We start from the raw sequence: 72089 nt of genomic DNA, 5'->3' as shown, positions 1-72089 counted from the left end.
TGTGTGTCTTTGAATAGTTGAGTATATATAAGGGGTGAAGCAGTCAGCAGGGTAATGGCTCTGCTTTCGTGCGTGATCTATTACGCCCGTACTTGCTGTTTCTGTGCGTGTGTGAGGACTGTATGTGGGGTTTGTTCTTTGCAAACTTGTTGCCCGCAAGAATATCCCTAGGATGCTGCTAACATCGCAAGCTATCCTTCCTATTCGTAGGGCGTACGCAAGCACCCTAACACTGTTCCGAAGACGTACACCAATGTTGTTTTGGTGTTAAACCAACACACGTAGTGTGTTACATCAATAGCCTAAGGGTGTTATATATTTAGTGTGCAAATCCGAAAATCAACGCAGTGCCTTTCCAAACAGCCTTACGACTGACCCCGGGAATTAACAGGAGGGGTGTCATGAAGAGGTGCGTTGATTGGTTTGTTTCGTTATATTTGGCTTTTCGTTGAACCCTAATACGAATCCCCAAACCCCTGGTGCGCCGTACAATCAACGTGTAGAGTGCAAAGCCCTATCGAAAAATCTAATTGGTATGAGAAATATCTGTGTCCAATAAACACATATGAATGATACAAGATATGTATGAACCATATGAGAATAGTACAGTATAAAAACCAGGGATGGGCAGTGTTTCAAATACAAGTATTTGAAATACGTATTTCAAATTCTTTGTGTATTTTGCATTTGTATTTAATTACAAATTGGGTAATGTATTTGACGTCTGTATTTAAATACTAAAACGTGGGTATTTCAAATACAATTGTAATTAAATACAATTTTGTGGGCGAAAATACATCCCTCAAATTTATTGTCACTGTCCAGAGCAGGAAGAAAACTACGTTCTGCGCCGAATGCAGTGTCTCTCAATCAAGCACAAGCGTTTAGTGACTTTGTGATTACGGTGCTAGTCCAGGGCAAGAATAGTGACGAAATCGACGTTCACAGGCAGACTGGCTAAATAAGTGCCTGTGACAACTTCTGATGCTTTCCAGCCTGATTTCCATCCATATTTTTGGATGGAAACCTCAAAAGTTGACCAATTAACTTCGGTACATCAAGTCGCCTCGCCCTGTGTTCCACTATCTGCTACCACCCCCCTCCTAAAGCAGGCAAGTTCCCGATTCGGAAAGCTGTTGAAGAGCTGCGGCGGGGGCAACTCAAATTGCTCGAATCAGACAAGACCGGTGTTTTCGTGGTCATGAATCAAAGAACCTATGAAGAGAAGGTCACGAATGCACTGGAAAAGAACTTTGATCAACTAAAGAAGAGGCCATCAGGATCTCTGCGCGCAGAGGCAAAAAGACTGTGCACTTTGATGAATCTGCCCGCTCTCAAGAAAACACTCGGTTCACCTGCAAAACAGTATTTTTCCGTATTTTTCACAGCCAAGACGCATAAGGAAGGCGTGCCACTCAGAAGCATCGTATCTGAAAGAGGTTGCTGGCAAAAACCCTTGGCGTTATTTCTACAAAAACATCTCTCCACGGTGACGCTCCTCCTGCGCTTTAGAATTTCAAACTCCACAGATCTTATCTCGCACCTTACTTCCCTACACTCCACCACCCAGCCACTCTCCATGTTTTCTTTAGACATAGAAGAGCTTTACTACAGCGTAGACACCCGGATTCTCTTGAATTCCGTGTCTGGATCCATGAACATGGTCTCTGTATGTTTCAAAATACCTCAGGGATCACAGTTAAGGATTTCACAGATCTCCTTGCCTTATACCTTCAGCCAACTCTCGTTGAATACAACGGCAACATATTAAGACAAAAGAAGGGTGTTTGTATAGGCTCCTGCCTAGCCCCAATACTCAGTCAAGTCTTTCTCATGTACGTAGACCGATCAATTAAGTCCCGACTGGATGTTTTCGCCCCCGAATGCCGAGTGTTTCGATACGTAGATGACTATCTTGTTATTCATCCGACCTCCATCTCCTCACGGGCCATTTGTGAAGCGTTCGATTCCTGCTCGTCGGGTCTTAGGTTTACAAGTGATGAACCAACAGAAGACGGACTCCAGTATCTGGATTTAAGGCTTCATCTTCATCCACAAGGCATATGCTGGAGTTTCCAGCAACGTTAAAAAAAAAATGAAAGCCGTTTACAATTCCCTGTAACGCCGGTTAGAGCGCAGCTCTTGAGGAGGAAGATGGATGCGTACTGAAGGATAGGTGACTTCTTGAGGTCACGTGACCAGGGGGTCACGTGACCTGAAGGGGTCACAGGACCTTAGGGGGGTCACGTGACCTCAAGGGGGTCACGTGACTTCATTGGGTCACGTGACCTCGGGGGTCACGTGACCTGAAGGGGTCACGCGACCTAGGGGGGTCCCGTGACCTCGGGGGGGTCACGTGACCTCGCGGTTAGGCCGACGGCGACGGCGACGCCGACGCCGACGGCGACGCCGCTCAAGCCGGAAACGGGCCCCTAAGAGCTGCGCTCTAAAAACCGGTCCTCCCTTTCTGCAGAAACCACTCTAAATTGGTAAAGCGTGGAATTATTGGAACCCTGTTTGCCTCTTCTTGTTCAAAATCCTGTCCCCATCTCTCATCAACAAGCGTCCAACGTCAGCATGACCGGCTTCTCCGAGCCGGGTATCCGGCAGACCTCCTCCGCACTACCATTCAGCATCTTATTACAGGGCCCAACCGCCGATCATCTAACAACAATGGACGCAGCCACACAAACCCGGCTTGTATTCCATATGTGCATAATACTTCCCACCGCCTGAAGAGTCTCGCTGCCCGCTTCGACACGAAGGTAGTATTCACATGTCGGATGAAGCTAAAAAACAAATGTGCCAAAGGGTAAATAAAGAAAGTCGTCCACCAGAATGCACCATCAAACACGTCAACAAATACGTCAAATGCCAAGAGAGGCCAATTTATTCTATTCCGCTCAGTTGTGGCCGTCAATACATTGGCCAGGCGGGACGATGCCTGAACGTTCGCCTTAGAGAACACTTTCTCGAAACCAACAAGGCGTCATCCGACTCCTACCATCCGATTGTTGTCCACGCCCGCACCTGCCAAGATTGCTCTTCTTGCTATGCAAACACTACTGAGCTAGGCTCACACAAAGACAAGTATGGGCGAGAGATCATCGAAGCCTTTAAGATCAAAACTGCCACAGACAATGTTTCCGAGCCCTCACTGTTGTTATCGACAGCAGAGATGGATTTCCTACCGCCGGAATTGTCATAGAAAAGATCTCCCGTTTTTTCTTCTTCCTTTTCAGGAAGTTAAAATTCCGCCATCTTTAACTTTTTCTTTATCGTTTTCTAGTACCTTCTAGTATTTTCGTCTTCACTTAATTTTCTCCGTATCCAAGGTGGTTCATCATAGTGTAATGGGCATCATTTATATGTAGTTGCTCGTTTAAAGAACTGTGTGTGTCTGTCCCTCGTGTACTTTCTGTGTTTTTATTTTTTCAGTGTTAACTGTACTCTATCCAAGGCGTTCTGCTATGCGTACATATAACAAGCTTGAGAGAAGTTTCTTATAAGTTTATTATATGATTCTTATATGCTCTTATATATCTTAGACATTTCTTGCATAGTTTTTATATGGTTCTTATATGTTCTTATATATCATATACAGTTCTTGCATAGCTGTTATATGGTGGTTATATGTTCTTATATCTCTTGTATGATTCATATGTATATTGGACACAAGATATTTGTTATAAAAATAGCTTTTTCTCTAGGGAAAATATTTTTCAATCCTTGAAAAATACTCTTTACGCATCTGCTGGTAACAAAAAGGAGTGGGCAGGTCAGAGGTCTCTGGGGCACAAGGAAGCGTGGTCGCCGCAGCATAAAGCACACGTCTTTTGTTTGACATTGTGAACATCACGCGACTAGTCTCAACCTGTCACGTGACAGGTCGTGCTTTCTTAGCTCATCGTACGCTTGTGACGCGCAACGGTCACAAGGTTGGTGCCACTAGGGCTCACACTTGGATACGTATCCAATAGGACCGAGCGACAGCGGATCCTCGTCGCCGCCGCTTGTCTCGTCGTTCGGAAAATCACTTGTATCCTGTTTACACTTTAGGGTAGACGAACTTCCCGTCAGTTGAGCAGCGGTATAAAAAAATGAAGCTGCTTCTTTTTTTTCTTTTTAATCTGTAATTTTTTCGCGTCGAAAAAACGGTGCCGTTAGGCAGCAACATGTTACATGACGTACGATGTAGTTACCTCTAGGCGGCGTGTTCCAGGGAACTCTTGGCTCATTGCAGCTGTTTGAAACGATGTCATTGCCGTACTGTACGCAGAACCCTGCCTCGTGCCTCTAGAAAACAACATGAAGAGTGAGCTTCAGCGGAAACTCTTTATTTTGTCTAAAGCGTCACACAGCTACTTCGATAACATCAAATAAAAGGTTGAAGAATGTTTGTCAAAAGACACGTGGTGCTAGTCTTATATGTTGCTGCGTTTCGCGGTGTTTTGAGAATGCGAATACTCAAAATGAGCTCGCTGACCGATCAGCGGCGTGACGGTGAACTCATATCTGTATTTCTCTTGAAACAGTGTTCTTTTTTTTACAGGAGAGCTGTTAAGGGCTAGTTTCCCCAGGGTCGTTTCCACCCCCCCCCCCCCCCCCCCCCAAAAGAAATGTCGACACAAAACTCTGGACAGCTAGCGCCTTCTATCAGCAACGGCAGCAACCAGACAATCGGCTTGCCGGCCTCGCTTATAGATGGCGAACACCTTTCCAGCCTTTCCACTCTGGTTTTCACCAGAGTGGAGTGGCTGAATTTCTGTAAGCGTCGTCCTAGATGTCGTCCTCGAGGTCGTCCTAGAAGTCTTCCTTGAGGCCGTCCTAGACGTTGTCTTCGAAATCGTCCTAGGCATCCTCCTTGAGGTGTCTAGATGACGTCCCTGAGGTCGTCCTCTAGGCGTCGTCCTCGAGGTCGTCTTAGAAGTCGTACTTGAGGTCGTCTGACCATAGTACAGCTTCGCTGGTCTTCGTACTTCACCACAGTGGAAAGGCTGGAAGTGTTTTTTCTAATCGGAGCTATCCTGTGCTGCGACGCGTCGTAGCCTACTTGCTTGAAAAATGAATACATTATCATAGAATGTAATTTTATTGCGCGCACTTCTCTGTATACTTTAACTCACGGCTTTGACGCCTCGTCGCAGCGGTGGCGCTGCTGTCGGTACGGCTCATGCACAGACACTTCACTACACGCAAATCAGATTTCGGCGCAAGCGCAGTGCCCACAGCTGCTGTGGGAAAACGCGGGCGTGTTCGTGCTTAAAAAACCCTACGAAGTTTTTTTTTTATTATTATTATTATTATATCATTTAGTCCACACTAAAAAAAAAGATTTTTTTAGTTCTGGAGTTAAGTTGGTGGCCATTGCGGACGCTGGAATATGAAAGCGGAACATTTTAATTAGCTAGGTGATTAAGTACACTATTTTATTGTACTCTTTCGAGTTCTTTGTTTTGGGAAACCCTTATATTATGATAATTAAATTAGGGTGGCGATGCGCTCTAGTTGGTTCATGCTTAGAAGATTCGACAGCGCACAAGAAACGCAGACGATGTAGAAGGCGTACACGGGACAAGCGCTTACTCTCATCTGAAGTTTTTATTAAAAAGAATCACCGAAGAAAACAACAGCATTCCACACCATCATGGCCAATTCACCACGTGTCCAGATAACATATCTCTTTGATATGTAGAAGCACCGACGTTTAGCCTTCACAGTGCTCAGTACCTTCTTTTTGATCATGTAGGCCATTAACAATTCCCTGGTCATCTGATCTCCCCGTTAGCGTACTTGGTCTCTGCGGTCGACAGCTGGGATCATTTGCCGCTCCTTTGTGCATACTGTGGATGCCAGCCAGACTTCCAGCACGTCATAATTTCTGGAAGAAGGGAGAACAAATGAATAGGGAAATTTTAGAGGCCTACGCGATCAAAAAAGAAGGCACTGGGCAATGTGTAAACCAAACACTGGTCTTTCAACATAGCAAAAAAGATCTGTTATCTCGACACGTGCTGAATTGGTCATGATGGTGTGGAATGCTGTTGTTTTCTTCGATGATTCCTTTTAATAAAAACTTCAGTTGAGAGTAAGCGCTTGTCCCGTGTACACCTTCTACTTCGTGTTCGCTTCTTGTGCGCTGTGTGTAATCTTCTAATAACAAATAAATACTTTAAATAATGTGTACGAGTGCTGGCCACCTTGTCAATATCCGAAGTTCGTGACTGTTGTGACGAACTCCCTCGTAGAGTGGAAGTTCATTGAGTAAAACGCGCCCCGGTGGGGAGGCTTGCGGGAACGAGTGATCCGAACGACGAATGACGCATTGAAAGGAGCAATTTGTGGCAGCAGCCTGCCGTTCGAGGCACTCTCAACCCTGCTGCGTGAACTTCAAGCCATACGCCGAGAAAACTGACGGAAAGGAGGAGACAAGAGCGCACGAGGACGTCAGATTGCAGAGCTCTGGTCGGAATGACTACGCTTAGGACTAGGTAAGATTAGGTCACCACTGCGCTCGACGAGCGCGTTAGAACGCGAAACGCCGGTGTCAGTCTTTCGGCTTTCGCCTTCGAACGCGTTCGACGAGTGCAGTGGAGACAAGCTTCGGGTCTACCCTCTAATCGTTCCAACCAGAGCTCGGCACTCTGACGTCACACCGCTGCGGTGGCGCTGCTGTCGGCGCATGGGCAGACGCTCCACATCACGCGAATTCGGTTCCTGCCATAGGAGGTGCCCTCCGACCATAGCAACAAGAGGGTAGTCATGCACTTTAATCCTGGCCGTGTAACGGGAGCCCACCTCCCGTTACAGTGCTGAGGGTGCAGCTGTAAACCGCCCTTTGGTGACGCTACAATTAGAGGAAGAGACAAAGATACAACGACGAAAGAAGTACTCAACACGTTTGACATTGTCACTCCGGGAGACTAGTGTGCGAGAGAAGCGTCAATAGCACTTTGGAAAACAATAAAATCGAATTTTTGCTTGCGAAAGTCAGAGGTGGCCACGTGGTGATGTGGCGGCTATGCGGGTGATAGGGCGAGGGGTTTGACTCGTGTGCGACTGAGGGTGCATGTTTGGTTTCTTCTTTTCATTTTCGTGCTTCCTGTTGCAAGTAATAAAAACTTCAGCTGCGAGTCTGCGTTCGTTTTGTTTGCGTATTTCTTCTGTTCCGTCAGTAGTTTCGGGCCTTTTTTTTACATTATTATTAACGTATACCAAATAGCCCTACTCAGCCACGTCACTTCAGTTGCTTTATAGACCGTTTTTGTATTACGGTTGCCACCTTAAAATATGACGTAAAGGGTTGAGCGACGGCAACTAAAGTAAATACCTAGTTTGATCATAACTGCCTTAAAAGATATAGCCAAGAAAGAGGTAGAACTACTGGCAAGAACCCCTTGAATTCTATAGATGTTTTCTGTTTCCTCTCGTTCTCAATCACGTGGTTCCATATCTCGTATACGGGACGAAAAAGCAATAAAACATTTCAACGTGGAATAGGCGAGAAAATAGAGGTGAGCCGAAACAGCAATGTGTGACATTCACGCATTTCTCGTAAACACCTTCCAGCGTCGTGGAGAAATCAAAACGATGTTTTACCGCATACCAGAAGTGACGACATTCAAGGTGGCTGCGCCCTTGTGGAAAAGGTGCTTACTTTGTTTAGCTTAAGTCCAGGCGCAGCCGACGCTACGAGCTAATGGGACCAACCAAACAGTGCCAAAAGCGCAAGTCTCTGTACCTAATGTTTGTTTATGATTGGTTCAGAGATGATAGAACACGTTCAGAAACAAAACGACTACCATGATGGTGCCCTTTTCACGCTGTCTGGTTGGTCTCATGTGCTCTATAGCGTCCGCGGTGTCTGGACTTAAAGGGGTAGGGAAACGAAATTCCAGAGCTCATTTTCTAGCTTGAATGTATTGTATGTTCCACCCTAACCTCAAAAACACCAGTCTTCCGCTGAAAGGCACAAGAAAGCTTATTTTAAAGCTATATAAACGATCTTGCAATGTGCACCTGGTGGATGCATGCGGAGCCTATATTTGGGAGGTAGTCTAGAAACGTTGTGGAATCTGCTACGTAATCGTGACGCAGCAGATTCTTTCGGAGCAGCGCCGCTCTTTGGCATTTCAACCTTTTCCCTCTTAGCTTTCCTCCTCAACTCACAAGTCGCGCATTGTACCAAACGGTCCAAGAAGACTGAAAGGAAGGACTCCCCTCTTTCTCAGACCCTCGTTTGTGCAACCGGAAACAGCCACTCTCCCCCTAGAAGATTAGCCCGTCGCTCAAACCTCGAGCAAAATTGCTTTCCCCACCTCGTTCAGCCCTAAGCTGACAGTGTTGTGGAAGCTACGTGCTCCTCGGGCCAGCCACACGCTCGTCACCGCACGGGCACTTCGAACGGCTCGGTTGTAACGCGCTGACGCTATTGACACCACCACAACGCTGACAACGCCACCAAGGACAAAGCTCATAACCGTACCTGCCTTGCTACTCCACGAAGGCGGGAAATCTTTTCCTTCTGTTTTTGTTTGCGCCGGACATCCCCATGACGCATCGCGCTCTCCGTTCGCTTCGAGTGCTTGCTCGAGCGCACCGTTTGGACCGACAAATATAGCCAGTCGTTCAAAATACAAACGTGCGATTATCAGTTACGGTTATTATCCGTCACGCTTTACTTATTTCCGAACGAAATCTGAATATTTCAATTTTTGTTTCCGTACCCTTTTAAGGTGAAACGAAGTATAGCATCTTCCAGTCGACGAATAAAGTGATGTGTGGTTCCTTCCCAACTCAGCTACATCAGAATTCAACATGGCAGCCACCACGAGAAACAAACGGTCTCTACCCAACGATTCGTTTACAATCCGCTCAATCAGGCCGGATGCCTATTGTCAACAGACAGCCGTTCACTCTCGTCTCCAGCCACGTACTCCACACATCCCGTATAGACCGTTTCTGGGTGACGGTTGCCATGCTGAAATAAAACGTGGTCGAATTGGCCTACAAAAACTACACTAAGCAGTTTCAGCGTAACTAGAATAAGAAAGTATCGCCATGAGAAAAGTAGAACTATTGGCACGAACCCCTTGATTGGTATAAGGTTTAAAAACGCAAAGAGACAGGGACAATAGGAAATAACACAAACGACAGGGACGAGGCGCGACTCTCAACTGATTTTATTGCAAGACCGTTCATCGCTTTTATAGACAACTCATCCACCGTTTACATTTCAAACAACGCCAACAGCCAATAAAACACCTTACAAACACCCATCGAGATAGGTCACTTCTTTATCTAGTAGGATAACAGATGGCGCACTGATGCACTTGTCATTCTTAGCAGTGAGAGAGTGCAGGCGAGCTGGTAATCAATCGTCATCTTGTAAACCCTGAGATGGGGAACGATAAAAAAACGAAAACTTCTTTTTAATAAAAAAAGCCTCTATAGTCTCCCGCTCTGTTTTTTCTTTCGCTTTTTTCAAGAACGTTGTTGACTCCACAATCGGCTCGCAACCACAACGCTTGCCATGCTCCGACAGATGACCCCCCGATTTGTTGCGTACAGATAGTTTGTGCTCTCTTGCCCTGTCATTGAAACAGCGTTCTGTTTGACCTATATAAACTTTCCCGAAACTAAGCGGTATTTCATAGATGACGTTAGTGACACAGTCAGTATATTGGCTTGCATGCTTCTTGGAGCACAAAACTTTCTTTTTTCTAGTCATCATCGGACAAATCTTAGCCAGTTTGCAGGACGCAGAAAAAACAATGTTAACATTGTATCTGCTGGCAATCTTTTTTATGTTGTGTGAAACTTTGTGCATGTGTGGAATGACATGCACTCTTTTTTGTCTTTTTTGGTGATACTTCCATTCTTTTGGTTCTTTTGTTTGATTTTTTGAAGCAGGCTTTCACAGACACTAGCAATCAGCCATGAAGGGAACCCTGCATTCCGTAACCGTTTAATCTGTATATCAAAGCTAGTCGACTTTTGGTGATTACAACTTTTTGAAAAAGCTGCCTGGAGGCAGGTTATAGCGAATTCCTTCTTAATAATCTTAGACTGAGCACTGTCAAATGACACTAGGCTTTTCTTTGACCGCGGTTTATACATCCAACAAAAATGGTCTCCAGAAAAATTTATCGTAAGATCTAAGAATTGGATGCGCTTGTCATCTGGCATCTCCCAAGTGAACTTCAGACCTCCTGATGCCTCTGTGAAGGCTCTGACAACTTTCACAACTTCATCCAAATTAGTAGCAGTATTTAAAATTACAAGGAAATTGTCAACATACGTAAACGCCTTTACTATATCTAATTGCGCGAGACCTTCAAAGATCCGTTTGTCCAACGATGCTAAAAAAATGTCACATAAAACAGGGGCAACGGACGAACCAATACAAACACCAGATTTTTGTATAAAAAACTGCCCACTGACGTTAACAGAAGTAGAACCCAGATAAAATTCTAAAAGCTCTAAAAAATGCTCACTACTGATACCTGCAGAATTCTGAAACACTACCGCCCCCGATTCAGTGATCCTGTTCCTCACAGCGCCCTTCACGGTTGGCCGAATGCTGACTATCACGTCAACAAAGGATTTCTCATCGACGCAAACAAGAGGAATGTTAGAACTTTAGTTTCGGCGGTGTTGGCAGTGTTGCTTTGAGGACGCAATGATTTCAAGCTTCCACCATGCTAATTACAAGCACCATCGAACTTGTTGCTCGGAGGGTAATGACGTCGCGAGAGGGAAACAGGAGGGCGCCACCAAAACATCTCTCCGCCAATTGAGCAAAATTTCACGCATTAACTTTTAAGTAGTGAAAATAAACACATTGTTCCAATTCGAAAATTTCCGAGAATTATAGAAAACCACTAAATCAACTAATTTTTAGAAATATGTAAGACAAATACAGCATTTTACGGCGATAAGAAAAATCTCTAAATTTGGAATTGTTTGTTGGTTTTGATTTCCTGTCAGATTGCGATTAATGTGCAGCATGTGAGCGAGTGTTGTGGTTTGGTACATTACCGAGCCTACCTCGTGTATAGACCAACCCTATTTTGTGACGTCACGCCATTATGGTGGCGCTGCTGTCGGCACTGAGCATGCGCACACGCCTCATTCAAAAATGTAATTTAATTTCACATTCGTATATTATTTATTTTTGTTCTTGAACAATATTCTCTACGTTCGTGTGGGTTCTAGGGCAGGCTAATGTAGTTATGTTTTAATTATTTTATTGGATAAATAAAGAGTAATTATTGCCAGGTGCTTACACTTTTTTATCGGATGTTTGCGTAACTGGCTGATAATGTTACACCACTCGCTAAGTGTTATAATACAAGTGGACAAGGATTTTTTTTATATTTTTGTTTTACGTTTTTCATAATTTTTACAAATTTCCTATTTGTTAATACAGAGTAAAATGAAAATTAATGAAAGTTCTGGTCGAAATTTTATTTTAATATTATACTACCAGTGCAAAATTTTCACGTTAATATAGGAAGGAAAAATAAGATACACGTGACAATATTTACTCGGTCATTAAATAATTAAGCCATGATTATATTAGCTTGTATTCGAGTATGTAGTTTTAGATTTCTTCGTGTGAATTAAAAACAATTTGTACCAATTCATGATGGTCGCCATAAGACCGGAGTCTTTTTTCCCCCGAGAACCGTAAACCATAGAGTTATTACAATAAACGCTAGAGGCTCAGCTGGCGCTAGTGTCTACGGGACTTCCAGTTGCGAATTGAAGGAAACAGCAAACAGTCTACGTTTCCAGTCTTCTGCGTATTCCTATGAGAAAACGTACGGAATATTTTTCTCTTCGCCAGGGAATATTAGAATTCAGCGTAGTTTCTTTACTCGTTACGGGTACTATGTAGCTTCCTTCACATTATAGAAGTGTAATTTATTTAATTAATTGGTTTTTCTATTATTACTGTGCGATATTTAAGTCAGCAAAAATTTAGACTCAGGTCTACGTTGTACAGCATGATATGTCAAGCCAAACTATCAACTGAAGAAAAAAGAACAAATAAAAAGTGCATAGGGTTGATTCAAGCTGTAATCGCATTCAGATAACGGACACGCAGCATGTTACTTATGCACAGTTTGTTACTAATCCAGTACGTGTTCTCCGTCCCATAAATCCATGCTTTGTTCTTGTTGTGTGTTTAGATTGTTTGATTTTGCCTATATTAGCATCCTTCTGGCATTTCATCAAGCTGATTCACTTTATGGGCTTCATAACATTGATTTTATGCGTAAATACGTGCCCTATAGTAGCAGTCTGGAACGTAAACGCGTATTATACATGTTGGGGTATTTTAGCGCAGTGTTCACCATTATGAATTCTAAAGGAAAACGCTCTAACAGGCACATATTTTTGTACGTCCGATTGTAAAACGTTCCAATCTTTTTATTCTGTCACAGCACTAAGCAGACTCTGCTCTTATAATCGATCGCCAAGAAAAAACGCATCAGCGTTTTCCATGGGAATGCATTACCGGAAGGTAAGCTTAGACTGGTTGCTGTCTGCTTTAATATGCAATAGCACACTAGCGATACCTGAACCTATAGTGATCATTGTAATATCTCCATGTTGTAAACGAACGAAATAGCATACCAGATAAAATTGTCTCCTCGGCTGCAGCTTCCTCATTTTTTTTTTCGGTTCTGCAGAACTTTTCTTTTTTTCGCTTACTGTCTATTTGTGGATTTGTTTGGTTGTGTGCTTGCCAATTTGTTGTTTTGTCGCAAATTTTATATTATGTCATTATTTTTATACCTGATGTCATTTGAACTGTTTTCGAATCGTACGCATATTTTCGATGTGTGTTTTATATTTTATTCGCCTTTTGGTATTGTCTTCGCCCTACAATAATGCCCGGGTAAGGGCGATGTAGATAACAGAATAAATCAATCAATCGCCGATCTTTGCAACCAATTAACCTAATTTAAGCAACGTCATGTTACGTCGGGAGGAAACGTTTCTGATTTCATGGAACAACTCGCAGCAGAAACGGACTCGCTGGAAAATATTATCACATGTGAGGAGGCGGACATTTTATAGTACGACGTGAAACAAAGCTACAATCGATGCTGTAAAAAAGTCCCGCATCGCCGACAATTAAAATGGCCAGACAAGGAACTGTGAACGAGACAAAAGAGGAAAAGGGCGGCGCTGCTGAAGGGCTGTGCCGGAGCTGCAGCATTGTTTCTAACGAGAAAACATTTTATGTATCATGCGCAACACCCTTCCTCCCACACACACACAGATTTCTGATTTTTGTAACCCTGAAAACAAATTATGAGCAGAAATGAGCTGTTCTACGCCCAGATGTAGCGCCAGGGGTATGAACTGGTTCGAGCGAGATGCCAGCGTTTCAGAACAAAAGTTACGTTGCTAACAAAACCCAGCGCAAAAAAAAAAAAAAAAAGCGACGAAGGACAGGTAAAATGAGGGGACGCCTGTCGTGTCCATCTGTTGGTTCGGACCGCTAGGGTTACATGCGAGCGGAGAATGAGTGTTCAGCCACGTGTTGTTTAACAACCACTCCTCGTAAGTGGTGCAGCGAGGACCAAGTTGTTCCTTTACAGCGCAGACACATACGGCTCTGGAAACCGCTTCCTAAATACAACGTTATTTGTGCAATTTGGAACTATGCTCGTTCGGTTTCGACTAAAGCGCAGACCGCATGGCGCGTTTTTGCTCGCGACCAACGAGGTAGAGGGGCTTAGAGTGATAAACCGGAAGTTCGGAAGTGGCACCCCCCCCTCGGTTGCCGCCATATTTTACGCAAATGTGACCACTCGTCACGTGACCTCCCAAGAGCCGTGACGTCACAGGTAAGATGGCAGCGCCCAGAGCTGGCGGATGCGAGTTTGTTCGGTGCGCGGTAGCCGTGATGTGCAGCTGCTTTCCGACGACTTCGGGCTTCTTCGTGCTCGCTGACGCAGGTATAATGTGAAAATATGAAGGAATGAGACTTTATACCGTTTTTGCGCAAGATCGCTCTGGATCATATCGATATTAACGCCTGTGAGACAGCATCAGCTCTGCATCGCCGTACCGGTGCTCGGATTCCGGGATGTGTCCGAGGATCGATAGAACTTTGAGTGCTTTTAACATAAAATTTTCGCATTCTCTTAGCTTTGTTTGAACGTTGAAATATCTGAGAATCTACGCGAAATGTATACGTCGCGTTAGGGCCTAAGGGAAGTTGTTTCAGCCCTCCGTCACCGAACAACCATAGCAACTTTTAGCGAGGAAGCTCCTGCGATTTTAACCTTTTGTGCTAATCCACGATTCTACATTCGATCGCTTTTCTTCCTTTTTTCTTTTGTGTGTGAGTGCGACGTGCACCCTTATTTTCAGCTACGAGGTTGGCGTTTTATTGAGTATGGGGAAGAATAAATCGTTGCAGGCACCTGCTTCAAAGCAATTCGACTTGCTATAAGAACAACTGTTTTGGTGCATGCATAGATTAACTGCGCATTTTTTTCTGTTTTGTAGGATTTATTGCAGCTATACCCTTTTCCATCAAGAGTGCATTGTATTAGTCGGTCAATTATTTAATTGTTCTAATTTCCTGGATAAGATGATTCATATTTGTGTTCATCCCTTGCCTGGAGAGCAGTCTTGTTGAAAAATGTTGACTACCATTCCTTTCGGTCTCTTCAATACACTCTTTTTAAAAGTGTGGGCTGTCTATACTTCGCATCACCGTAACTTGGAAAAGGCCAACCGCCACAGTCCCCTCGAGCCAATCAGAGAGACGGAGCGAAGGTGTGTGACAAATCTGTGCAGACGAGCACTCTGGTGATATGCTGTCATGTGCCTCTCTCCAATGTGTGTATTGACTCACCGAGACTGTAGCCTTTGCCGTCTGCCAAATTCTGATGAAACAAATTACAGCAGCTACTACTGTAATTACCCCAGGCTTTCAGAGTTTGGGCATTGGTTCGACAAGAATGTTATGTCCGCCATTCCTGTGAATTCGGCTCAGCACCTATTGGACTCGAATGCTGCATTAGCGTTCGACGTGAACTGGGGCCCATTCGTGTGCTTTACGCCGAAAAACATGGTGACGGTTGTGTTGCTTGATAAGGTTCTGCAAAGGGTCTAGTGTGTCATACATATAGGAAGTGTCATGCTATATAACAATGCATCAACACATACTATTAAACTATATGCTCAGAGGTGTGTTTGTTTTTCCAATTAACAAGTTACAGCAGTGTGCTTTAATGCTATTATCATGTGTGTAGTTTTAAGTATCCCCTCTGGAATGCCTACGAAGGCCCCTGGAAGGAATAAATTAATAAATAACATTTTCACATCACTGGAGTTGGTTTTCGGATGCACCACATGTTCAGGAAAGGTTGAACGAGTGCAGCCCCTTGCTAGAAGTCTGCGAGTCTGGTATGACCCCTTAATTAATATTGAAGGGTCAGAGAAGCGAGTGTCCTCGTAAGGTCCAGAGCGTGCAGTGGACACAATTCTCGGTGTGTAGACTCTCAAGGCATGAAGGCAAGCGGAAATATGTTTATCGGGTTAGTGTATCAAATATGTTTATTTCCACTTGATTACATAATTATTGATTCTTAGTAAATGGTTCCATAACGAGTTCTTTCTGCGACAGTCTCGTGTCAGGCGTTCAGTCGTAGTACCTGTGGACCTTGTTGTCGGATAACGCTCCTGGCACGTCGGTGTTCAGTTTGGTCGAGTGGCAACTTTGACCGACTGATGCTGTCTTGTAATCATACGTCATGTGCGGCCACTGACGTCTGATGCACTAAAGCTGCAGGGCTGGCTTCTAATCCGAAAATTTTCCTGGTAGTTTTCGGCATCAATGTAGCAAGCTCGGGCATGTATTGCTTACGTGGCTGTGCCTTTTGCTGTACCGTTGACTTGAAAGCTGGCAACAATTTTTGTTTGCTATCCAAGTCTGGTGATGCTTGCAGTTCACTTTTGAGAGCAACCAACCATTCTATTCCTTCAAGTCACTCAGGGGCATTCTCCCTCAAAGTTGGAAATTGTGTACTCCGTGGAGTGGACACAGAAAATTGGTGTCAGCAAATTTTTAGGTATTGTCCTTGGACGACAACCGACACCAAATCCACTGTCACTGCATCGCCGTTCACCTGCTTTGTCGTGCTTACCTCTTGTTGAGGTGATGGACATGAGGAGCTTTGGGGTAATCAGGGATTCAGAATCTTCGTTTCAGCACCTTCGGCATCAGGGACAAAAGGTCGCCGAAGGTAATCCTTAATCTCCCGTGGTCGCTCCTCGAGACGTAATCGAGGGTCGTTTGGCACGAACCCTCGCCGACCAATTCATTGGTACGGGCTACTTTGGTAGACATGGTCGGCTTCACGCAGTGGTAGCAAAGTGGTTTTCGGTCGCACATTCGCATCACCTACGTTTTCCTCGGTGTACTTTGTTGAGCACAGACCTACACACGATGCCGGGAATGCTTCGGCGTTAGAGTGTCTCATTGAATTGGCATTGAATACAAAGGGGCAGCCGGTGGCGGTCGTCGTGCCATTGTGGCGTAAGTTGCCCTTGGTTTGTCAAGTGCCGCTTCGCTCGCAGAAGTCTCGGTTGAAATACCTGTCAAACTTGTTCCGAAACAATCTCGGCAATCAAAATAAAAGCCGAGCAACTGATGGCAGGAAGTAGCTTCCTGATCTCCTCCCAGACAACGTCGTGGATGCCTGGGAGGCTGGCGTCGAAGTAGTAGCTGGACAACTCGAGTGTCGAGACGCCGGGAAGTTGTTCATAGTGGCAGGCTCGGGCATGCAGTGCACATTCCATGTTGGAAGCCTCAGTGATATGAACACTTCGACTGTTGTTGGGGGGTTGCGGACAAGGCTGCCAAAGGTGTTGTCCCTCACGTGAGGGGCATGGGATTCTTAGGTTCTTGTCTTCTGCAGCATCAAGGTCGGCGTGGGCGTGGGCGTGGGCGCTCGATCAAGCGCAAAACATCCTCCACGAGTGCGGTGGCGCTCTCATTGGGGCAGTGCCCTGGACAGAATCAAGAATGCGGCTCTCTCTCGTTGATGTTGGCTGACGAATGCGCGCTTCAGCTCGATCTTGCAAACTTCCCATGACGTTAAGGAGGATCCATGGTTCTCAGACCAGCGCCGGCAGTTTCCTCCACGAGAAGTATAGGTTCTGCAGGAGCTGGTTGTCTGTCCACCCAATGTGGCGGGCGACACTGTCATATTGTTCAATCCAGTCCTTGACGTCTTCATACAGCTTGCGTGAAAAAGCGTCGGAGTGGGATTTGCGACGGGCATGCAAACAATGGTGGGAGGGGACACGGTTTGCTGCTACAGGCTTGTCATTGTTGGCTTAGTCAGCTTCGGATTTTCTGACAGGAGACCGAATTCCGGTGGTTTTTCCTGGTAGCAGCAACTGGCTCGGATTTCAGGTGCTTCGTGGTGTATTTCCGAGGTTACTCCTTGTGGTACTCGGTCGTCTTGCGGTTGTTCTGCCAGGCTCGGGTCAGGACTTTGCTTATGGCTCGACAGGGGCATAAGACGCAGGATAGTCCGCCAGCCGTGTCCCATTATCGGGTAACTCGGCTGAACAGCCGCCGGGTTCACACAGAGTGAAGGGCTATGGGTAAAGTGCCCAGCACCTCCACCTGAACATACGATTAGAGCTGAGCATGACCTGCAGTGTCCCAAAATAGTGAATATTGATAGAAGAGAGTACTGGAACAAGGATCCGTGACAGTATAACAAAACTCGCAGAAGAGAATCTATCCTGAACACTGAAGAAGCTGCATTGCTTTAGTGGCATTTTGTCCGAATAAATCCTCTCCTTCGGGGTTTGGCGACTGCCGTGGACGTACTGAACTGAAATGGATGTGGGACCACTTTTCTGGCAATGAGCCATTGCAGACTGTTGCCACAAAGCGGCGTGAGCTGGGTACGTAACACGCTCGATGAAATGTCCGGACAGCTTGTAATTCGCGTAACGAGTGTGGATAAACGTTTGTGTTGACGAAACGTGCGACAGACCAGCGGGATCAATACCAACTGCAACACCTGTGCTCTGTGAAAGTGCACGTCTACGCCGGAACAATTTCGGAAGCAGCACAGCATCACCTAAAGCATGGCACAGGAACTACCAGCTTGAAGGCAGCTCTTCGGTGCGCCGCACACCTGTGCTCCGTGAAAGTGCACTTCTACGCCGGAACAATTTGTAAGCAGCACAGCATCATTCAGCACGGCACGGGAACTACCAGCTTCAAGGCAGCCTTCCGGTGCGCCGCACAACCGAAGTGAGCCCTCGGTCATTTGACCGAAGCTGCACCGCGATTGCACACCGCCAAGCACGACTCATGCAATTTCCGTCGTTAAACTGTGTATCCAAATATATTGCCCACGCTTCACTGCAAACCTCGAAGATTGCGATGGTCAATGAGAGCACAGAAACGTCGCCTTAAATTTTATCCTAGCGGTATCCGAATCAATCCGAGGTCCGAGCAACGTAGGTCAGATTGTCTCTTCCGTGGCAATATCCCGGTCGGTCACCAGCGAAATGCAGACGGTCACCAGCGAAATGCACACCGTTTCTCCGTATTTTCACGTTATACCTACGTCAAACACCACGCTGAACTCTGAACTCGCTTTCGACTGGCCTCATATGACGGCTTCCGCGTCTGAAATCAACTCGCCGAGACGAACGACAACCAAAAAAGCATCCGACAAGCTCCGGCCCAGCTGGGGCCAGCCGCTGCAAGGGCGCTGCCATCTTTCCTGTGACGTCACGTATTTGGTTTGGTCATGTGACGTGTGGTCCAATTTGCGTACAATGGCAGCCGCCTTATGGGGGTCACTTTCGAGTGCAGACCGGAACCCCGGTTTATCGCTCTAAGCCCCTCTACCTCGTTGCTCGCGACTCAGGCGCGTCAGTGTAAAACTGACGTCATTTCCTGCGCGCGGGCGCGCGTTTTCGCGGGAGCGTTGGTTTCCAGCCGACCCAGAACAAGACGCGCGTGCCGAGGCGTCGAAGCGGGTCTCGCCCAATGAGGGTCGGTCGAACTATCACGTGATCCTGCACAGTACGCTCTTTCGTATTCAGCCCATTTCGAAGTGTTCAAAAGCATTTTTATTTCCCATATAAAATTAAAAGGTGTGTCTTTTGACACACAAACCAGTTTTATTTACTTATTTGTTCCTTTAGTTCTCATTTTTAATATTTGCGTCAAGATTTACATCGCGTGTTGAGAATTCTGTTATCTGGCAACGCTGATAACGCGCGGCCGGCGGTGCTTGGTGCCGCGCCAGCTTCCGCGCGAGCGTTCATAGCGCGTCGCGTTTTCGCGTGCAGAAAAACGCGCCATGTGGTCCGCGCTTTAGTCGGCGCTAATGGTGCGCAGTTGGTGAATTTAAGCCGCTCACACACTGCTCGTACGTCATAGAAACGACACGGGCTGCAGTCATGATTTCACTACTTTCACGCCTCAATCAGGTTTCAAGCGTGTGTGCTTCGTGCATATGTATGCTTTTAACATGTCTAAAATGGGTTTTGATATGACCAGTGTGACGGGACCCTCATCTACAAGGAAGGCCTCAGACAGTGTTTGCAGCGTCTCTTTTGTAAAATGCATAAGCAGTGGGACCGCCGCTTTAGCGTTGGACGTTGGCGGTAGCCGGGAGAGCCAAGACAATTCATGCTGTTTTCTCTAGCAGTGATATTTTATTTCCAAAGCTTGCAGAAAAAAAGTCAAAAAGCGAGAAATTAACGGAGCATATCGTAAATGGCAACTTCCGCTCAATTTAGTGCTTTTTTTTTTTTTGCACCGAAGCAGAAATTAGAAATTAGATACGTTTGGATCTAAAAGCGCCCGTGCAGAAACCATAGTCGTAGTCCCTGATCTTCATCTCCACACTGTCGTAGGGATAATAGTAGGATTCTTCTTGGCCTTTGATGTGCCAGGTAATACCGAGGGCCTTTGTTGGCGAAGTGTAGGTGAATTTACGTCCGTTAAGATTTGCCTCGTTGCAATCCTTGAACCACCAGCCACCACTTAGTCTTGCGGAGCATCTGTCTCCGTCGGGTGGCTGCGTCATGCTCTTCTTGACGGTGAACTTCTGTCCGTTGTGGTAGGACAACGCGTCGTAATCTGTGCATGCCAAAACACCAGTGTCAGCCAAGCGAGGGTGTTGACGGCTCTTGCATTATGATATTCTAACAAGCAGCAAATATAAAATATTATGTTCTGTGATATAATATGTTCTGTTATAGGCAAACATCTAGAATCATTTTACTGCGTCAGTGAACACAAAATGATTTTCGTTACTTCCAAACTGATTTGCATACAAATTGTTTAGACGCATTGATTGACACAACTGAACTAGTAACTTAAATTACAAATCACAGTACTTTTTTTCTGAAGTTAATGCATTTTAAAATCTGGTCCGAAAGGCTCCATGGTAACATTGACAACACTGAAAACGCGACGCCAAAAACGTGACGCTAAGTGGAGCAAGCTACCGCCCGCTACAAAGGTACGGCCGTTATCATTCTTCAATCCATTTATTGATTCCTATATAGGATTACTATATGGGGACAGCACAGTTTGTACTTGTTTGGTGGCGTGCAATAAATTCTAAGCTAGCTCACGCCAAAAAAAAAAAAACGCTTAAAGTACAGTGTCGTTTTAAACTGTCTGCTCGACTTCCAAGTTATACAGCGTGTGACATCACACTGCTGGAGAACGCGGGAAAATTTGAATGTTGATTTTGGCAGAACCTTCATTTGCTGCTTTCTCAATTGCTAATCTGAATGGAGAGATAATAAATAGCAAGTTGGGAAGACTAAAGCCTGGGTTTTCCGAAAATGCATTTAGTCTGACTAGTTCGACAACCCACTTAAAGTGTCAATAATTAATGTCCGGAATCGTGCTGGGGCTTCAGCTGTACCAGTCACTACGGATGTATGCAGTTGAACTGAATGGTAAACAAAACCTGGTAAGAAACAGCAGTCAAAAGTCAACATGATAGCAAAGGGCCAAACCGCGGCTCTCGAGCCGCGTGCGGCTGTTCACGGGTCCAAGTGCGGCTCACGGCTCCTTGGTAAGTCTGCCCCCTTTCTCCTCCCGTGTCACCAAGACAAAACAATAATCTACAATAAAAAAAAATAAAAAAGCTCATAGTCTTGGCAGTCTTGTACTAGACAACGTACATAAAACCATATTGCTTTTCGGCATAAAGATGCCCCATACATGGGTAAATTACTCTCAAAATGTAATTTAATTACATTTACAATTACTTTGTTTTAAAAGTAGTTTAATTACAATTACAATTACTAGTAAGTGAAAGTAATTCATTACGACTACAAATTACTTTTAAAATGTAATACAATTACTTATCTATGAGAGCGATTCGACTTGGGCCATATGACTTTAAGCGAGTAGTTAAGAATGCAACGCATTTGTTCTTTGCTTGCCCCACTTAGGAGGAGGCTTAGGCATCGCTGTGTAAATGTCATGTATTGTACGTTACTCGTGTGAATTATGTTAAATTATTAATACTACTGGACAGTCTGGGGCAATGAAGTCTTACATTCTTTTATTTTCAAGAAATCCCAGGTAGCACGCCAGAGGAATGCCCAACTTGGGCAAAGGTCTGGCAAACATAAGGGCCCAACTTTGGCGCAGTTAGGTTTTTGCACCATGGCACTCATCAGTGCCAAAGTACGGTGCCTAACTATAGCCTTAGTTGGGCGATACTAGGGCATGCCAAAGTTTGGCTCTTCTCTGGTACGCCAGAGGAGTGCCAAAGTTGGTGCCATACTTGAGCCATAACTGCCATAGTAAATCCTAATCTGGGAATGCGGGGTATGCCAAGGTTTGGCGTTTCTCTGGTCCGCCAGAGGAGCGCCAAAGTTGGTGCCATACTTCAGCCAGAACTGCCAGAGCAACGCCTAATTTCGGTATTTGGGACGTGCCAAGGTTTGGCGTTTCTCTGGTCCGCCAGAGGAGCGCCAAAGTTGGTGCCAGACTTGAGCCATAGCTGCCAGAGTAACGCCTAATTTCGGTATTTGGGACGTGCCAAAGTTTGGCTTTTCTCGGGTCCGCCAGAGGAGCGCCAAAGTTGGTGCCATACTTCAGCCATAGCTGCCAGAGTAACGCCTAATTTCGGTATTTGGGACGTGCCAAGGTTTGGCGTTTCTCTGGTCCGCCAGAGGAGCGCCAAAGTTGGTGCCATACTTGAGCCATAGCTGCCAGAGTAACGCCTAATTTCGGTATTTGGGACGTGCCAAAGTTTGGCTTTTCTCGGGTCCGCCAGAGGAGCGCCAAAGTTGGTGCCATACTTCAGCCATAGCTGCCAGAGTAACGCCTAATTTCGGTATTTGGGACGTGCCAAAGTTTGGCTTTTCTCGGGTCCGCCAGAGGAGCGCCAAAGTTGGTGCCATACTTCAGCCATAGCTGCCAGAGTAACGCCTAATTTCGGTATTTGGGACGTGCCAAAGTTTGGCTTTTCTCGGGTCCGCCAGAGGAGCGCCAAAGTTGGTGCCATTCTTCAGCCATAGCTGCCAGAGTAACGCCTAATTTCGGTATTTGGGACGTGCCAAGGTTTGGCGTTTCTCTGGTCCGCCAGAGGAGCGCCAAAGTTGGTGCCAGACTTGAGCCATAGCTGCCAGAGTAACGCCTAATTTCGGTATTTGGGACGTGCCAAAGTTTGGCTTTTCTCGGGTCCGCCAGAGGAGCGCCAAAGTTGGTGCCATACTTCAGCCATAGCTGCCAGAGTAACGCCTAATTTCGGTATTTGGGACGTGCCAAAGTTTGGCTTTTCTCGGGTCCGCCAGAGGAGCGCCAAAGTTGGTGCCATACTTCAGCCATAGCTGCCAGAGTAACGCCTAATTTCGGTATTTGGGACGTGCCAAAGTTTGGCTTTTCTCGGGTCCGCCAGAGGAGCGCCAAAGTTGGTGCCATACTTCAGCCATAGCTGCCAGAGTAACGCCTAATTTCGGTATTTGGGACGTGCCAAGGTTTGGCGTTTCTCTGGTCCGCCAGAGGAGCGCCAAAGTTGGTGCCAGACTTGAGCCATAGCTGCCAGAGTAACGCCTAATTTCGGTATTTGGGACGTGCCAAAGTTTGGCTTTTCTCGGGTCCGCCAGAGGAGCGCCAAAGTTGGTGCCATACTTCAGCCATAGCTGCCAGAGTAACGCCTAATTTCGGTATTTGGGACGTGCCAAAGTTTGGCTTTTCTCGGGTCCGCCAGAGGAGCGCCAAAGTTGGTGCCAGACTTGAGCCATAGCTGCCAGACTAACGCCTAATTTCGGTATTTGGGACGTGCCAAAGTTTGGCTTTTCTCGGGTCCGCCAGAGGAGCGCCAAAGTTGGTGCCATACTTCAGCCATAGCTGCCAGAGTAACGCCTAATTTCGGTATTTGGGACGTGCCAAGGTTTGGCGTTTCTCTGGTCCGCCAGAGGAGCGCCAAAGTTGGTGCCAGACTTGAGCCATAGCTGCCAGAGTAACGCCTAATTTCGGTATTTGGGACGTGCCAAAGTTTGGCTTTTCTCGGGTCCGCCAGAGGAGCGCCAAAGTTGGTGCCATACTTCAGCCATAGCTGCCAGAGTAACGCCTAATTTCGGTATTTGGGACGTGCCAAAGTTTGGCTTTTCTCGGGTCCGCCAGAGGAGCGCCAAAGTTGGTGCCATACTTCAGCCATAGCTGCCAGAGTAACGCCTAATTTCGGTATTTGGGACGTGCCAAAGTTTGGCTTTTCTCGTGTCCGCCAGAGGAGCGCCAAAGTTGGTGCCATACTTCAGCCATAGCTGCCAGAGCAACGCCTAATTTCGGTATTTGGGACGTGCCAAGGTTTGGCGTTTCTCTGGTCCGCCAGAGGAGCGCCAAAGTAAGTGCCAGACTTGAGCCATAACTGCCGCAGTAAATCTTAATTTGTCGATTCGGGGCATGCCGAAGTTTGGCTTTTCTCTGGCCACCCACTGAAGTGCCAAATAAGTGCCAAAAGTGGCAAAGAAAGCCGAGAGGCCAGCCCAAGTTTCGAATATCTCTGGTGTGTCACAGAAGTGCTCTTTCACGCGTCCCAGAAGAGAAATAAATTAAACAAGCGTTGGAAACACGATGGTAAGATGTCATCACCTCCGTTCCCAAGCAGCACGGCAATACTTTGCAGTATCGTGCCAGTGCCGGCCGAAAGTCGGTTCCAATATTGCTCAACTGTCCAGTTTTGTACCACCGTTTGATACCCGACGGGTATTGCCGTACAGCTGTTTCGCCCCGGCCTAGCGTTCGCGCAATATTGTGCGAAAACTCTACGATGCGTCTGCTTCGTATTGGCCGAACGTCGTGCAAGTATGTGTACGTTGCATGTCATTTGTTGCATATCCAATCACTTATACGGACAAACAATTTTTTTTCGATCGCGCCCAGAAGTTTATTAAACAACTATCTTTGCACGCAATGTATTTTCAACATATTTACAAAGGTCACACTTCTCTGTAGAACGAAAAGCAAATTATAAAATACAATTAGCACTGTCCTCATGCCAAGCAAAACTCATCACACAAAAACCGCGGAGATTGAGAGGAAAGCAGGACGACTATCAGAATCATGCTTGAGTGCACTTACTAATAAAAGAGCGATATCATGTAATCCTTGATAGATGCATAATCCAACTCAGGCACCCCACAAACATATTCGAGGATTCGAGGACTGACGTCTCGTCGTCGGCGAAGAGCAGTTTTTGTCGAAGCGTGTCCAACAAACACATCACAAGTATTCCACGAACTCCGGTGCAAAAAATGGCTGTTACCGAAAAATTGGCATGGACGTATTCCGACCGTTTACGAAGAAAAAAACACAGCCGCGTCTGCAGCGCACGAAAGCAACAGAACACTGAAGAGCGCAGTTCGAAAACCGGACCTACGTGGCCCGCTTATTTCTATAACTAGGCAAACGGCGAAAACGACAGCCCCAGAGATCCCATCAGCGTGACAGAGAAAGTCACGTGAAAAATTTTCGTCGAAACGTTTTTGTCCTACGCGTCCTACATAGAGAGGTCACGCTGGGTCACGCGTTTCGCTTCACCCTTTTGATTTGCTTAAAGCGGCTGTCGCGCTCGCTGACAGCCACACGAAGACACAAAAGCAGGTGGGGAGGATTTGCAAAAGGCGAGGTCGAAGGGGAATCAACAACGCATAAAAGGAAAGGCCGCTTCTCCGGTGACCTTGTCGCCTTGCCTAGTCTGTCAGCGTTCGGCTTCCATTGAGGGCCTCAGAAAGATAATCTCCTTTCTTGAGAGCGAAATGGACGGGGTGGTTATGTTTTTCGGGCTTGTCGCCATCCGATAAGCCTCAATTATTTCTGTCCCCACTCGCTCGCAGTGGCCTCCCATGGCTGTCGTACCGGTGAAATTAGGAGCGCAAATATACTCCAGAAGCCGGGCGAAGACATGATAAATGTAATAACAAAAACGGCTTGACATCACAAAAATAACAATTTTATTAAACGTTTCGCCTCCCATGCGGGAGGCATCTTCAGTAGAGCGCAGAGCGAGTGAGAGTCGCACAAAAAAATTCGGCTATTTAGGCATAAAGTTTGTGTACACGTCCGGCAGGGGGCCACGGTTCTTGTTTACCAGCGATGAATCACTTCCGCGTTTGTCGTTCTGGATGAACCAAGATTCCAGCAGCTTCCTCAGTCCCCACCTTTTATCCCTCGCCTTGTCAAAGTCAAATTGGTGTCCTGACGTCCATGCATGGTCGACGAGTTCGGACTTGAAGCGGGTGGCGTTCGTGGAATTGGCGACATCCCGTGCGTGTTCTTTTAGTCTTGTTTTTCTTTTTCGTTCCGTCTCTCCAATGTAGGTAGCGTCACATTCCTTGCACTGCACCTGGTAGATCACGACCCTTTCTGCCTCTGGTGGGGTCGGGTCTTTTGGCTTGGAGATAACATTGGCAATTGTTCTGTAGGGTTTGTATACAGTTCGTACCCCCAACGGCCTAAGGGCGCGTCCCAATGCCTCCGAAATCCCCTTAACGTACGGGATGCACACGACGTCACGTGTTCGTTCGGCTCGATCCGGGCGCCGACGGGACATTTGTTTCTTAACGCGATTGATAAACCGGTCGGGGTAGTTACGTTTCTTCAAAGCCTCCCGCCCATGGCTAAGTTCTTGATCGCTAAGTGTTGAGTTAGACGGGTGATGAGAGTGGTAGTCAAGAAAGTTTTGTCTGTCACATGGTTTACCATATACGGATGTCTCCATCTTAAAGAAAGATTCACTAGTTCTATGGACACGTACATATAAAAACGGCAAGGTACTATCGGTTTCATGTTCGCAGGTGAACTGAATTGAGGGGTTTGAGGGGGATGCCATAGGGCATCCGCTGACCTGATGATATATGTCCTCATTAAAACTAAAATTACACTGGTTGACACAAAAACGCAAAAAAGGAGTATAACGTCATCAACAAGGAGGGTTGTGCGAGTGGACAACGACTGGTCTCCCAGCAACCGGTCACGGGCGACATCAACCGCCAGGGCGTTGGGGACATTCGTAAATAATGAAATCACATCAAAGGATACCATAGCCTCGTGCGGTAGCATGGTCTGAGCGCGTATAAGTTAAACAAAGTCACGGGAATTCCGGACGCTAAACTTATTGTTTCCCGTAAGAGGGCTCAGAATCATTACCAGATATTTGGAAAGGCTGTAAGTGGATGAATCAATAATATATACAATCGGGCGTAGGGGGCAACCCGGTTTGTGAATTTTGGGGAGTTCATACATCTTGGGTGTCGCGGCGTCAAAGGAGAAGAGATGACGGTATAGGTCATCACTGATGCGTCCTTTCTTTTTCAGCTCTCGAAGGTGGTCAGCTAACTCTCTTTCGGACTTAGCGGCGGGATCTCTTGATAGCCTCACGAAATAGCGACTGTCATTTATAACTTCATACATCTTCTTCAGGTAGTCATCCCTATCAAGCACAACGGTTCCTTTTCCTTTGTCGGCCTTTAAAATCGTGATCGAGCTGTCTGACTTCAACTGATTAAGAGCAATGCGTTCTTGTTGATCTAAATTTGACCCGGCCGGTTTCACATTGTTCGAAACACTGACAACGCGGCTTCTCGCGAAATTTACCCCTGTGACATCGTGCACATGTCTGAGTTTCTCTTCAATTTCAATTATGAAGTCACGTTTTGGAACGTACCGTGGAGCAAGGGCATAGTCCAGTCCTTTAGATAGCAGAAATTGCAAGCCAGGGTTGGTAATAGTAACATAGGGTACGTACGGCAGAATTCTCTGCCATAAAAAAAAATGATTTGGCTAACGCAAATTTAACGCGAAATAGGTGCAAAGAGTTTTGCGATAAAAAGCGTAAACCGAAAAAAAGGAAAAAAAAAAGAAAGACTGAAGGAAAGGAGAAATAAGAAAAAAATCTGGTGACGTGGCCAAAAAAAAAAAATTCTGTTCATGTGATTTTTTTTGTTACGTGACCAAACAAAAAGAAAATAAAAAAAATAAACTAAATAAAAAAAGGAAAACAAGAAAAAAAACAAGCCCGGTTTCAAAGCTAAGCCCGCTTGATCGTGAAACTAGCGCGCTGTCCGTCGCGCCAACATAACTTTTTTTGTCTTTCTTTATTGCAAGTTGCGCCAACATAACTCTGCCTGTAATGCTCACGCATTCTCCCATCATAGGAGAAAGCTTAGTTGCCTTCGTAGTTTTTCATGCATGTGTTATTTTTATTTGTGGCAAGAGTTCACGTCCAGAATGCTTTTAGAGTTTTCGAGCAAAACGAGTTTTCTTCATCTGAGTCACCTTCTAGAACCAGTAGACCGCACTGGGTCGTCGGGCTAATCAAGCAGCTTTTTTCAAATTCTCTAACGTGCCCGTCCTCGGATCCGAGGTCGCCGTTTGACAAGCTTAACTTTCTTCCACCTTTTAGCCGCAACCCCCACGGCAGCTTTCTTCCGTCCCCACTCCCTCTCGAGAGGATGGCTCGCCCCGAGGCTAATCCCATTCTCTAGACGCTCTTTCCACCCAACGATGGCCCTTTCCCTCCCCGTCCCCTAGCTTCGGGAGAGAAGGTTCTTCTCTGTAGAACGTCCCGTTTGTACAGCGGCCTTTAAAGCTCAGATTGTCCTGTCTGATCGTCCCTTTTGTGTCTCCACTTTTAATGTTTAAAAAGTATCAACACGCTAAAATAGTACAATTTCCAGGATTTTATTTTCATTCCCCAAGTGTGATGCGGGAGCCGCGCCACGGAGCCCCGGTCGTTTCCGCTCTTTGTTGTCGCTAGGATTTGACAGTGCTCAATCACAATGCAAGACAGACACGCACTGAGCCACGCTCGCTTTTGCAATGCGCCGCCTAATAATGATATCTCTTGTGGAAACGTGCGCACATCCGTCTTGTCCAGTGTTAGCTCAATTGACAGCACTTTCTGTAAAGGCGGATTCACACCGGGGATGTAAGCAGTCGCGCGATCCAACTAAATCGCATCGCAAAAAAAAAAAAAAAAATAAAAGTAATTAGTTGGTCAATTTGGCGTGCGCGATGAGCGAGTCCAACGCCTTCGTTGGCGAGTCGCTTCTCAAAAACTCTCGCTCCGAACGCCGTTGGTTGGCTGGGCCTCTCCGCGACTAGAGTGCATCGTAAAAAGTCGGGTGAGCAAGCGACTGCTCGAAACCCGTCACTTTTTGCCCGCGATGGTCGCTTTTGCGATGAAAGTTATGGCGCGACTAGATCGGATCGCCGGTGTGAACGCGCCATAATGTCGAACCAGTCTCATGGCGCGCTCCGATATTGGCTTGTGTACCTACGCGCGAGTGCAACCTCTGGCACAATTTATTTGCGTTTGCAAAGCCTGCTCCAGCCGCGTCAAAACATTCAGCCAACCTTTGGACTGCAGAAATCAAGAGACACCCGAAATAACATAAAGTTGCCAGCCGAATAAAACTTGATTTCTATTTAATTAAGATGAAGACCACCCGCATACATCAAATAATTCGTCAGCCGAACTCCAAGGCAGTAAGCCTAGTTCTGGCACTTTTTTGGCAACTTTGGCCCGCAGCTGCCAGATCACAGGCAAACTATCGGGAAGCGAAGCCTAACTTGGGCGCTCGTTTGGCTACTTGGGCCCAAAGATGCCGGATCTCAACCGAACTACAAGGTAGTAAGCGTAACTCTGGCACATCTGTGGCGATTTTGGCCCGAGTGTGCCGGGTGACGGCCAAACTGTGAAAAAGTGAAGCCTAACTTTGGCATAAGTTTGGCGATTTTGGCCCGAAAATGCCAAAGCTCTTCCGAACTACAAGGTAGTAAGCCTAACTCTGGCACATCTCTGGCGATTTTGGCCCGAATGTGCCAGGTGACAGCCGAACTGTCAAAAAGTGAAGCCTAACTTTGGCATTAGTTCGGCGATTTTGGCCCAAAAATGCCAAAACTCTGCCGAACTACAAGGTAGTAAGCCTAACTCTGGCACATCTGTGGCGATTTTGGCCCAAATGTGCCAGGTGATAGCCGAACTATCAAAAAGTGAAGCCTAACTTTGGCATTAGTTTGGCGATTTTGGCCCAAAAATGCCAAAGATCTGCCGAACTACAAGGTAGTAAGCCTAACTCTGGCACATCCATGGCGATTTTGGCCAGAATGTGCCAGGTGATAGCCGAACTATCAAAAAGTGAAGCCTAACTTTGGCATTAGTTTGGCGATTTTGGCCCAAAAATGCCAAAGATCTGCCGAACTACCGGGCAGTAAGCCTAAATCTGGCATTTTTTAGGCGATTTAGGCCCGAAGATGCCAGACGACAGCCGAACTACCCGGCAGCGAAGCCTAAGTTTGGCACTTGTTTGGCGAATTAGGGCCAAGATACCCAGACTGTTGCCAAGGGAGGTCAGGTTTGGCACTACTTTGGCTTCTTCGGGCTTTTTAGTGCCCTAAACTGCCAGACGCAAGCCAAGTTTTGGCCCAGAACTCGGTGCTGCCTGGGATATAATATTAAATTAGCTCATATGCTCGAAGGAGCCAGATCGGTAAAGTAAAATCAGGTTGACACAATTTCGCTAGCCAGGCAAATAAATATACGACAATTAGTCTTCTCAGAATATTTTAATAGTGTTATTATAATCCACACGTGCTAATAGGAACGCATTTACACACAGACGTTTTATGTTATTGTCCTGTCATGTACCTAAATATGCTATGTGCCTTATATATATGTGTGTATATGCGCGTCTGTATGATGCGTATGTATGTACGTGTGTGTATGTATGCGTGTATATACATGTATGTATATACATATGTATATGTGTATGTGTATATATATATATATGTATATGATTTTTTTGTTATCTTTAACAGCGTGTTTATCTTATGCTGTTCTTCTGGTTCTTTTTTATTTATTTATTTATTTGCTTAATGTTAAAAGCTGAAAACTTAATGTTATTACTTCATGTGTAGTATGTCGCCGTGTGCCAATTGTAAGGCTGCAGAGGCCTTGTCAAGTCAAACTTTTGACTTTTTGCCCCTGCAGCCTACATCAGTTTCTGATGTGAAATAAAGGATTGATTGATTGATTGATTCATTGATTTATTTACATTGAGTTGGAACTATGATGGTTCAGAATTATGTAAGAACCGAATCGGGGCTCCTGAATCAATGGTGACAATATTCCCAGGTGAGAAGTCAGTCTCCAAAACGCTGAATCCAATATGATACGAAGTAAAGCCAACAGAAAATAAACTTGGAACTGCGAGTGTGTCACCGAGAGCTAGGCCGCTGGTGCGGGCACTGAGGCTTTCAGAGGCATTCCGCCAGAGCCGCAGTCTTGCAAAAGTAATTTGTAATTGTGCCCGAAATTTTGCACTTACTGAAGCTAGAAAGTAATTAAATTACAATTACAATTCCTTATAGCCCAAAGTAATTAAACGCAATTACAAATTTAAAAGAAAGTAATTAAATTACATTAATTCAATTAGTGTACTTGAATTACTACTTCCTTTTGTCCTGCGGCTCTCAGAACGTTTATAGTTTTGTTTGCATCTCTAACCCCATGTCACTCTGGCCACCCCTGTTATAGCACATCATTTTTACCATCTCATAAAAGGTGGATCATGCCGGCGTGTTTCGCGGAACATGAGCCGAATTGTTCGTGCGAAACTACACGTCACACAGAAGATTTTAATTTCGTTCTAGTTTCTTAAAAGGGTACATTCAGAACAATCATTAGCGTCTGCGATAACGAAGTTCTGAATTAGGTTTGGGAATTTGAATTTCTAAATTAACAAATTTAAACGATGTTTCAGCTAGAAAATAGCTAACAACCGTCTAGAATCACAAAATCAGCGCACGTAGAAAGACAGAAAGCACCCCAAGCATTTACAGCCTTTCAAAAACAGTTTGGGCTTGTTTTCAATTTTCGGTTTTCTATCGGCAGAGCCGCAGAGGTCCTGCTCCCTGCTGACAAAGCGCTCAATAACACGCGCCATTCCACATTCTTCGCATTTGTTGCGAAAGGCACTGCGGCAGAACCGATACCTACCTTGATGAGGACCCTCGTAGTCGGCAACGGTCAGCTTGTAACCCTCCTGTTTGGAGCCGACGACGAATTTGTGATAGAGCAATACTGTCGGTTCCCTTTGTCCTATTTTTGTCAGTTCGATTCTGAGAGCTTGTTGGTTGTTCGGAAAACTCGTAAGTGCATGAAGATTATCAAGTCCTTTGACGGAAGGAAAAAAATGCGCTTAGAAATAAACACGAACACCCTCTCCAAATGGTAAGACTGACTCATAAACCCTCCATGACGTGAGGCCTCACTCCTAACATGAGCTGCAGGAATGTGCATGGCGCTGACTAAAACCATAGATCAAACCAAGCTAACGATAGTAAATTGAAACAAGAAACACCTACAAGAGTAGCGACTCACATTTTTCGTTTCACGATGCTATATAATCATATGCTTCAATAGCAGAAAAATATGCATTGAATTATATAAAGATAATTGTTGGTATTCATTAGCAAGCTAAAATGCTGGCAGAATAAACTTATTTGTGAGAGCTTGTTTTGAATGGTGAGTATCAATGTTAGTTGCAAAGCAAATAAACACAGATAGGCTACGTCACCCGAGGGTATCTTTATTGACTGGTTTTGTTTTACATGTGAACCAAAATTAATATTAATACTACTGGTGATTTCTGTTTAACGCAATATTCTTGTTTCTTTTTGTTGGTTTGGGGGAGATTCTCAAAGGAGAGTTAACGTGGCTGACAGATGTGATGTGGGCCACGGGGCATTTAGCCCACTAAAGTCCGCGGGAAAGTTTACCCCGTGACGTGACGCGAAGGTGTCACGTTACACCCACGACTCCAACTGTCTATATGTGGCGCCACTCGTTTATCAAAATGGCGGTAATAGTGAGGATCGGAGATACGTGATGGTATACCATTTTCTAGGCCTGTCTCGTTGGTGTGCTGACATTACTGAGCGACACGAATTATTCCCGCTTTGGCGAGGAAGCTGGAGTAGTGCGCAGGCAGGTCGCATTTTTCTCCCGAAAGCAACAAATATGCGTAGCGTAATATTGACTCCATGGTACAGTTTTTTTTTCTTAGGGGCGAAGCTCCTTAGGGTCTAGCCTTGTCCGGCGTCCGTGCTCACATCAATTGCACTGCCTCCGAAATCGGCCCATATAAAAAAAAAAAAAATAAATAAAAGTACGTTTGTTTAGGGGCTCGAATTGGGAACCGCTTGCTTACGAGGCAGACGTCTTAACCACTACGCTACACTTTTTTTTTCTTTATTGCACACTACGCTACACTTCAACGTTGCATGTAGTCGCTCAACGTCTATACAGGAGATGGCGCTGCGGTCAAATGCTCAACTGCGTATATAACCACGATCCATACAACACATTCTCTTTCTGACATGGACCGTTGACTTAAGCGGTGGAGATGCGTTCCCCCCGCTTCTAGCGGATCCAAGCTGATCCGCTAGAAGAACCACTGGCTCTGCATTTCACCCACCATTAAGCAGTAATAATGAAGTTGAAACGCAATCCGGAACTCCGCACCACCTATGAACAATAAAATCAGTATCATCAGCACCACCACAGCTTCGCCGCAATGAACATCATTCACCACGTGGAGATGCGGCCACATTTTTTTTAAACATAAAGTCACGAGCAAAACAGAAACCAAATGTATAAAGCAGGCGAGCTCCTTAACGTTCCACAGGATTCTAAACCGGCGAGGAACGGACGACAAAGGGACAAAACACACACATTTTCCACCTCATCACTTTGCTTCACTCATAAAGATTGAGACGTGTGTGTTTGCGCCCTTGTCGTCCGTTAGTTTCTGGTTTAGTATGGTGTGTACCAAAAATACTGTTTTGAAGTCAACGCCTCGGTATAGACGTTAATGTCGGTTTCACACCTACCGACAAATGTGTCTCAGAACGTAGTTAGTGAGTTAAATAATATTTTGAGGCACTTAAAGATGTGATCTTAAAAGTCATTCCACTTTAGATGTGTTAAACGGGTAGATCATTCTTTAAATCGAACACTCGTATGTTACACATCGAGTTTTGCGATTTTTAGAGATCCATCCCTACCGAAAAACCCAGTATAACGTTTCTCTATCTGGATTATAAAACTAGACATCTACATGGATTCTATCTGGATTTCATGTTTGCAGAAGTTATTCACTTGGCATCACGCTGCTGTTACCTGATGACGTATTTTATGATCATCCTTCGGGCACAGCACAACGCCGCCGACGCCGCTTGTTTCTTAAGTATTGTGAAAAGTGAAGTCGTCCTAGAGGTATAGGACGACTTCTAGGATGACCGTAAGGATGACGCCAAGGCAATGGGACAAGTAAGATCGCTCGATGAGCGGAGCGAGCCGCTCAATCGTATATACATTTATCGGTTTATACGACGCTTTTTCGCTCATCGGGACAAGTAAGCCTTTCGCCTAAAAACATGTTTTACGAATGCTGTCTAAAATATTATTAAAGTGTTGTTTACGAAGCGTCTAAATCTCAATCTTGTGCTCTTGGAAAAGTCTGACCATAGCTTTATGCAAGACACATTGAAGTGGTCACCGACCACCACTCTTTGTGCTGGCTTGCTTCCCTTAAGGACCTAACCGGACTCCTCGGTCGGTGGGCGCTAAAACTGCAGGAGTATGATTTTAATATCGTCAACAGAAGTGGTCAAAAACATCAAGACGCTGATGGCCTCTGCCGATGTACGCTTACCCTTAAAGGGCCTCTGAAAGGAAAAAAAGAACTTTTTTTTTTTTTAACAGTCTGTTGGGACACGCGTGGCACTAAACAAATTTTACGCGAAAAAAAAAATGTTTAGAGCGGTATTCACGGCGATAAATTTATTTGAAATTCTGCACGCAAAGTCCATGACGTCACGAAGTGATCATTCGCTCAATGCGATGGTAATTCGCTCTTTCCACCTCGACGCGAAGGCGAAACCGGTCCACTTCTCCTCCAGGCGCTCGGCATGCCGAGATGAAAAACAAGTAGAAATGAGGTGACTAGCAACTAAATCGCGTCTCGGGTAGTGAATATTTCTCTAAAAATGTTTTCTTTTGCGTATAATTAATTTTTTTACACGGATGTCCCAACAACACTGTTAAAAAACTTTTTTTTTCTTTCCAGGGGCACTTTAACACCATTACTACACTTGCACTATACACAAATACCACAGCTTCAATCGCTCCTATTTCCTGTGAGACTTTGCCTTCCGAGCAGCGTGCAGATCGTGTGAATAATTCAGATACTCTCCCACTTGAGAGGCAGCAATCCGTCCAAAAGTTGACGTTTTACTAACAAAGCTCAACAATTGTTTATATTGACGGGATATTGTTTTGTCAAAATTATGATCCACAGGGTAAGCGTTGGCTCCTTGTCATACCTCAACACCTCTGACAAGAGATATTACAAAATCTGCAAGATGAGCCCCCTGCCCGCCATCTCGGATTCCTAAAACCTACACAAGAGTTTGTCATCCATGGGTTCTTTTGGCCCGGAGTGTATAGTGCTGTATTCAAGTGCGTCAGGAGTTTCCAGCTGTGCCAGCGTCGAGAGTGTCCCACATCAACTCCCCCAGGACTTCTCGAACCCATAGCTCCCCCTCCTTTACCGTTCGTCGTTGTGTGAGTTGACCTATTCGGACCCTTCCCAGAACTGGATAATTGTGTATATCGACCATCTAACATGTTACGTAGAAACAGCGGTCCTTCCCAACGCTACAGCACCCTAAACTGCTGCGTTCCCGCTGAACCAGGTGATTCTCCGCCACGGAGCTCCACGTACTCTCATAAAAGATCGCGGACGGTCCCTTTTGTCTACCACCGTGGAGGCGCTACTTAGTTACTTACCACTAAATGTCTTTCTCATGTCAAAAAGAACTTGAGATGAACACCAGAATGATGCAATGACGTTACTTCCAAGCCATGTATATTGGAAACTCGGCCGAACACGCGTATCATTGTCTTTTGAGGCCATGGCGACGCCTTAGACATTCTTTGTTGTTATGGAATCACTATCGACGCTCTCCTTTGTTCACGCAACGAATGCGAAAAACAGTACGGCCTTTCGACACGGGCTTCTGGCCGGGGCCATTTTCAGTGTTCGTGCGTATGGCATGCACGTGATGTGTTTGCCTTCAGAAGCAACAAACATGCGCGTCCTGGGCTGTGGAGATCGCATGCTGGGCTGTAAATTTTTAAAAATTGAAATGTTGAATAAATTGAGCTCTAACTCTACTGCTGATATATGCCGCAGCACACAAGACGACCAAGAAAATGACCAAGATCTGGAATGGGTTATACAAGCCAACGAAGCCAAACCAGCGCTGAGAGCCTAAAGACTCTGGTTAAAATTCACGCCCGACGTTTCCAAGTACGGACAACCACTGTTGTGCGAACATTAGAGACACGGCCACGAAAGATTGCTGCACTGCCATTGGCTTCCAAGAGCCTCGTGTGGCACAGGCATTGTGTACTGGCGCATTTGACGTTGCTTGCAAGGCAAACACAAGCACACCAAGGGACTTTGCTGAAAGTATATGCCTTTTCCGCTTGGTCTCGGGGATCAAAAACCACGGTGTCGTGTGCATGTTTTTATGACTGGATTGGTTGGCATAGCTGATGAGATCGGCCGCGGTCTATTTGAAAGTAAAGGCGATGGGCACGGCGGTAAACAATGCAATTTGGACGTTGCCATGGCATCACTACGTCGTACATCCGTTGCCTCTCATTGATCCCATTTATTGTGCGTCGTTGCCGACATAAATCACACGACGGGAAAATCTAGCCGACATGCAAAACTAGAGTACCTCAATGTCCTTCTGTTGAGGGTGAGGCCATCGTTCGTAGAACCTGTTGACGACAGCACGCGCTCACATGGAAAATAGAAAAGTTGCAGGAAACAAAATGTCGCCCTAGCACAGTCAGCGCCACGAACGCGTGCAGGGACATGCTTTTTCACGCGCTTCAGAGCAAAGAAATAAATATAAGAGTTAAAAAAAAATTGGTAAGGTGTCATCACCCCAAGCCACCGAGCCCCGAAGCAAAGTGCACATAAAGGCACGCTAGGCAAAACCGATCCTAGCAGCAAACGCGTGCCGCGAGCCACCTTTCGTACGAGCTCGAGAGAAGAAAACAACAGCAAATGCTCTTGCAGCTTGATTCTGCTGTCGCCATCTCGTCGAACTTAATGAAAAAGAGTCTGTCCCGTCCAATTTATTTACACAAATACTACAATACGCAGGGTGTTTCACTGAAGGTGGACAAATTCGATATTGCGAAAACTACACGTTGCACAAAAAAAAAAAAGGCTTGTGTCGTTTTGTTTTTAGGCCAGGGGCCCACTTAGGCAAATGATTAAAGTTTGAGATAACTAAGTTGTTAATTATTTTCGAGTAATTAATCTTATAAATATTGAGCTTAAGGACATGGTTTAATTTCGAAACTTGCTGAGCATCATTGAAACACACTAAATAAGAGAATTGAAGTGCGATAGAAGACACCCCGATAGAAAAGACCATAAATAAAATATCATGGTCCATCAAACTTTCTTGATGGTTCGTCAAACTTCTCTGATGGCCCATCAAACTTCCCTGATGGCCCACCAGGCTTCCTTGATGGTTCACCTGACCTTCTTGATGGCTCTTGATGGTCTATCAGACCCTCCAAATAGACCATCAAAGAAATTTCGATGGTCCATCATACTTCCTTGACGGCGTCTGATGGACCATTGAAAACGTCTTCTTGGTTCGTCAGTTGCTCCAATGGCACCTGATGGTCCACCAGACTTCCTTGATGGACCATCCAGAGCGTTAGATGGTCTGTCAGGTACTTTAGTGGCAGCTAATGGTCCATCAAACCTCCCTGGTGGACCATCACAAGCGTTTGACGGTCGGCCAGAAGCTCATAACTGCATTTGATGGGTCGTCAGACCATCAGGCGATGGACCATCAAAAGTGTTTTGTACCATCAAATCGCATTTACTTATTTATTGCATGTTGCCCCGCAGTGCCAACAGGAATTATTTCAGGGGGAGGGGGGTGTAGGTGTGAGAATATATTTGCACAAGAATTACGGTCGTCAGATACAGAAACATACAAAAAAAAAAACAAGTTCGCAAAAAAAATTGTGTTGCTTTGACAAAGTATAGGCATTTCCACGATTTATATTCTGCGGTGGCTGTTATATGTGACGACAATATTCCATCAGTCGTGGGCGCGCGTTGTTGCAGTGGTTCTGAGCGAGTGCGTATTCCTCTGAACTCGATCGCATGCATGCTTAAACCAATCGCATATGTACTGTGAACGACTTAAGTTTCGCGAGAACCTAATTTTCGCGAATTTCGCAAATCGCCGGCAAATCGCGAAAAATAGTTCCCGCGAACAATTCCGGTAAAATTTGAACACATGAAAATCTATATTGAGATTATACCGCGTCGCAAAAATTAGAACCCGCGAGTTATTACAAAACTTCAGATTTGACCTAAATCGCGAAGTATTGAGCCGGCGAAAAATACGTCGTTTACTAGTATATATATATATGAATACAATAACAGAACATTTTTAAACCCGCTCACACCATCAGAATTAATTGTCGATTGTACGACAGGCCTACTTGATGGTGCCTGAGAGACAATCAAATATTTCCTGATGGTGGCTGATGGACCATTAAAGGCTTCTGCTTAAAGGTCGGACCTTCAAAACGTTTCTTGCTGCGACTGACGGACCGTCGAAACGTTTTGATGTTGCCCGGGTGAGAGCATCAGGATATCTCGATAGACCATCAGAACGAAAAAAAGGCTGATGGCGCTTCTCATGTCATCTTTCGGTGGTGGAAATAATGTGACCACATTCAGGAGGTTTCAGGAGTGGCCGAGAGAAGGCGCCAATGATCTCGCGTCGCTGCGCATTCGTGAATTACATTCGGTGCATAAAGCTAACAGCGGCGTGGCTCGATAACAGGGTGTTCAATTTCTATTAATCCGCCTCAACAATTGTCCTGGCATACTCGAAAGGTAACGAAGGCACCTTCTTATAAACTCAGGTACGTTTTTGCAACCATAGTTTTGTTTTAAACTGTTTTATTGTCCGTTGCTGAAAAAATTTGTTGATCTGCTTTCTATGTCAAGAAAATCATGTTTACAATCCAAGTGGCAGAGAATGCGTCGAAAAACGCACTTTGCTTGATAGGAAATTTATTTACCAGGTGCACGTATACTATAAACTAAATATTTGCGAGAAAAAAAAAACAAAAAAAAAACGTTTACGAAGCCGCGAATGCGCTAGTACGAGGCCTGCTGCATTCTCGGGCCGACGAGGCTTAGTGTATTGCACGCTGTCGCACGACGCCGTCATGCCCAGCATAGATGATGGGGACAGAGTGTAGATAGCCCCGCAACAGACACCGAGGAAGTTTCTGCGGATCGTGGAGTCTTGAAAGTAGTGAGTAGATTAAACGCATTTTCTCTGCTATTTTGTTTTTGCTGTTTGATAATTCAACGTCCAATCATTTCCAGATAGAAATATTAACATGCCATAACCTAAATACAAACATTGTTTGCAAGTCTCTACGAGGATTTCGGAAGGTACCCTAACACTTCGGATGTTCTTTTTTGAAATAATAATTGGCACAAAATAAAGTCCACAATTGACTGTAATGGAATCTGTCTTCTGCCGGTACATATGTGTAATTAGAAATTCATACCGACCAACAGACGTTCGCACCATCAAACGATCACACCATCAATGTCCCAAAATACGACAGATCATCAAACCATCATGCCATCAAGCCATCAAGCCACCAAACCATCACACCATCAGGTTACGATCAGGTAATCAGAACAGCAATGTCCCAAAACACATGAGACAATCAGCCTGATGGACCATGAGGATTTTTCCTGGTGATTTTTTCGATAGACGCGCTGCATTTTACAGCTTCTTAAAAACAGCAGAACTTCGACGGGTTTCTAAGTTTTGGTTTGCAATCGGAGCGCTTCTGGGTACCTACGGCACCGCACCCCGTGGAGAAATAGTGCAACCAACATTTTGCTTCGCTGTGCTCGCTCAATGCAGCAGAGGCAGCTTGCACTATTTCTCCACAGGGCGCGGTGCCGTCGGTGCCGAGGAGCGCTTCGATTGTAAACCGAAACTTAAAAACCCGTCGAAGTTGTATGTTTTTTGAGAAAGGTGTAAAATCTAGCACGTGCTTTCTATCGCACTCCAACTTTTTCATTTAGTATTTCTGATGATGCTCAGCAAGTTTCCAAATGAAACCGTGCCCTTAAACTCAATGCTTAAAAATAATTACACGAAAATTATTAGCAACTTAATTATCCTGAACTTTATTAATTTTCCCTAATAGGCCCTTGGCTTAGAATCAAAACGACACAACCTTTTTTTTTTTTTTTTGGTGCGATGCGTAGTTTTCGCAGTATCGAATTCGTCCACATTTCTTAAAACACCCTGTATACTACAATGTATAATGTTCTCTCCATGGTATTAAAATGGAGGTTGGAGAAACCTCTTGTATGTACTACCATACGCTCTTCCAGATTTTTCTTCTAGGTAATGTAAATCTTAAAATTGTTTGAAAATGCGCTCAAAACGGTGAAAACACCCATATGTTTAAAATTTATTAAGAATCTACAGCCCTTTCAGGGGAAAACCTAAGGGTCGTACGACCTTCATGACGTCTTCGTAATGAACCTCCGAAAGAATCAACACTCTCGTGCATTCCTGAAACTCAGGTTTGTGTAGCGAAATTCGCCCACTTAGTGACGAGCGGGTGAATCTACTTAAGGGTGAACGGAGTATAGCGTGATCGCTAGAGCGCTTCGCGTTCCCGCCGCAAGAGGGCGAGCAAGGAGGTGGAGAAACGAGTCCGAACGCCCGCATGAGCGTTTATACCTCCCACTGCCATTCGCGCGACAACTAGTGACACGGGACAAGCGAGAAGTGACGTTCACACTGCAGGCAAATGGCGAGCCGCTTTCGAGAGTTGCCTAACGACGGTCAACGGTGGACCGGCGGCTGCCTGGCATCGTCACCCGCAGCGGAAAAATTTCAAGAGCAAGCTACTCAAGACAGCGAGGATGCCTGCGTTGCCAAGGCAAGATATGAAGATCGTCATGCGTTCCAGGGGAGGCCTGAACCTTGGAGAAATTTCTAGATTCGAGATCAGCCGAGCCATCGCCCCAGCTGCGAACGTGAGTGGCGAGGAGGTAACGCAAACGTCATCTGCCCGGACAAACAGCAAAACATAGTCGTTTTAGTACGTATAAACGAGAGAAAGCAGACCGCTACCCGGCAGTCAGAAACCTCACTATCAACGGCATTGCACACGACGTCAGCGCCTAGGAGACCGCTCCCCACGGCACCGTTAAGGGCGTCATCAGGGGTGTTCCGTCGACGGACACTATTCTAGAAATTGAAGAATCTTAGTTCAAGACTATAATTCGACTACTGTGCAAGTCAACCATATCGGTAAGACGACGACGGTGATCATCGCATTCGGCGGCGACAAGGCCCCGAACCACAGATACGGCAACCTGTGGGTCGAGTGTTCGCTGAATCGCAAGCAGATCGATATGTGCTACCGGTGTGGTCCCCCTGCCACCAAATGGACGTTTGCCCAAACCCAGAAGACAGGATATGCCGTGGTCGTGGAATGAAGAATCACGAAGAAAGCCACGTCTGCAGTAACCCCAATTGCAGCCTCTGCGGGGAGAACCACCTCACCACAGACAAGAAGTGTAAAGCAAGGTTCAAGACGCCATACGTCGTTGGTAAACGGCGTTGGGAACGTGAGCAACGAGAAGAAGAGATGTAGCTGCAGCAGCCGAGGGTGCCAGCGTGACAGCAGATAACGTGGCAGGCGTCGGACGGGCGTCGCAGCCGCTCCCAGAGAAGGCGAGGGAGAAGCAAGAGCGCTACCAGGTCACCATCGGCAGCTGGGGCTCGCAGGCGCGAATCTCAATGGAGGCCCAAGTCGAAGGCCCGGCGGAGCGACCGCGCCGAGAAGCAGGTGGGCCGGGCAGCGGGGTTTCCCGTCGCTCTCAAGAATAGCAATTTCCCTTCCGTTTGCTCCTCCTTCCCTTCCAGAGACAGAGTGTTGACACTGTTTGGAACTCAAGCAAAAGGTAGAGAGGCAGAACAATCAAATCAAGAGCCAAAACAATCAGATGGAGGCAATGATGGAGTGTATCGAGGTACTCAGTAGACCAAAGAACAATGGTAATGACGTCAGCGTAGCTAAAAGGAACGTAGCCAAGTCATACGCCACCTTCGCCGCTCCCGCGGCGCCGAAGGCGATCACGCCACCGGCGCTGATCACGCCACCGGAGTTGACGCAGTTAGAGATGCAAGCTCCAACGACAGAAATGGCACTCGTTTCCATGGAGGAAGAGAAGGCCGAGGCCGCCGTTCCTCCGACTATGGAGACGGTCATGAGCATGCTTACACAAATCTCCAAACAAGTTTCTCAATTGCCTGAGCCAGTGAAGAGTCTAACAGTAAGAATGAAAAATGTGTAGGCCAAATGCAGAGAACCCTCCGTTAGTTGCATGCGAAAACTAAGCATCTCACGGTTGCCAAGATGAAGCCATCACGAGTTAATCTACGGGTCAGGCAGCGAGAAGTTGGTTCCGTGCGCAAATCTACCGCTCAGAAAGTAGAAAATGACGAAGACTAAAGGAAAGCAGAAATAGACTGCGACGTTACTTCAATAGAACTGTACGAGTGTTATAAACAAGATACAGAAGTTACAACTATACGTTGATAAATTGGACCAGTAACCGGATATCATAGCGTTACAAGAGACCAACGGCCGGGCGAAGCTTGCGGTATACATAACGTATACGGACCCTAGCGAAAAGGGTACTGCGATCTTGGTCCGCAGCAACGTGGCGGCCACACAGAACGTGACCACTCAGCGAGGCTGCGAACATACGCTCATGAAAATTCAAAGCAGAAGAGTGGGGGGTGACAAGAACATCTTTGTCCTGAATGCGTATTGCCGACCGTCCAGCAGGGTCATTGACTTTGAAGGCACCATATTGGACTGCATTACAGCAGCAAGAATGAAACCGATCTTTGTGGTAGGAGAGTTCAACGCGGCCTACACGGGGTGGGGTTACAAATATTCGTCCAAAAGAGGAAACCAAATGGTAAAAGCTGCAGAGGATCACGACATGGAGGTGGTTAACGAACCGGGCGTGCCGACCAGGACAGGCACCAGCACCGGTCAGAAACACCACTCCTAATCTAACGTTAGTTCAGGGGAACCTCGACGTTACTTGGCGTAACACGGGAGAGAATCTTGGCTCAGATCACGACATCATTTGTGTCACCCTCGGGGGGATCGATATGAGGGCGAAACTGGGTCAAGCCACCATTACAGACTCGGACCGGTTACGTAGACGCGCAGACTGTGAAAGCAAGGACGAGGACCAAGACACCAAGACGTATAAGGCATGGGCCAAGAAGCACCACAAGTTTGTGAAGAAATTTACACAGAAGATTACTACGACTACGCGAGTTCCCTTCTTAGACAGGAGGCTTAGCCACGTGTGGGCGGGCAGGCACGGTCTTACTCGAAGATGGAGGAGGCGAAGACATAACAAGAAGCTTCGGAGATGCATACATGACCTTAACAAGCAGGCGGTCTAGCATGCGCAGCAGCTATGCAGGGAAAATTGGATGAAAATGTGTGAAGACCTGCAAGGCACACTGTCTACAAGGAAGACTCCGAAACTGTTGCGGCACCTGATGGGGAAAGCGCTCGAGACTTCACAAGAATGATCAACAGTTACGACGGGGACGGGAGAAGCTCATCCGTGAACTCACAAGTAGATACCTCACGACCGAGAAGAGAAGTAATCCGACTCTGGAGTACGAAGGGGATAGCAACGTCGAGATGGAGGAAGCCTTCACCGAACTGCAGCTGGTTGCGGCCATCAATGAAAGTAATCAAGGCAGCGCACCAGGCATAAACGGCGTTACACACAAGATGCTTAAAAATATGAGTGTCGAAAGCCGAGCGGAACTGCTAAACCTCGCCAACGCGTCCTCGCAGAAGGGTTCGTTACCAAAAGAGTGGAAGAAGCGGAGGTGCGTTTCATTCCCAAGCCGGGGAAACCACCCCACGTCGACAACTTGCACCCCATCTTCCTCACGTCGTGTGTGGGGAAGGTGGTCGAGCGTATGGTTTTAAGAGACATTTGGACATCGACCATGTACGGGTTCCGGAGGCACGTGGGCACGCAAGACGTCTTGGTGCAACTACACGAGCTGGTAATCAGGAAAGCAAAGACTCCTACGCCAAGAGCTATCCTGGGGATCGATCTCAAGGGGCCTTCGATGACGTTACACAAGCAAGTATTCTCCGTAACCTGCGGCAAACGGGGTGTGGAAAGCGAACATTCAAGTGTGCACAGGATTTCTTAAGCAATAGAACGGCAACGATCAAAATTGGAGAAAAGGAGTCGAAACCGATAGCCCTGGGAGACAGAGGCACCCCGCAAGAGTCGGTTTTCTCGCCAATTGTCTTCAACCTGGCACTCCTCCCGCTCTCGGCCCTGCTTCAAGACATAGAGGGCATAGATCATGTTATCTACGCAAACGATATCACTGTGTGGACGTCGAAGGCAGGGTCGGAGAGTTGGTTGGACTAGACCCTTCACGGAGTGGCAAAGACCGTGCACCAGTTCGCTAAATCGTGCGGCCTCAGTTGCTCGGCACAGAAGTCGGAGTTACTCGTCATCAAGCCAAGAACAAAGAAAGGAGAACAAGAGAACGTCGGCATCACCATCGACGGGACAAGCATAACGCCAACCACGCAAGCACGTATCCTGTCCTGGGTGTCATCTTCCCGAAAAGCGGCAAAGCGGGGGCGTCGATCGAAAAGACGAAGGTTTCTAAGGACTAAAATACGAACATGATCAGAAGAGTCATGAACAGAAGTGTAGTGTTCCAAGAGTCAGACAAGAAGGAAAGCGGCGATAGGCCAGGATAGAGAAGGATAGAGAATTTCTCTGGCTTCCTTTTTTCTACCTCAATAAAAACAAAAGAGAAGAGGAGGATGAAGAGGTGGATAGAATAAAAGCGGCAGTTTTGATCTTGACGCGTGTTACGAACCGTTACACTTGGCGCAGTCGAGAAGATCACATGAAAGATGTGGTTTTCTTTAATTTTGACGGTTGGCAAAGAAGGACAGCCAATACTGGAGAGCTACCAGCTAAACGGTGAGGAAACAGTTCCAATGGCCCGGGAAGCTAACAGCATAGAACTTATCTCCTTCATCGCCAGGAAAGCGAAGTTGTCGCCGAAAGAACTTCTAAAACGGAAGGTGAAACTAAACATCATAGTGCAGGAATTCTAGGAGTGGTTTCAGAAACCGACCACTACTTCTGGTGAAGTGATTTCGGCCGGTAGAGACTTGGCATCGGTTGTTGCTCAGCTGCTGCAGTTGCAAGTATCTCAAATAGAACGCCAGAGGCAGTTCATGACCACCATGTTAGAAAATATGAGAGTGGAAAGACGTAGGCGGGAAAAGACAGTAAAGCCAGATATGTTTAACGGCGAATCTTCAGCTGCTTCTACGTGGCTGAACTTCTCTAAATATGCCTGTGAGAAAAACCGCGGGACAAAAAACAGCGCGCGGATCAAGAATTTAAGGCTCTTTCTCGCAGGGAATGCGAAAAAGTGGTACGAATTTCATGTGGGTGCGATTCGTGGGATACGTAGAAGGAGAGCTTCACAATATCTTCTGACAAAATGCGGTTGAATGTGGGATAAGGCAATATTTTACAAACATCGAGAAGGCAGCCTACTAGATTAGTTTTATGAGAAAGAGCGACTTGTACAGCTCGCCGATTCTAATTTACCCGAAACATCGATCGTCGCACTGGTCATCCACGGGATGAGCAAAGAGGCAGAAAGACAAGTGAGAGCGCACTCTCCAAAGACCATTGAGGACCTTCTGTATTCACTGAAGGTTGTGTTCGTAGACCACTCCATTCCCCACGGAAAACAACGACCACTAACGAAGCTCAGAAGCGCGACCGTCAACACCCACAGCGGCCAAAAGCTTCCAGTAAACCGGGCAAGTAACAAGCCTTAAATGAACACAAGACCCAATTCAGTCAGCCACGAAGCACGTGCGAATGCATGCGCGTGCCATCGCATTGTGGAAGGGCCGCAATGCGCGTGCTTCGATACATGCCACCGCATCGTAAACAGCGGTGCTAACGACCAGACGGAAATCTAATAAGAGGGAGCACAGTCCCTCCCGATGACGAAGAAAGCGACTGTCTACTTGGTTAAGTACAACATCCTTTATGCCCCTGTTATCGTCAGTGGGAGACACGTGGATGCCTTCGTTGATACTGGAGCATCCATCAGCCTTGTCAACAAGAATATCGTGGACCCAGAAAAGATACGAAGTCGGCTGCCCATCGACGTTTACAGCTATGATGACAATGTTAAGCTAATGCAAAACTGGACGACGTTGGAAGTCGAGTTTAAGGGAAAGAAAATCCCGGTCAAGGCACTCGCCGCAGAAGACGTCGAGCTCGTGTTCGTTTTATCACGACTCGACATGAAGCACTTCCAAATGAACATAGCCTGGAAGGACGAAGTAACCCTAGACAAGGATGCGGATAGCTCACCTGCTGCTCCAGGTCAAATGGTCAGAACTGTGAAGAGGTCTAAGTACGTACCAACATCGTTCCCAGATTTGATATGTGTAGAATCATATCCATCAGCAACATCGGTTATTGAGGTTCCATTCAAGCTACGCGACACATCTGCAGTGCGGAAAAAACCCTACAGCATTTCCCACGAAAAGAAATTATGGCTTAAGCGGGAAGTGTAGAGAATGCTAGATGCCAGGATCATCAGACCCTTGACGTCAACGTTGTCATCCCCAATCACCATAGCCCCTAAAGAAGATGGCATATTTCGTCTCTGCACAGATTATCACCAAATCAATTCCCAGACAGGACGTGCTCCTGGTTCTACAGGATCGATCTCTGTGAAGGCTATTGGCAGGTCCCTCTACAGGAACACATCAAGTCCTTTATTGCCTTTGTAACACCAATCGACGTGTACGAATATAACCGACTACCACTTGGTTGGAAGAACTCTGGAGCCAGGTTTCAGAAGATGATATTGTCACGAATGACAAGTGATGAGGCGGCGAATAACTGAATAACCTGAATGTTTAACGGGGCGAACTTGTGCCCAAAAATAAAAGGAAAAATAAAGATAACAGCAGAGCGTCGCGGGCGTCGAAGGCGGCGAAGCAGTAAGATCGAACGCTGATGCGAAACTAATTGTGGTTCGCCACGCGGAGCCCCTTATGTGCACACGTGCGGTTCTGGAAGATTCGGCATAGAAGGTTCTGCGTGTAGAACATTCTGACCTCGAACAAGCAGCACGGTTCTCGAATTTACCAGAACCTTACGTCAGCGTCAACAAAAATGCGTCCCCGCGACCAGGACTCTAGATTTCTGCGTGGAAGGCACGCTCGATAACCGTTAGGCCACGAGCGCACTGCCTGCTTGGTCAACTGCGCTCGCGGCATCACTCCCCACTTTAAAAAAGTGCATCGCCCCGATGCAACACAAAACAAAACAGAGCAAATAAAAAGGAAACTAGACTAAATAATCATTTGGAACACATAAGGTCCACAGTCCTATCGAGCGTAGTACGGATTCATTCAGGCCGTGGTGGACGGCGTGATGATGTTCTTGTTCCGTCGGGCATCACCTCGTAGTTCAGATCTCCAAGTCGACGAAGTACCTTGTACGGTCCGAAATACCGTTTCAGGAGTTTCTCGCTGAGGCCACGGCGACGAATGGGGACCCTGTCTGCGGGCTGGAAGTGGACGTCCCGACGACGAAAGGTGTAGCGGCCAAAGTCGAAGCGTTGTTGAGCTTTAATCCGGAGTCTGGCGAGCTGACGGACTTCTGCCCGTTGGGCAACCATCTGAGGGTCGTCGCTTCTGTCGACAGCCGGTTCTTGGGGTAACATCACGTCCAGCATTGTCGTTACCTTGCGGCCATGAACCAGTTGAAAGGGTGTCTACCCAATGGACTCTTGCACGGCCGTTTTGTAGGCCAACGTGACGTACGGCAACACTTCGTCCCATGTCTTGTGCTCGACGTCGACGTAGATGAAGGTCATATCGGCGATGGTCTTGTTGAGTCTTCCCGTCGGCCCGTTGGTCTGCGGGTGGTACGCCGTGGTGCGACGATGGCTGGTGTGGCTGAGAAGAAGGACTTCTTGCGACAGCTGGGCCATGAATGATAATCCACAGTCTGAGATTGGGATATGGGGAAAGCCGTGCCGGAGGACGATGGACTCGATGAAAAACTTGGCAACTTCGACAACAGTCTCTGCAGGAAGGGCTTTCGTTTCGGAGTACCGGGTGAGATAATCTGTGGCGACGATGATCCACCGGTTCCCCGACGTCGACGTCGCAAAAAGGCCGAGTAGATCCATTTCGATCTGCTGAAAGGGTGCAGTTGGAGGAGAAATTGGCTGCAGGAGTCCGGCCGGCCTCATCGGAGAATTCTTGCGTCGCTGGTACTCGTGGCATGATCGTGTGTATAGGTGGACGGTCTTGGGGAGCTTGGGCCAGTAATACGTTTCACGAATACGGGCCAGTGTCCGGGTGTAAACAAGGTGTCCGGACGTTGGGTCGTTGGGGCAGGCTTCGAAGATCTCCTCTTGAAGGTCGGTCAGAATTACCAGCAGCCAGGACAAGTTGTTGTCCCTGAAGTTCTCAATGTATAGTACACCTTGTCACATCACGAAGTTCGACAGGGCTCGTGAGAAAACACGTGGCGTGGTACTCCCGCGCCCTTCCAGGTGCTCTATTAGTGCGCGCAGCTCAGGATCGTCTCGTTGACGTCGTGCCATGTCGTCAATGTTCACTGCGCCTAGGAAGCACTCGTCTTCATTGTCGTCGCTGCTGCCGGAAGGTGTTTCGACGGGCGCTTGAGACAGGCAGTCGGCGTCGCTGTGCTTGTGGCCGGACTTGTAGACCACAGTCATGTTGAACTCTTTTAGCCGGAGACTCCATCTAGCGAGGCGTCCTGACGGGTCCTTGAGGCTGACAAGCCAGCAGAGCGAATGGTGGTCCATGACTACGCGGAACGGGCTCTCGTACAAGTACGGACGAAACTTCGTGATTGCCCAGATGACCGCAAGGCGTTCTTTCTCAGTCGTGGAGCAATTTTTCTCCGACGTGGATAGTGTCCGACTTGCATAGGCGATTACTCGCTCGGTGCCTTCTTGTAGTTGAACCAGTATCACGCAGAGTCTTGCGTTACTTGCGTCCGTGTGGATCTCGATTTCCGCATCCTGACCGAAATGTCCAAGAACACGAGGAGTCTGGAGTCGTCGCCTCAGCTCGTCGAATGCCTGCTGCTGCTCCTCGGCCCATTCGAACTTCTGGGCGTCCTTCGTGAGGTTTGTGAGCGGTGCAGAAATCCTAGCGAAATCCCGAACGAAGCGCCGATAGTAGGCACATAGTCCAAGGAACCTGAGTACGGCCTTCTTGTCTGTCTGCGCTGGAAATCCTGCGACAGCGCGAATCTTTTCTGGGTCCGGGCAAACGCCTTCGTTAATAACCACGTAACCTAGGAACTTCAGTTCGTCATAAGCGAAGCGACACTTTGACGGTTGGAGAGTGAGTCCGGCGGTTCGTATTGCTTAGAGAACAGCTCGGAGACGTCGCAAGTGCTCGTCAAAGTTGCCGGAAAAAAACTACGACGTCCTCGAGGTACACGGGACAGCTCTGCCACTTCAGTCCTGCCAGTACGGTGTCCATGACATGCTGGAAAGTTGCTGGCGCCGTGCATAGGCCGAAAGGCATCACATTGAACTCGTACAGGCCATCCGTCGTGACGAAAGCTGTCTTCTCTCGGTCGCGTTCGTCGACTTCGATTTGCCAGAAGCCACTCTTCAGAACCATCGATGAAAAGTATTGAGAGTGGCGCAGCCGGTCTAACGTGTCGTCGACGCGGGGAAGTGGATATACATCTTTTTACGTTACCGTGTTCAGCTGCCGGTAGTCCACACAGAACCTAAGCGTTCCCTCCTTCGTTTTAACCAGTACGACTGGAGAGGCCCACGGACTGCTTGAAGGCTGGATTATGTCGTCGTTCAGCATCTCTTGAACTTGCTCCTGGATTACCTTCCTTTGTTTTACGGAGACTCTGTACGGCGATCGATGCACAGGGCGCGCGTCGTGCTAGGTAATGATGCGGTGCTTCGCAACGGCGATTTGGGGTACCTTCGACGATGTCGCAAAGCAGTCGGTGTACTCGGCGAGGAGGTCGATCAGCTGCCCTCTTTTCGGGCCCGGAAGCTTAGGGTCAATGTCGAGCTGCGCTGGCGACGTACTGTCTTGCTGAGGTGGCGAGGATTCTTCAGTAATCCCAGTGATTTGGGCGGAGCTCCGGAGTTCCTCGACGTGACCCACGGCTGCACCTTTCGTGATATGTTGCGTTTCATTTCGGAAGTTCGTCACGAGGACTACAGTGCGGCCATCCCCAAGTTCAGCTACTCCTCTCGCAGCGCCTATTCCTCTTCCCAGTACCAATTGAAGGTTTCCCTCCCGAAGAATGTCGCCGCGGATAACTGCATCAGTCACGACGGTTACGACGACACTTGATCGCGGCGGCAGAGTAACGTGGTCGGCAGCGACTCGGGCGGCAGCTGACGCTGTTCGGGGTGTCCCTGAAGGTGGAAGAGGTGTACGCAGCGTCAATCTGTTTTTACCAAGGTCGATAAGAGCGCCGTATTCGCACAAAAATCCATGCCGAGGATGACGTCTCTGGCAGAGTCTTATAGAATAGCGAATTTCACAGGACACGTCTTGCCGTGAACCTCGGCGGGAGCAGTGCATCTTCCGACTGGCGTGATGAGATGTCCCCCGGCGGTCCGTATCTGTGGGCCATCCCACAGCGTCGTCACTTTCCGAAGGCGTTGGGAGAGCCTCCCACTCAGAACGGAGTAGTCTGCTTAGTGTCAACGAGAGCCGACGCGTCGTGGCCGTCGATAACGACATGTAGATTATTCTTCACCGTTGCAGAAGCGTCGTTTCGGTCTCCGGTAATGTTTGAGTGGGGGCCCTCCGACGTTTGTGGTGGATCTTGGCGTCGGTCGTCTTCGGCAACTCCACCTCCAGGGGTTGCCGCGCCTAGTTTCCCCGGCGAGGAACGAGGGGCGACGGGCTTTCACGTCGGGGTCGCTGCGTCGGCGAAGCTGTTCGTCGTGGCGATGGCGACCGGGAGACGCGGCGAGCTGCAGGTGGGGGAGACTGAGGTCGTCTGAGGTATTCTTCGATCTCCTGCGGTCGTTCACCGTAGCGTGGACGTGGATCGTTCGGATGGAAGCCACGCAGCCCTATTTGCCGGTAGGGGCAGCGGAGGTAGATATGGTCGGCTTACCCGCAGTGGTAGCACAACGGGCGTCGATCGGCCGTCCTCCACACGTCGATTTTTCTCGGCGATAGTTGTTCCGGGCGGACATACTGGACTTCTCCTTCCCGGCGACCAGGATGCAACGGCATCGGTGTGTCTCGCTGTCGTGGCGCCGTGGATTGGCGGTTAGCTTGGAGGGGGGGGGGGGGGGTCGTCGGGCCATGGTGGCGTAGCTCAATGTCGGTTCCTCTGGAGTCGTCGTGTTGATCAGGACTTCAGGTTGTCAGGTTGGAAAGCTCTGTAAACCTCCTCTCGAACAACCTCAGTGAGCGACAGTGGGGATGGGCGATCCGCGGCGGGGAGCATCTTGCGTATTTCTTCACGGACAATGTCGCGGACGATTTTCCGAAGGCCGTCGACACCGGTGGTATTCAGGTCCAGTCGGCAAGATGCGGCGGTTGGAGGAGCAGGCACGCCGGCGAGTCGATGGTAATAGCTTGCTCGGGCCGGCAGCGGGCGCTCGATCTTAGGGGCTTCAGCCACAAAACCGTGGACTTTTTGTCGGGGGATTGAGGACAAGTCTCCCAAAAATTTCAGCCTTCACGCCACGCATGTGGACGCGAAGCTTCTTCTCCTCGGCTGCCTCCGGATCGGCTCGGGCGCATAGGCGCATGACATCCTCTACGAAGCTGGTCACGCTTTCGTTGGGGCCCTGCACTCTTGTTTGGAGAAGGTCCTCCGCTCGCTGCCGACGGTAAACTCAGTCGTCCATCCGTTGTGGCGGGATACACGCTGAATTTGTCAGCCAGTCTTAAATGTCCTCGTGGACGTCTCCGTGAAAAGGCGTTGGAGTTCTGGGTGTGACCGGCAGGTACGCGACGGCAGAAGCGGTCGGGGTCTGCGCCTGGTTGACCATCGTCGTCTTCTTCGGCTTGGTCGTGGGTGGCAGAAGTCCGTGTTCCAGGTGTAGACCTTGGATGTGGCGATTTGATCGGGTCTTGATCTGGTCTTCGTCGGGGCCTCCGAAACTGGGGTTCGGAGTTGTACTGCGGGAACTTGGGGGGGGGGGGGGGAGGGGAGGTGCGCTGCACGGACATGCGGTACCCCGCACCTCCACCACAATGTCACGAATGGCAAGTGATGAGGCGGCGAATGACTGAGTAAACGAACGTTCAGTGGGGCGAACTTGTGCCCACAAATAAAAGGAAAAAGAATGATAACAACAGAGCGTCGCGGGTGTCGAAGGCGGCGAAGCAGCAAGATCGAACGCTGAGGTGAAACTAACTGCGGCTCGCCACGCGGAGCCCCTTATGTACACGCGTGGGGTTCTGGAAGATTCGGCGTAGAAGGTTCTGTGTGTAGAACATTCTGACAGCGCCAGCGTGTGTAGAAGAGAATTCAAGGAAGATGGTGCATTGACGTTCGTCCAGGCCTTCGTGATGTCGCGCATCGTTTAAGCGGCGCCGTATCTCAAGTTACTCAAGAAATACAGGGTGCAGTTGAACGTTATTATACGGAAGGCAACCAAGATGGCGCTGAGCATGCCGAAGCATTCGTCGACAGACAAGCTTCTCGGCATGGCCAAGCACAACGTCGTTGAAGAGTTAAAAGAAGCTCATCTGTCTAATCAAAGAGTTCGGCTCAGTCATACTTTGGCAAGACGTCGCGTTCTTGCCAAGTTTGGCTGGCAAGAGGCAGATCGGAAGGAAACGGGGCCGTTACCCAGGCTATGGGAGCATAAAATCGACTCTAAGCCGCTGCCTCGAAACATGAGGCAGCGTCGTAACGACAGCCGTAGAGCGGCTCGTATAGCGGCCTTGACGGAGACTTTAGTTCAAATAGAAGAAGAGGAAGAGGGGGTCACTTTCTACACATACGCTTCGTTACCCAAGTTTTCATCGAAAGCACGCCGGCAGTTACGACAGGGGAGTTGCTTGTGACCTGCACCTCCATCAAGACGTCTTTTCCGGAATGGGCAGAAGAGGTCGCAATAGCTCTAGCACTCGCGCAGCCCAAAGTGGGAAGAATTGTCACTGACTCGCAAAAGGCATATAACAGCTAAAGAAAGGGGTGGGTGTCTCTTGCGGCAATACATTCTCAAAATAAACGCGACGTACAGAGCGTGACACTGTTGGCGCGAACAAGCGATCGCCAGTTTTTTGTGTTTTTCTCTTAGAACGGAAAGGCTGCCATCAAAGATATTATTGTTATAGAAAGACCTCGTCTAGGGCTCTAATATAAGAGGTAAAGGTATGAGCCCACTAATACGTTTTCTGAATAAATTGCGAAAAATCGCCGATGTCGTGTTTGCGCTAACAGTGTCGCGATGTGTACCTGAAAGGAACGTTGAGTTGATAAGGACTCCGGCTCAATCTGGGCTGGAGGGCAACGAACTTGCCCACCAGTTTGCCCGAGAGATGAAACACCGGGTAAAGGAAGGTGAGCCACGGTCCGTAATTGATGATAGCGACATTGCGAACCATTACAGGATGGAAAGGCGACGTTACCCCGATCCTCAAAAATCGCTTAGCAGAGAACAGCAAGCGATTTATAGGCAGGTACAGGCAGAATCTTTCCCGCACCCTTACCTTCAAAACAAGATGTACCCGGAAAGGTACGAGAAGGAATGTAATTTCTGGAGGACTCAGTTAGGCACACTCCAACACGTCATTGGAGCATAAGATTTTGTCAAGCCACCCCCCCTCCCCTCCCACACCTCTTACCGCCCCCACCACCCCACCCACTCCCTCATCCTCTCTTACCGTGCGATAGGATACCTTGCTAACCAGCCCCGCACTTGAAGACCAGCTTGTCCTGATCTCCAGGGGCCAGACGGCTAGGGAAGCATATGGGTCCCGTGAAGAGAGAACCACTTCCATCGACGGCGTTTAAGAAGACGTCGTAATTAGCTCGGTTCAATAAAGATGTTTCTCTCTCTCTCTCTCCAAGAGTTGCTTCTCGGGACCTCTCGGGAGCCGCCGTCGCTTCCGTCCTCCCCACCACAGCTCGCCTAATCGCAACTTTCACGACCTATAGGGGTGCGCACTGGCGCCTGTAAAAATGGCCGTCATTTGGCTGATTGTCGTAGAACAGCAGTACGAGGGTGTGTCAGCGACGCCTAAGTAATTCTAGTTTTGCAATATACGAGCAGAATTAGAGCTTATTTATTTATTTCATGCCAGGATAGGTGTAGGCAAGCACCTTTATTGTGAAGCCGATCATCCAGGAGCTAGGGAGCGCGATTCTCACACCGCGGTGCCACCATCGCTGAAAGTTGCGAATAATCTCTTTCATACTTAGGGTAATACGCTGTCAAAGCTGTTGACGGAAGCATCAGACTTGATCCTTTTGATCGCTTGCACGTGTTCTCGCGCAACCGAACAGATGAAACCACGCGCTTGTAAAAAAAAAAAAAAAAATCTTATAGATTAACACGCGGCCCTGACGTGACGCAGCTGCGGTGGCACTGTCGACGGCACTGCGCATGCGCAGATGCTTCCCTTCACGCGAATTTCGTTTCTGGGCATGCGCAGTCCCCACACCTTGTGTGGGCAAACGCGGGCTTGTTTGTAAACAGCGTGTTGGTCTATACATAGACGCTTCTTGTTTCCTGTCGTTCTCAGTCACGTGGGTTCCGTGTCTGGTATACGGGACAAAAAAGTAATAAAACATTTCAACCTGGAATATGCAAGAAAACATAGGTGAGGCAAAAAAATGTGTGACGGTCACGCATTTTTCGTGCACACCTTCCAGGGGCGTGGAGAGACGAAAACGATGTTTTACCGCATGCCAGAAGTGACGACATTCAAAATGGCTGCTCCCTTGTGGAAAATGTGTATATTCCTACTAAGGGATCTTGTATAAATTTCATATAGTGTTGTTGGATACGGCGTCTTGTGTAGGTATATGAAGCCCATACCCGCTTACAGGATTCTGTGTAGGTATACCCCAGGGGCGGATTTATGGGTCAGGCCTGGGAGGGGCTTTGGCCACTCGGCGGCCGGAGGGGGGGGGGGGGGGGGGGTGAGTCTGCTGAGATATTCAATCAATTCAATTTTATCTTCTAACGCAGTGTTGTGGGTCCCCGGGCAAAAAAGCTGTCGTTGACAGATTGAGAGTGCCGGGGGTCCCATAGAGACAGCAACGTTTTGTGAAAAAGTAAAACAGTTAGGACGCGTTACGGCCGAAACGTTGCCCCGATATAATGTGTTGACCCAATATTTGCTATGTCGCCAAAAACTAAACTTTTGGCTGGTGTTTATCAATGATTTTACTTTAAAAAAAAATTTGACTTTGGGGATTTAAGGAGAAGGGGGCGGGCTCCCCTCCCCCCCTCCTTTAACTCTGCCCTTGCCATACGAAGACACAGGATCCTGCATAGGTATACAGGATCCATACCCACAAAAAGGATCCTGATAGGACGTCATCCCCACCAGCGGAAATGACGTCCGTTGTTGATGTAAGTGTCGCATTAGTTGTGGCTGCTGATGTTGCGGTTGGCGGTGTAAGGCGTCCGTCAAATGCCAAATCCTTGAAAAGAATCGCCCGCCACAGCGGTCATAACCCGCTCTATACTCAGAGATTTTTTTAGTGCCCGATTCCCATTCAAAACGAAGTGAGTTGGAGCACTATATGCGTAGCAGTGAAAAGATGCTAGGGCTTATTTTGTAGAGACTAGGATTGTGCCTCTAATGACTGTTATTTGAACTATGATTCATTACCTGTTTGACTTCTCGTATGAAACTATGCAGGATTTAGCTGCACATTTCGGATTACTATTTGCAAGTGCATACGAAGTGCTTCCTGTGTGCCTTCCCACACAAAAGTATACGGGAAATGCCTTTTCGTAAGACTTTCTGTATGAATTTAGATAAAATTTTCCAATGAGGTCGGGTTCGTGTTTCGCTGCTTTAGCATATTTGTTGTCGCATTGTGCGTAATTTTCGGCCAAGAGAAAGATTAGTGATATCAGCCTTGGTCTTTCACAAGCGTACAATGAAAGAACAATCGCTGCATTAGGGCTCACTCACTCGAGTTTTAGGGGCGAAGCTCCTTAAAGGTGTATCCACACGACGGACCGGGCCGCGGACCGATTGATCACGTGGTGTATCCACACGACGGACCGGGCCGCGGACCGATTGATCACGTGATGCGAGGCCCGCGGGCCGCCCGGCTGCAATGAGTATCCACACGGCGGACCAAAAGAGCAGACGACAGAGTGAACGGGCCGGTCTAACCCTCGACCTCACAGCTCTGCCAAACGCATGCAACCAGCTGCTTTGAGGCTATTTGTAAGGAACCAAGATGGAGGTTGAACGAAAAAGACTTTTGGCCGCGGTGGCCCTGGCGTTGACTATTGACGACGAGGAGGACTTAAGTGAACCGAAAAGGGCATGCATCTATTGTCCCACAGAGCGGGGAATTGCTCCGCGAGCGCGATGAAGTAAAAAGTTGCATCGTCGCACCATGCCGCCATCGTCGCACAACAAAAGGTTCGTCTTCTTCGTCTTCAACAGTTGGCGCCAAAAGAACACGACTTTGGATTTCGATTCCAATCTAAACAACAAAAGTCAGCTTGTTGCCAGACTTAGCACTTCAATTATACTAAAAACGCCGCGGTCCGCCGCCAAGGTCCGGGCGAGAAAAGCGCTTGGCATTTCTCAGAAGCGCGGGCCGCGGACCGCCGGCGGACCTCGAAAAGCGGTGACGTAAGATCACGTGATGCGCGGCCCGCGGACCAAAACAGCAATTTGGTCCGTCGTGTGGATACACCTTTAAGGTGTATTCACACGGCGGACAAATTTCGGGAACGGTGTCCGCGGACCTGTTAAATATGCGTATCACGTGGCTTCGACGTCACAACAGACAAGTCCGCGGACTTGGGCAAGTCCGAGAACATACGAATTAGTACTGCATGGTTGGCGTGAACCAAGGCGAGAACTGCTAGTCCGAGCTCGTACCTTTCTCGCTGCCTTTGCTGCACGAGATATCTGTTCAGGATTGGTATTTCCCAACGCTCTCACCTCGCGCCGAGAGCCTTGGTGGTGCTTCGCTGCGGTCCAAGCTACAAGAAAACGGCCACGCAACGCACGTGACGGTCGATTCCAATCCCGCCAGCGTCTGATGAACCTGGCATTGAAGACGACAACGATGAAGGATCTCAGCGATGAAGCAACGCTGTGTTTAATCGCACTCGTAGAAGAGTTTCCTAAGCGTTGGTGCCTTCAAAACGACCAGTACCGCAACAACGGTATAAAATCAGAGCTCTGGAAACAAATTGCCAATGAAATGGAACGGCGCTACTCCCATGCCTTACACGGGAGGTGAGTTCATTGAAGGCGGACTAATTAGTGTCGATTCCGTGTTGTATTTGACCGCTTATTGTTGTCTAATACCTTAGAGGAAGTGAGGGGCTTTTTTTCAAAAATAAGCGACGCATCTTCAGACGGGAGAAGGAAAAGATTACGAAGACGAAGAGCGGCCAAGCTGCGGAGTACACGTACAACGGTAGATGGAGGTTCTACCGCAGTCTCCTGTTCTTGGATCGGAGCAAACCTGCCCTTTCCCGGGAGTGCAACGAATGTTACCAACACGAGGATCCCAGGGGAGGGAGTAACGTTTGGCGGGTTGACCCATTCGTTTAACTTGATTTTTTATACCTATCGAACGAAACGTTGGCGAGCGTTCGTTGATGGAGGTCACGGAATCCTGTTAGCCTGTCTGACGATCGAGTTCTGGCTTTGCTCTACACGCTTCAGCAATTTGTTTTGTTCGGGCTTCAGCATTTTGTTTCGTTCACTCGTGTTAATCACGGTTTCTTGAAGTGCTGGTAGTCTCTGGATGAAGCTGCGAGACACTATCTTAGGATTTGACAACTGGCGGCCCGCGGGCCGGGTCCTGGCCGCAATGCAGTTTCATTCAAATTTATTAAGTAAACTTTTTTTTTATTAAATTTTGCAAGTGAAATTGCCAACCGCCGATGAGCTTTCGATGGGTCCGACCTGCTGCGTCTTTATAAAAAACAACTCTCGCTTCTCCCACAATATTACGGTTGTGACATCTGCTCTTGGTCACGTAACCCATCGCCGTCCTCCCTTCACTACTAAAACTATCTCTCTTTCTCTCTCTTGATCTCTCTCTATTTTTATCTCTCCCTCATTGCTCTAAACAGTAAATGGCAGACACTTGCGATATTCTGCCGTGCAAGCGGGAGTTTTACATACATCAATATTTTACATACAGTTCCTCTACAGTAATGCATTCGTATTTCTTTTACCTTTTCAGATGGACAGTGAGACAGAATTGGCGTCTGTTATGACAGAGATGAAGGAACTTGTCCTTGGCACGCCTTCCACACACACACCGCGCGGAACAACGATTCCCACTGTGGAAGTGTCTGGCGCTCCTGTGAAACGCTCAAAGTGCGATGACGAAAAAAAAAAAAGAAACAGATGACTGCTCCAGCTCTGGGTGGAAAGAGCGCACGGTTGCTTTCACTAAAATTGCGGAAAGTTTTGCAACTGAAAAAAGTTGCGACAGCGCTGATAATTTCGGAAGAGCAGTGGCGGGCCACATGAGAAACCTAAATGGAACCAATTTTATTGAGTGTCAGATAGAGGTATTAAAACTAGTCAAGCGTTACCTAGACCAACAGCAAGAATAAATGTAATTCAACGAACCCAATTTAAACTAAAAAATGTTAATCCAAAATTAGCATTTCGCACTCATAAGTAAAGGGAATACTTGAAAACAAACAAATGCTTGTATCATTTGCCTTTTGTACTTATTCCATTCGGACCTGACGGCTGTTTTTGTTAAACTGGGGCGGGTGTGTTAGATTGCGAACCAATATTATAGCATGACGAAATAAAAAATAAGAAAACATTAAAGATTCTTTCAAGTTTATTTACATAAAATTGAACAATTAGAGCATAACACAAAAAGTTTTTGGTAGTCAAAGTGCCAGCACATGCATGAACAATTGTTAAGGGGAAGCTACGGAGCTTCTTGAAAAAAATGAGTTAGAAGTGAATTCTAGTGTATTTTTACCCCGTGAACCCGAATACCCAAACCATTTGCTGCGTAAGTATTGTTAAACGCGAGAAAAACTCGAAAGACAGTCGCTGTCCGTGACGTCATCGACGGCTCTTTTGGCTGCCCAAAGCTAGGGGGGCGGGGCTTCAGCCCTATTTTGAAATTGCTCTTGTGGCTCTCCGGCGCGTCGCATTGAAATTTAATTTTGATATCTGTTATTCTAAAGGCCAAATGAACGCAATGCATGCGTTTTTTCTCAAATGTAGAAGTGCCCCAGAAGTAGCAATATATAGCTCATGAAATGGTATATTTGCTTCTGCACATGTCTGAACATGCAGATAAGGTTACATTTTGTTATTTATCCGCAGATTAAGGCCCGCCTGTTCCCTCTGCCACGCGACGGCGTCGTCGTCATTAAAGTATCTCAGTAGACGCTCACGCACATCTAGAGCTCTTGCCCCGGAGCGCCCTTTGCAACTTCGTAGCCCGAAGTAGATTGCCCTTTTTCGCTGGTGCTCCTCCCTCGACGCTTTAAAAAGCACAGGTGCAGCTCGCAAATAGTTGTGCAGCACACAGGCCGCCTTGATGAATGAGGTGACCCTTCCTGGTTCGGCATCGATAGTCGTGTGCAAAAACCTAAAACGGTTTGCCAGAATTTGCCAGAATGCCAAACGCATTTTCTGCTACCCGTCTGGCTCGGCTTAATCTGAAATGAAAAAAAAAAAATAAAACGATAAGAAATACGGTGTTTAGAAATGACATGATGTAGGCAACACACCTGTAGTTAAATATAACCTTTTCTTCATCCAAATTTGTACCAGTGTACGGCTTCATTAAGTTTACAGACAAGGGGAAGGCGTCGTCTCCCACGATGACGGGTGGGACGACCGGTCCAGGTCCTGAGATCGGCAGCCCGGCTGTTCCGTTCTCGATGGCATTCCGCAGTGGTGTCGTCCTCCAAATGCCTCCATCTCCATCAGACCCAGGTGCGCCAACATCAATGTACAAAAACCTGCTGTCTGCGTCAACAAGAGCAAAAAGCACGATACTGAAGGTCTTCTTGTAATTAAAATAAACAGATCCAGAGTTCGGAGGTTTGATAATTGTGACATATTTTCCGTCCAGCGCTCCAATACATTGCAGAAACTGCCATCTTTCGTAAAAGTTCTTCATTACTGCAAGCCACTCATCTTTCGTCCGCGGGGACACCAGATATTTTGGTCCCAGCATTTTGTAAATGGCGTCACAAGTTTCAACGAGGAACCCGTTGACGGCGCTGTGGCTAATGCGGAACTGCCTGCTTAAGGAATGTTGACTTTCGCCTGAAAATTCGCAAGAAAACAAGAAACACGGCTAAGTCGAGCGTAGCTCTCAAATATGCTGAAACAAAGACAAAAGTAAGAAGAATAACCACACACCTGAAGCAAGAAACCGGAACGTCAGTTGAAGTTTGTCCTTGGCTGGAATGGCTGGACGCATTTCAGTGACGAGTTTTTGGATGCACGATGCAATTTACGAGAGAATGTCAGCAAACTGGTTGGAGTCAACGCGCAGCAAGCGGCGGTACTCCACGGGGTCGCTCTTCAGAAGTTCTTGATAGAGTAGATTCTGTATACCGAGTTCCTTCTTGGACATCCATGTTTTAATCCATGGTTTTTTTGCGTCGGTATTAGGTGCTTCCGCGACTTCCTCATCCGCCATCATGAGGGCACAAGCCACAACAACTCGTGAAGCCTAGTTGGCCTCCATGTTCGAATCGAAAACAATTTCCCGTCGTTTTCTTTCTTTTTCTTTTCGGCTCCTCTTTCCACTAAGCGCAGGAATCCTCGAACATCTTCCACAGCTGTAGCTCGTGCGTACTAATCGTACTGGAAAATGAGCAAAGGCTTATCCGTGCGCGAGAACCGTGAGAGGCATATAAAAGAAAAAGAAAACCGCTCGTGCACCGAAGTGTACCACGAGCACTTTCACGCAATCGGTTCCCTGGCTTGTCCGAGAACCACAGCGGACTCGAAAAAAGGCAGAATTGGATCGCTTTCAATACTCCTATAATCATGGTCCGGCAGGTCCGCGGACATATTCTGTGACGTTCGCCCACGTGATACGCAAGATATATCAGGTCCGAGGACACGTTTTTCAGGTCCGTGGACATGTCCCCTGGTTTTGCCTGCTCTTTTCGCAAGAAGAATGGCCGATTTTATACCCCGGAAAAGGTGACGTCACGCCTTTTGTAGGAACTTGTCCGCGGACGAAGTCCTTCGTGTGAATACACCATTAAGGTGTATCCACACGACGGACCGGGCCGCGGACCGATTGATCACGTGATGCGCGGCCCGCGGGCCGCCCGGCTGCAATGAGCATCCACACGGCGGACCAAAAGAGCAGACGACAGGGTGAACGGGCCGGTCTAACCCTCGACCTCACAGCTCCGCCAAACGCATGCAGCGAGCTGCTTTGAGGCTATTTGTAAGGAGCCAAGATGGAGGTTGAACGAAAAAGACGTTCGACCGCGGTGGCCCTGGCGTTGACTATTGAGGACGAGGAGGACTTAAGTGAACCCAAAGAGGCATGGGGACATCTTTAGATGATTATTTGAGTAGTCGTCGCGACTATTGTCCCACAGAGCGGGGAATTGCTAAATGAGCGCGATGAAGTAACAAGTTGCATCGCCGCACAACAAAAGGTTTTTCTTCTTTGTCTTCAACAGTTGGCGCTAAAATAAAACGACTTTGAGTTTGGATTCCAATCCAAACAACAAAAGTCAGCTTGTTGCCAGACTTAGTGCTTCAATTATACTAAAAACCCTGCGGTCCGCCGCCAAGGTCCGGGCGAGAAAAGTCGCTTGGCGTTTCTCAGAAGCGCGGGCCGCGGATCGCCGGCGGACCTCAAAGACCGATGACGTGAGATCACGTGATGCGCGGCCCGCGGACCAAAACAGCGATTTGGTCCGTCGTGTGGATACACCTTTAGGGGCTAGCCATGTTACACCTACAATCGTCATTCCAGAAATGGACGATGTGCAAATCAATATTGATGGTGTTATCAGTGCCATTAACCGCTTGCCGACAAAATCCAGCCCGGGTCCTGATGGTGTATGCTCGAAGCTACTTTAACTAACAAAGGATGCATCAAGCGCCGTGCTTGCCAGCTTACTCCAGCAATCGCTTAATACTGGCCACATTCCGAACGAATGGAAATCAGCAAATGTCGTGCCGATTTATAAATCTGGTAATCGGAATTGCCCAACAAACTATAGACCAATTTCATTGACCTCTGTTCTTTGTAAACTTTTAGAACATAATATATTCATCTGTCATGAAACACTTAGTCTCAAACAACCTGCTATTTCCCAATCAGCACGGCTTTCAACGTGGTATTTCGTGTGAAACCCAACTGTTTGAACTGGTAACGGATTTGCATACCTGTATTCACTCATCCTCACAAACCGACGCTATTTTTATAGACTTTTCGAAGGCCTTTGATCGTGTACCACACAGTCGTCTGATAAAAAAAACTACAATATCTCAAAATTAATGATAAGGTAATTACATGGATTCGTGAGTTTTTGCACGATAGAAAACAATCAGTACTTGCAAATGACATCACCTCACCACCTATACATGTCAAATCTGGTGTCCCTCAAGGATCCGTTATTGGACAACTTTTGTTTTTAATTTATATAAATGACCTCCTCAACAACATTTCTTCAAAGATTCGCCTATTTGCAGACGACTGTGTGGTATACCGTCAAATATCTAGTCAAAGCGACTGCCAGGCCCTTCAAAGTGATTTGGATATCATACTTTCATGTTGTGACACGTGGCAAATGCAGATAAATATAGATAAAACAAAAATAATGACATTTACCAATCGTCGCTCATCTTTTCAATACGACTACAAAGTTATAGATTCAAAATTGCATAAAGTATCCACATATAAATATTTAGGAGTCCACTTAACTTTCAACCTCTCCTGGAACACTCATCTAGATTATATCCTTAGGAGGGCTAACCAGTCACTTGGTTTCTTAAGAAGGCATTTATATATGGCAACAGCAGAAACGAAGCTACTTGCATACTCTACCCTCATTAGGCCCAAGTTGGAATATGCAGCTATAATTTGGAACCCGCATCAAAAATATTTAATTAATAATTTAGAATCATTACAAAACAGGGCCACCAGGTTTATACTAAAAACGTATTCACCTATAAGCGTCAGTCAACTTAAGAGTTCACTTGGTTTATTGACTCTCCACCAGCGAAGATACCTCGCAAGGTTATCCCATTTTCATAAACTCTATCATAGTTCCTCAGATGTCCGTCAAAACAACATTCTCCCACCGGCTCGCATTTCCCCTCGTCATGATCATTGTTACAAAGTTCATATTCCATTTGCAAGAACTAATCTGTTCAAATACTCCCCGTTCGTACAAGCGGCGACTGAATGGAATGAGTTGGCAAGCGAAATTGCGACGGTCACTGATCATGATACATTTATGTTGTTATTGCGTGAATCTTTAGGGTGAATGAATCATATATTGCCCTGTATGTTACTCGCTCGCTGGGTCTATTGCTTTTTTTCTAGCACGTCGACTGCCTCCAATGATGTGAGTGCGTGTGTGGCTTTTTTGTTATGTAATGTCTTCCCTTCATGGTTCTGTTTAGCGTGACACGATGTCTTCTATTTTTTCTTGTAAAATATTGTATGATTATGTAAAAGTTTATACGACACCCCCCTCTATGTAATGCTCCTTTGGAGCCTTTAGAGGTATGTAAATAAATAAATAAAAATAAATGTCCGTATGTCCGTCCGATGTCCGGCGTCGGGGGCTCGTGCTCCTGCTCGTGAGCTTACGCGCTCACGTGCTCACGAGCACGTGAGCACGTGCTCCCGTGCTCGTGTAGGACAAAAAAAAAAAAACGACCGCATCTCCACGTGGTGGATGATGTTGATTCGGGCGAAGCTCTGGTGGTGCTTGTCTGCGTAGACGCTGAGCCGCAGCATGCCGAGCCTTTCGTTCGTTTTCATCCATGTCAGAAAGAGAATGTGTGGTATGGAAAGTGGTTATTTACGCATTTGAGCATTTGACCGCAGCGTGACATGGATGAAAACGAACGAAAGGCTCGGCATGCTGCGGCTCAGCGTCTACGCAGACACGCACCACCAAAGCTTCGCCCCAATCAACATCATTCACAACGTGGAGTTGCGTTTTTTTTTTCTTGTTTTTTTTTTTTTTTTCCGGTACAATATACGTACCTGTGAAGTCATAAGCCACGGATTGGCTATCAGATTGAGTTTATTTTTGGGGGCTCCTTCAAACATGGATGCTGCTTGTTATAGAGAAATGAGTACTATTAAATAGCGCTGATCAGAGCTACCACAGAAACCACACTGGCTCTTTATTTATGCTCCTTACAGCGACCAAACGTTAGTTATAGCAAATCTAGTTACGTTGCCGCGAAATGACAGGCATGTTTGTTGCAACTGCCGCAGAAGTGCTGGATGTTCGAGGCGCTGCTGACTAGTTCAGGGACCAAGTGACTCTGCCTCCGGTCCGAAAAAACTGGTCCGGAAGCGACTGCCCCGAACCAGTCATTCCTGTGACAAAAAGCTGTCGCGCTACCGTTGCAATTTCTAAGGTCGCCATTTAAAAGCAGTTGTTTTGTGCTCCAGGTTTGGGTTGCCTTTTCTGGGATGCTAATACAGAAGGAGTTATACATTTGTACTTGCCTATCCACGAAGCTCCCCCCTGTGTTTTAAATCCACTCTCGTAATGTTTGATAACTTTCTCGAAGTAGTTGTTCTCGGCTTCAGATCTGGACCGACGTTGAATCACCTGGAAGTTGATAGATGAGTCAGCGCGAAGGGAATCAGAATGTGGCAACGGTGAGGGTGCAGGCTAGCTGGTGTAAATTGAGCAGAGCTGTAAACCCGAGACTGGCGATGCGGACCAGGGACAAACACACAACGACACGGACGAAGTCTCAAACGCAGCTACAAACTTTATTTCATAGGACAAACATACATGTCACTCGCCACCCTTTGTCCCCCTCTTTTTTCTTTTCTCTTCCCGAAACCCCTTACTCCTTCCCTCTTCCTTTTCCGAGGCCCCCGTACATTCCAGTCAGAAATAAGCTCAGACGTCGCCAACTCGAATTTGCCGACAAATCTTGTGTTAACGCTCATACACAGCGACATCCCGAGGTCACTCCGGTGCTCCCAAACCAGTCACAAAGCCGCCGACAAATCTCCTGTCAACACACACGCACCGCGACACCCCGATGTCATCCCGGTTCCCTCAAACCAGTCAGCCGCAAAATATTTTCGGCGTCTGAACTTAAGTGGACGGATGTTTGACTGATGCATTCGGCAGACGTCTTTATCCTAATGGTCTCTCTCACTGATCTTTTCATGTCGTTGTTATCGATGCGAAAAGCATACGAGAACCTTATGAGAGTACATAAAAGCAATATAAGATAATATAAGAAGTTATACCAAACTGATAAGAAGTTACTTTTAACTTCTTAGATAATATTCTATTTTCCTTATATGATCTTATAAAGTTCTTTTATGCTTTTATATGATCTTATTTGATCCTATGCGTTTAATTGACAGAGAAATGTTTATTCATATCAGATTAATTTACTAGGGTTTATATGACTTTCTGGCAGCAGTATTTTATGAAAAATACTATATTCCCCTTCGTGGCTATTCGTACAATATGCGAGCACTTTGTTTTAATTTTATAAATAGGGAAAGTATAACATGCCATAAGCACAAAACGCTCATAGGCAAGACTGCGGGATATTCAACTTATTCTTGAAGAATATAAAAGTTTTAAAATAAGCATGTGCTTCTTCTTGTTGCACGCTGCGAGTCACTTATAACATCCTCTGGACTAATATTACGGCGGCATATTATGGTGATTGCAAGTTCAAGTATTGCAAAAATGGTTCATATAACCTAATGCAAAAAAAAAAATAATGTCGGGCATAGCCTTAAAAAGTATACGTTCTAGGGTTCTAATTAGTATTGACTACTACAGTATGATTGCCGTCTATAATACTTACAGGGAATATAGCTGTGTCTCCACTTCTTCGGTTAAAGTCAATTTCGAAAATATTTTGTTAAAAATAGAATATTTCAGAATCTGTGGATTTCTTACCCGAATTGAACTTATTTATCACGTTTCAATTCGGAATAAGTTCTTTCTAAAATGATCTGAGAAGTTTGCCATATTGTTATAGGGTACTCACTTGGTGGGCTAAACCGATCTATTAGAAGTCCATATTTGCTTAATTTGAGTTTGTATTTAGATTGTTTGATATAATAAACATTTAAATTTTTAACAAAGTAATATATGCATATCTTTTGAAGTAAAAAATAAGCAATGCCTTTTTGAAGAGGGGCAGAGGTCTGGTAAATCATGAGTTACGGTGATTATGAGACTTGGGTCTAATAATTGCGGGAGTTTTTTCACTCCTAGTGAAGGAACTGGTAAATATTTTAGTAGATGAGCTCTCCTTTGTATCAAAAATAACACAAATTGTAGCCGTCTTCTGAACTTTTACACCGCCTTGCCTGTCACCTGCGCAGTGTAGTGCAGAAGGAGACCGTAGAGTTTCCGGTTATGTTCCCGAACACGCCTTCGTTCTGCGGCAATTTGAAAAACACGAAAGAATAAGACATGTAGAGACAGAGCCAGTGCTGAAAACCTTAAGGATTTTGCCCTATATCTAGGGAGTTGCATTATATTCTAGGGACAAAGAGAAATTTGTTCGAATCTAGGGATTGACTTTAATTAGGTCTCAGTGGGTTGTAGAGACACGTTCCTTCCCTTTTTCCTCCTCGTGCCGGCCGAGTGCAGCGGGAAAAAGGCTTCTTTGGATGTTATAGGGACCAGAGGTAATCTCCAGTGGGAACAACAGCGAATTTAGGGGACCACCCAAGGCCAAAGTAACACAGTTTAATTATGTAAAAAGGTTTTAACGAAGCAAATTTAACCTTTAAATGGTCACCCAACTACATAATTCTATTCTTAAGGTGCTCCGTAACGATAATCTCAGCATTCAAGCAAATTAACACATTTCCTGAACATCTTGGGGAAACCAGGGAATTGTTTGATAAAATTTTGGGAAGAAACGACCGTGGAGGTTGGCAGAACCTTGCCTCAGGCAGGGTGTACTCATAGCCTCCGTTACCGCTCATTCACACTGGAAGCGGATCGGCGTTCGCAATGCGGTTGCGAACGCGGTTGTATACAGATCCAGTACAATTGCACGCGCTCTTGATGCCATCGAGTGCGCGTGCAATTGCACTGGATCTTTATAGCACCGCGTTCGCAACTGCTTTGCGAGCGCGGATTGGCTTCCAGCGTGAATGAGCGGTTATACTCACAAACCGCGGCAGTTCGACGACGGAGCCAAAGAGTGCCCTGTCGCAAATTTGGAGCGCGAGGATTTGGTAGGCTACCAGATCCTCGCGCTCCAAATTTGCGACAGGGCTAGAGATGTAAAATTTCCGGAAATTTTGAAGGCCGGAAAAAAACGACGAAAAAAACAAGTTTTTTTCCGGAAATTTTGGACACATTCGAAAAATATTCTCAACAGCTATAATTCAGTAATGATTCGAAATATATCGACAGAGGTCAACAACCGCAAGATATTTCCGCCAGTTTTACGGTGAACTATTATATTATATCACGTTTTTTAACGTTTACGACAACTTTTGTCAATTTAGCTGAGCTTTGACTACTCATCTGGCAAAAACCGATAGCACCTACGCAGTTCTTCGTCCCCGCCGGTGCCGTTGGCGCTCTCGACGGGCAGTCGGAGGAGCCATATCACTTTAGCTTTCCCAGCCCCTTAGTGAAAGTTCTGAGCATCTTACTCTGGTGTGGACACTTGCCGTGGACCGTGGAGCTGTCAAAACTGTGTGCTGTGCGCCGTGGAGAGCTCAGCCAGGGCAGCTATAACGCTTTAGCTTGAACAGCGCCGCTTCCGAAACCTCGCGCGCATCGTTCTCGGGTATGGACTTTCGCCGTGGATCCGTGAAAACTGTGCGCTGTTCGCTATGGTGAGGCCGCGCTCCAACGTTTGGAGGAACTTTGACGTGCTAAACAGTGGTAAGGGGCCAGCGGTGTGCAGATTTTGCTGTGCCAAATACGAATTTCCCAACGCAACTCGCTTGCGGCAGCAGATCGAAAGGTGCTCGAAGTGCCCCCCGGACATCAGGTCTGCAGCATCGGACGACCCGACAAAATCAGAGTCTGGGGCATGTCGGTCCAGGAGCCCATCTGTGGAAGTTTTACGGTCAGAGCGTGCACCTGTGGAAAATGAAAGCACAAGCTCTCAAAATGAGGCCGACAGGTATGTCAAGCAGCGAACTTCTATAGAAGCGTTCGTTGACAGAATGACGCAAGGGTGTCAAAGCAAAGCTTGATGAGGCGCTGGCTCGAGCGATATATGCCAGTGGAACGCCTTTATCAGTTACGTAAAACAGATACTGGCGAGAAGCGTTCAAGCTCCTCAGGCCCGCATTCGTGCCGCCTTCCAGGCATTCTTTAGGTGGACGACTCTTGGAGGCCGAGTATGCCTGAGTGATGACGCAGGTGGAAGAGAAAGTCAACGCCGCTCTGTGCGTCACTGTACTCACGGACAGCTGGACCAATGTACGGGGCGAGAGCATCTTGAACTTTGTGTTGGCTACACCGAAGCCTATTTTCTACAGCGCCGTGGAGACGGAAGATCACAGGCACACAGGAGACTACATCGCGGGAGAGATTGTGAAGGTTGTGGAGAAAATTGGAACCGACAAGGTTTTCGCTCTTGTTACCGACAATGCAAGCAACATGAAGGCCGCGTGGACAATTGTCAGTCTGCGCTACCCTAGCATCACTACTCTTGGATGCTGTGCTCATGGACTAAACTTGTTGCTGTCGGACATGCTCAAACTGGTGACATTGCAAGAAGTTTGCAAGAGGTCCAAGACTGTAATCAAGTATGTCAGAAACTCTCACGTGGTTGCGGCTCACTTTGCTAAGAGGCAAGAAGAGTGCAATGCTGGAAACCAGACCACATTAAAACTACCAGCTGAAACTCGCTGGGCGGGCATTTTGATGTCACTAAAAGGCTTACTGAAGACCAAAGAAGCTTTACAGAAAACTGTGATCGCTGCGGAGCTTCAAGTGAGCAGGGAAATAAGATCAACGATATTAGATGAAGACTACTTTTGGCGAGATGTGCAAAGCACCTTCCACGTGTTGCAGCCAGTTGCCCGTGCTATTTCCGAGGCTGAGTCAGACACTGCTGTCCTCTCAGACGTCCATGAGATCCTGTTCAAAGTAACAAGACAAGTCGAAGAGGCCCTTCCAAACTCTGCCTTGACAACGGGCGAAAAGAAAAGAGTAGCAGAAATCCTGTGTGAGCGACGCAACTTTATTTGCCGTCCAGCACATGCTGCAGCAAATTTGCTCGACCCGAAGTTCAAAGGGCGGTGCTTAAGTGACGAAGAGGTATGCCACGCAATGGTCTACATCACAGAGACAGCAGAAAGGATGTGTCTCGATGTGGGAAAAGTATTGTCAAATCTCGCCGAATACCGGGTCCAGTCAGGTGCTTGGTCGAGGAAGGCATTGGAGGACTCGGTGAAGCATATTCCACCGTCCACGTGGTGGCAAGGGCTGTGTGCCTCTGAACCCCTGGCACCAATTGCTTGTTGCCTTCTCCAAGTCCCGCCCTCCTCCGCTGCGTGCGAACGAAACTGGTCGAAGTTCAGCGGTCTCCACACCAAAAGTAGGAACCGACTCAAAGGACACAGAGTGCAGAAGTTGGTGTTTGTTCGCTCCAATCTCGAGCTCAGGAGCCCTGATCTGAAATACCACGACGGAGATGACTCAAGCGTGGAGTCAGAGTAGCCCTAACTAACACACTGCTTTGGAACATCCGTCTTAATTTACAAAATATATCTAGTCAACGCGTGCATATCTACCTCATCCAATGTTGGTTTTGAAGTTTGATCCTGTACTCTTTAATGCAGAACTAGTTGTACCCTTAGAAGGGGAAAGGGTCATGACAAAATACATCAATGTTGTTAAACCTCACTCCCCTTTGAATATGATTATTTAACGTGGCATTACAACATGGCACTACCTTCATGATAGTACATTAAGCAATTAATTTCTTCCATGGTTGACATATGCGACTATATTTCGCCACTCTGCTGTTATGTTATTTAAAGCTATGTTCATGCTGGTGCGGTAGTGGAGATCCGGCTGTAAATTAAGAGTCTCGTATATTAATTTATTGACCGAGAAAAACGCCATAGAGGACTTAGAAACACGGCTTCATCACATGCGTACACACTACCAACGAGCCTCAGACAGCACTGTCATTTCTCCTCCGTATAAGGCGTTCACACTGAACAGTAAAGCAACGGTCATTCGGGATGGTTGCTGCATAGTTTTTAGACAACGCAAACGGTGCAACGACGGGGCGAGGCGGCAGACAACCCGAGGTGATTGTGTTTCCTCACTTGCCCCGCCGTCGCGCTGTTTTGTTTTCTTAGGGGCTGAAAGATGTATTATGTTTAGTATAGCGTGATTAAGTTTCCGCCTGCTCTGCCGGCAAAACTCAATTCAGAGGAGCGTGATGGCCATTTTCCCTTTCGATGAGATCAGCGATATCAATTATAACGTTCGTTGCAGAAATTTGCTTAATAGATTTGTTAATACTTCAAAAACTTGGGTTTCGGTTTTTTTCCCGAACACTATGTCGGGGAAAAAACCAGAAAAAACAGTTTTTTTTCCAAAATTTCCGGTTTTTTTCCGAGCCCTCGCATCACTACTGGTAGCACAGAGCATCAGAGTCATTTCTTGGGAAATCTGGACGTCAGCGCACAGCTTTTGCAGCGGCGAGGACCCGAAACATACTTGTTTGCTCTGGAGAAGTGTGTGTTCGGCGTCGCGCAGCAGCGGGCGCCAGTCACGCGGCTCTCCTCTCACCAATTGTCTGCTGCTCCACCTTTTCCATTTCGGCGGCCGCTTCTCGTGGGAATCTGCCAGGCTTTGTCAGTATAGAGGAGGCTATGGTGTACTAGAATGGGGAGGTGTGCCGTTCAGCGGCCGTGAGTGTGTCGCAATGTGCAAGCAGGCCGGTGAGGGTGCTGTGGGGCAGAGCGCGGTCATCCGACGACTGACAGAGGCCTGGCGGTCACAGCAGCCCTAGTGAAAAATCCATTTGTATGCGAAATTTCTTGTGTCCAATAAACACGTATGAATCACACAAGATATATAAGAACATAAAAGGACCCTATAATAACTATATAATGTATATAACGACATACAAGATCAACATAAGAAACTTATAAAAAACTTCTTCAAAGTTTCTCATATGGTTTTCATATGTTCGTATATACCTTATATAATTCTTATATGGTTCTTACATATCTTGTTTGATTGACATCTGTTTATTGGACACAAATGTTTCTCACGTTGTTCGAAACTGCTAGAACATATTGTTTTTAAACACCTCGCGAGTTACTTAGAAAAAAAATGCTTTTTTCTTTTCAAATCAACATGGTTTCCGTCATGGCCTTTCTACTACGACTCAGTTACTTGACACAGTCCATGATTTCGCAAATATCCTGAATCGATCCAAACAAATTGACGTCATATTCCTAGATCTTTCTAAAGCTTTTGATAGAGTATCACATAGTGAACTTCTCCTTAAACTCAAATCAATTGTTCAAAACGAAGGTATCTTTCGCTGGCTCCAGAACTACTTACAGGACAGAAAGCAGTATGTACAGATCAACCCGAGTGAATCATCATTAGTCCCTGTTTTATTGGGTGTTCCGCAAGGGTCGGTCCTGGGGCCATTACTGTTCTCAATTTTTATAAACGATTTAGCCGCTAATATTCCAGTACGTGTTCGACTGCTTGCAGACGATGTGGTTTTATTTACAGAAGTCAATGAAATAAGTGACCAGATTCTACTAAACACCTGCTTGTCCAAGATGGCGCACTGGTGCGACTCTTGGCAGATGTCATTGAATGTCAATAAGTG

General features: G+C 46.9%; 2 protein-coding genes across 2 annotated transcripts; one reads left to right on the top strand and one right to left on the bottom strand.

Annotated features, from left to right (window-relative positions):
- Positions 1–19784: 19784 nt before the first annotated feature.
- Positions 19785–66714, bottom strand: LOC120841041 (ficolin-1-like). Its single transcript, XM_040211876.2, has 4 exons — positions 66640–66714; positions 64756–64924; positions 31557–31733; positions 19785–20161 (listed from the first exon to the last, which is right to left on the bottom strand). Exons 1-4 carry the CDS (start codon positions 66712–66714, stop codon positions 19857–19859), a joined length of 726 nt encoding a protein of 241 aa, XP_040067810.1. The 3' UTR covers positions 19785–19856.
- A 1912-nt stretch (positions 66715–68626) lies between these two features.
- LOC120841042 lies at positions 68627–69940 on the top strand. Its single transcript, XM_040211877.1, has one exon. The coding sequence runs from the start codon at positions 68627–68629 to the stop codon at positions 69938–69940; it is 1314 nt and encodes a 437-aa protein (XP_040067811.1).
- The last annotated feature ends 2149 nt before the right edge of the window (positions 69941–72089 follow it).

Source organism: Ixodes scapularis, unplaced genomic scaffold (assembly GCF_016920785.2).
Source record: "Ixodes scapularis isolate PalLabHiFi unplaced genomic scaffold, ASM1692078v2 PGA_scaffold13__105_contigs__length_92229423, whole genome shotgun sequence".
In the NCBI taxonomy this organism is placed as follows: Eukaryota; Metazoa; Arthropoda; class Arachnida; order Ixodida; family Ixodidae; genus Ixodes; species Ixodes scapularis.
This window is presented reverse-complemented; position numbering and strand designations above follow the sequence as displayed.

What these genes read in the sequence shown, in the direction of transcription:
- LOC120841041 (XM_040211876.2), bottom strand. Translation starts at nt 66,714, where the DNA reads ATGTCTTATTCTTTCGTGTTTTTCAAATTGCCGCAGAACGAAGGCGTG. An exon ending in ACATAACCGGAAACTCTACG is followed by an intron (nt 64,925 to 66,639) that starts GTCTCCTTCTGC and finishes TACACCAGCTAG; the next exon opens with CCTGCACCCTCACCGTTGCC. An exon ending in CTACGAGGGTCCTCATCAAG is followed by an intron (nt 20,162 to 31,556) that starts GTAGGTATCGGT and finishes TGGCATGCACAG; the next exon opens with ATTACGACGCGTTGTCCTAC.
- LOC120841042 (XM_040211877.1), top strand. Translation starts at nt 68,627, where the DNA reads ATGACGCAGGTGGAAGAGAAAGTCAACGCCGCTCTGTGCGTCACTGTA.